This window comes from Crocuta crocuta, unplaced genomic scaffold (assembly GCF_008692635.1).
Source record: "Crocuta crocuta isolate KB4526 unplaced genomic scaffold, BGI_CrCroc_1.0 scaffold39, whole genome shotgun sequence".
In the NCBI taxonomy this organism is placed as follows: Eukaryota; Metazoa; Chordata; class Mammalia; order Carnivora; family Hyaenidae; genus Crocuta; species Crocuta crocuta.
Genome location: NW_027533334.1, coordinates 9,468,291 through 9,530,331, shown reverse-complemented (window position 1 = coordinate 9,530,331; position 62,041 = coordinate 9,468,291). Strand labels below are relative to the sequence as shown.

Genomic DNA, 62,041 nt, shown 5'->3' with positions numbered 1-62,041 from the left:
ACAGAATCCGAAGCAGGCCCCAGGCTCTGAGCTGTCAGCACAGAGGCTGACGTGGGGCTCGAGCCCACAAACTGTGAGATCATGACCTGAGCCCAAGTCGGACGCTTAACTGACTGAGCCACCCAGGCACCCCCGTTTACATTTTTAAATAGATTATTCTAGTTGCATCATACATCTCATGAGCTTACTATTGCTGTTTGAAATTATAAGTTATTTTCAGCTAGTTGGCCACATTTGAGTTTTTCCTACTTCAAATGATCCATTATAGGTAATTAGTATAATTCTGACCTGGGATCTTTTGGGGATCTTGGAGCCCTTTGATAATCTGATGAGAACTGCAGACCCTTTCTTGCCACGTGTGTGCGCACACACACAGACACACACACACACTTGTGCATATTACATCTGAGGCTTCATGAACCTTGAAGCCCAACCATGAATTCCAGTTTAAGAAACCCTGCTCTACACAGATGGTTTCTTTCTGTCTTAAAATAATTATTTTGAAAGGATTATAATAAAAGGGTATAGTGGGGTCATTTGAGGTGAAAAAATTTTTAAAACAGCTGGTAATAAACCTGAGGAGATTCTCATACTAACATGCCTAAAGAGTGTGCCTGTGGGGCCCTGGGATGCACAATTTGGGCAGCCACGCTCTGCTCAAGTCCCCTGAGCTCCCTGAGGATTGAGAGAGGGAGGCCCTGTTGGAAGGCTTGGTGCTGTAGATGTTCCAGGGAACTTCATTCCAGCCCTGGACATTGTCTCCTCTGGAACAGCTCATTGGAGATTAGCGCTGAGCCAAGTTCACATGCAGTGCTGTGATCAAGGTCATTTGCATCACCGTGTCCGGGTATCCTACACAAATGTTTCAGTTGCAACAGGTTCAGGGGAAAGAAGCGATAAAGCCACTGGTGGTGTGTTTTCAGATCTTCTTAAAAGGCTTTTGCCATTTTAAAAGTAGATTATTGTGATACGAGGGGACTATGAGGGTACCAATTATGATACGATGTGACAGGAACCCAGAAGGGCCAACATGGTGTCTAAGACGCGGATGTGTGGCCCCGGGCCACCTCTTGGCACTTCGCACTTATCTCTACTGATGTTGCCCCACAGCTAGCTTGCCCACCTCCACGCACCCTGCACACAGCAGGCACAGTCCACCTTGTAAAACGTCACCCAGATTGTCTTCTTGCCCCATTTAAAACCTGTCATGTGTTTCCCGTTTCCCTGAAGGTAAAATGTGAAGTCCTTCCCACGGCCCCCAACCCCCGTCACTTCAGTGCCGCCTCGCTCTCTGCCCTTATTTGCTGGCCCCCAGCCACAGGCTGGCTCCTGAACGTTGCTCCTTCTGCAGGCCTGCCTGGCTGCCTTTTCTCTGCCTGAATGCTGCCGGTTATTCAAGATTCAACTCGAACATCATTTTCTCAGAGAATATTACCGAACCTCTCAGTCTGAATTAGGACTGTATATCAGACTCACTCGTCAAAGGAAATACTGGATTGTAGTGGGGAGCTCAGTACACTACATCCCAACGTCAGTGTCTGCTTTGGCCGTAAATGATTTGAATGTAATGTGTGTTGTGCCTCTGACCCCCAGATCTCTCCTAAACATAAGAATGTTTTTGTTTCCCTTAGGACTCAGTGTGCTTTACTTCCTGTTCCTGGTATTCCTCCTCTTCCTGAACTTTGATCAGGTTAAATCCCTGATGTACTGGCTAGATCCAAATCTTCGGTACGCCACGAGGGAAGCAGATGTCATGGTAGGTACTTGTCAGCCTTCTCTTAGAGAAATTGGTAGACTGTTGGGTATAGGAAATAGTCGACATCACATTTAAATTGTTCCTTCTCTATATCTGCTGTGTAGATATATCTAAAAGCCAGGTCTCTGGGAAGGTGAGGTGTGTGGTTTCCATGAGTGATAACAAGTCCAAGGAAATGATATCTTCTCGTGGAGCAAGGGGGGATGGTAGGAAGAGTGTGACCGTTATTGTCAGATAGCCTTGGGTGTGAATTCTGTCCCTGTCGCTTGTTAGCTGTAGAATTTGGGACAATGTACTTGCTAGCTAGCCTGTTCCTTTCTTTGTAAAAGTGAAATAATAGTACTTATTTGGGGAATTTCATTGTGAACTTAACAAAGTAGCATTATCTATGAGGCCCAGCATGGTGCCTTGCACACACCGGGTCCTCAGTGATGGTGGTAGTGGCTGCTCGTCTCAGAGTCACCCGCAGCAACTCTGCTCCCCACTCTGGCCCTGATGCCATGAACTGCCCCCCTGATCATCATGAAGGGGCCAATTGTAATGATCTAGACCATTTCATTCATTTTTTTTTTTAAACCCACAAAAATAATTTTATTCTTGGCAAAAGCTACTCTGTATTTTGGCTCTTAGTGAGGAGACTGTTTTATACTCCAATGCCATTCCTTTCCTTTTTTTCAAGTTTTTATTATTGGTTTTTAAATAATACGTAACATTTGATAAACTGAAGGACAAACCTCGTGATGCTCAGAAAAGGAGAACAGGCATTAGGGCCACAGGCAGGCCCTTGTTTAAGAAACAAGACAAACGGACTTAATAAACGGTCCAAGTAGTATCACTCTACTGGAGTTGAGCTAGGTCAGACCCTTCTTGATTGGTGTATCAAGATTTTCTCTTTAACTCTCATAAAGGACATGCTAAAGGCATAAGTTAAGAATGCCAGAAATTATTGAAAAGTCTCAGGAAGAAAAGTCTGTTTGGGAGTTTCTTAGTTTAAGGAAGAGAATGGCATGGGGTGACCTCAGGCTCCTGCTGATGATAACAACGATAATGATGACTATGGAGAGGGTGGTGGTGGTTACTGACTATGGGTTGTTCTGCCAGACACTTACCATATACTCTGGGTAAGCCTCACCCATGCATGCTAGGCATTAATATCCCCATTTGATCAAGGAGGAAATGGAAACTTAAACTGGATAAATATCTCATTCAGAGCAGAAGCTGGTAAGATCGCTCTGACTTCAGAACCTATACTTTTCCTTTGCACTGTGCCTTAAGTATATACTTATAATAATGACAGTGCTTTGACACTCACCAGAGCCTTAGGAAACAGAGATTGGGAGGAAAAGTATTCCAGGTACGATATTTTCTGACAATTTTCTTGGGTTTTTGAGCAAAATTGGTTATATCACAAAGTAAATTGACCTGCAAAATGAATAGGACATGGTATTTGGGTAAGTGGCAAGCAGGCAGAGGAAGAGAGGGAGCCACCAGGATCAGCCCCGCGAGCAGTTGGGAAGGTGGGCACAATCTGTGTTTACCTCCCATTTACTCATGCGCACACACCCTCCCCTACTTGACTCCCTGGCTCTGGGATGTCCTTACTTAGCGCCACTTCCTCCTGCTTCCCAGGGTCGTGCCGCATCGGGCTCCCTAGCAGCGCTTAACCGCCGTGCATTCCTCCCACAAGACCTTGAGATCTTCCTGATGCGATCACTGGCCAATCTGTGCATTAATAATTATAATGCTGGAGGTGGCTGGCTGGCTCAGTTGGTGGAGTGTGGACTCTTGGTCTTGGGGTTGTGATTTCAAGCCCCACGTTGGGTGTAGGGATTACTTAAAAATAAAAAAGTAAAATAGTTAAAACGCTAATAAATTACATTTGGCTTTTATGGTTTTCAAAGTGTCTTTCAATCTGTTGAAGCACAGACATATTCTCACGGAGAGTAAAAAGGCCTCCAAGGTCATCTTCAGCCCCGGATGACTTGAAGAGTAGCCTTCTAAAAACAGAACTCAGCCCTCTCTTACCTCATCTGTGCCATGTGCGGCTGAGGCATCTGGGGCTGATGGGGCCTCGCGGCTCTCCTTAACCTAACCGGGACCCGCTCCAGCTCCACACTCTGCCCCCCGCCAGTCTGTGATTCCTGCGACAGCCACGTGTTGTTCCAGAAGCTGGATGAGAATGCGCATCTTACTGCAGTGCAGTTTTTTAAAATGTTTACTTATTTATTTGAGGGTGGGGTAGCAGCAGAGAGAGGATTCGAAGTAGGCTTTGCACTGACAGCAGAGAGCCCGACTTGGGGCTCAAACTCAAGAAACCGTGAGATCATGACCTGAGCTGAAATCAAGAGTCAGACACGTAACAGACTGAGCCACCCAGGTGCCCCAAAGTGCAGTTTTTTAAAATGCCCTTTCAGCTTTGCAAATAGAAATGCACTGGATAGATCTGAGCAAGGCTGGATGAATCTGATTGGTGGGTTTTGGAAGAGACAGAGGAGTACCAGATTGCTCTGCTGCTCCCTTAGGAAGCATCCTTTCTAGAAGTTGAAAATATTAATACTTTGCTCCAGGAATTTTTTCAACCAGCTGATAGATAATAGGTGGCTATTTTCTGAATTGTATCCTATCAGATTAATTTTGGGAAGAAAAAATTCAAACGTAGAGATTTCTGAGAAATGTTATGTTATCATATGATAGCTACTTTCCTAATAAATACAGAAACATAAGGATGTTGACTTAAAATGTCTGTAAAATGTGTCCAATTAGCGGCACATGGGTGGCTCCGTTGGTTAAGTGTCCAGTTTCAGCTCAGGTCGTGATCTCATCGTTAGTGAGTTCGAGCCCCGTGTCGGGCTCTGTGCTGATAACTCAGAGCTTGGAGCCTGCTTCCAATTCTGTCTCCCTCTCTCTTTGCCCCTCCCCCGCTTGTGCTCTGTCTCTCTCTCGCTCTCAAAAGTAAATAAGTGAACTTTAAAAAAGCAAACTTATAAAATATGTCCTAATAAAAACAAAACGATAGTAGAAACAAAACCAATGTCTCGAAAGCTTTGTAATTTTTCAATACTTAAATTATGTAGCATCTGATCAATATAACTTTGGGATGGGAGGTTGATTCTGTTTCCTTCTAATTTCTGAAATTGGGTGCCTCAGCTTTTCCTCTCTCCTAACATAAATAGTTAAGGCTTTGGATCTTTCTGTAAATTCTACTCAGCTTCATCCCATCGTTCTGACACATAGTGTTTTCATTACCATTAATACTGAGCAGTTCACATTTCTGTTGTGATTCCTTCTTTATGCCATGATATTTAGATGTGTTTTTAAATTTCCAAACCTATCGGGATTCTACTTATTCTTTATTAATTGAGATTCTATTTGTGTTTTTATTACTGGCTTTAACATAGTTGCCCTGAAGTCAGGTGACCTGAACTGTGTGATTCCACTTCTTTAAGACATGTTAAACTTGTGAAAAATTCTTTTGCTTTTCATTAAAACATTTTTTTAATGTTTACTTATTTTTGAGAGAGAGAGAGAGACGAAGTGGGGAGGGGCAGAAAGAGAGGGAGACACAGAATTGGAAGCAGGCTCCAGGATCCGAGCTGTCAGCCCAGAGGGGTTGAACGTGGGGCTGAACTCACAAACCAGTAGATCATGACCTGAGCCAAAGTAGGACGTTCAACCAACCGAGCCATCCAGGCGCCCTGCTTCCTATTTTAATCAAACTTTTGCAATTCAGAGCAAAGGAGTTCTGATTCATCAACTTTAATGTTTGTCCGTTTTTCCTAAAGGATCTTCAGTTATTAAAACTTTTGGGGGTGGGGGACAGGACAGGTGTCACTTGTCATATCAAGATTGTATCAGTTCTTTTCATTTGTTGTCAGCATCCTAGAAGGAAGTTGATTTTGAGAGTATCCATTAAGTATTTCCCTTTTTACTTGGAATAGGAGTATGCCGTGAACTGCCATGTTATCACCTGGGAGAGGATTATCAGCCATTTCGATATATTTGCATTTGGACATTTCTGGGGCTGGGCCATGAAGGCCTTGTTGATCCGTAGTTATGGTCTCTGCTGGACAATCAGTATTACCTGGGAGCTAACCGAGGTAAGAAGGGGCCTTGGGCAGTGATCAGATAGTTTACCTGTAGGAGAAAGGTTGTCTGTCCATTAAGAGTCAGTCAATCCATTTTCCAGCCCCTGCGGGAAACACTATGTTTAAACCGTCCCCTAGAAATATTTTATGCCTTTGTGGGGGTTGGGGGTGTGTATGATTCCTTATTAACTTAAAATGTGTCTCTTGTTTCACAAGTGTTAAAGAGAAACAAATGAAATGAAACAGTAAAGAATGATATTAAAATCCCCAGTGAGACTGAGACAGATACATGGTAATGAGGAGATCTGCTTAGGGGTAACTAGGTGGGTTACCCACTAGCTAGTTTCTAGTTTGAAATTAATAGAATTGTGTTTATGAGTTATGAGGGCACCCAGGATATTTTGGAGGTGAAAAATGGATATAGCTCTAATATCTCAGGAGTCAAGGTTGTCTCATTTCATGAATGAAAGAGATACATAAAAAATTATTAGGAAAATGATTTGGGGGAAACTTATTTATTGTTCAGTTATGGTAATCATCCTTCACCACTCCCAGGGAACAAAATTTGGCCACGTGTACAGTATATTTCTTGATGCCACCTGTTGTCTTGACCCCAACTAAGGGAAACATGCCAGCCAGATCTAGCTTCGGTTAATGTGTCTCTTGCAGCCCAAGAGGCCAGAAGGCTGAGTTCAAGGTGTTGATTGGTGCCCTTTGAGGGCTGCGAGGGGGAATCTGGTGCAGGCCTCTCTTAGCTTCTTTGGGTTGCTGGCCATCTTTGGTGTTTCTTGGCTTGTAGATGCATCACCCCAATCTGTGCCTTCGTCTTCGAGCGGGGTTCTCCCCATGTGCATTCATGTGGCGTTCTTTTTATAAGGGCACCAGTCACACTGGATTAGAGGCCCACCCTATTCCGGGACGGCCTCATCTTTACTAATTACATCTGTAACAACTCTCGTTCGAAATAAGTTCATGTCACGAGGACCTGGAGGTTAGGGGCTCGACAGGAGGATTTTGAGGGGACATGATTCAACCCACACAGTACCCAACACCGTACATGTATTGTCTCCTAAATCCTCACCATACACATAAAAGGGTGTATATATTCCCAGTGGACAGACCAAGGAACGAGATCCTAGAGCCTTGTCTCCTGATGGGGGTGAGCCAGGATTGGATTCCACATGTGCTGGCCTCCAGGTGCGCGGCCCACGTTCCCCCGAGTTCCAGGCGTCTTCCCGGCCTGTGCGAGGCCCTGGGCCTTTCTCAGCCTGTCTGCTTCGCTCCCCTCACACTGCCGATGGCGTCTGGGCCTTCCTTCCCTGCTCCTCTGTCTCCTCTAGACTCTTGTGAGCACCTCTGCTCCGTCTGTGTCTTTCACACCCCTGCTCCGCTCGCACCTACTCTTGTCTGAACTACTCGTTTCCTCCCTTCACTGTTAGTTGCCAAAGTGATCTTTTTCACACGTCGATCCAGTTGCGTCCTTCTCCAACTTAAAACCGTAGTGTTTGTCCATTGCTTTGAAGACAAAATCCAAACTCTTGGACCAGCCTCTGGAGCTAATTGGCCCCAGCCCACCTCTCTCTTCTGCTCAAGACCCTCTCCACCCTGCCATCTGCTCCGGCCACCTTTGCTTTCATCTTGTCAAAGAGGCCGTGTGTTTTCCTATCCCAGAGCCTACCGACAGGCTCTTCCCTCGCTTCCCCACTCCCGCTGGGCTCCAGGTTTGTACGCCTGCAGAGAGAGTACCTGGACCTTCTCCTTTGAAACGCCCGTCATATTGTAGGTACTTACGGTGTCTCTTTTCTGCTAAGTGGTAAGCCTCAGGAGGGCAGGGCCCGTATCTGCATAGTCCCAGATACTCTGCCCCTCAAGTGGAAGACATTTCCCAAAGTCCTGAGGAGTGAAGGAAGGAGTCCAGCCCTCTCCGGCTCCTCCTGCCCTGTTCCCCTCTGTGAGTTCCCGGCATTCCTCTGGATGGCCCATCCCACCCCCAGAACCTGGTACTCTCCAGGAAGGCTCTTCAGGCTGAAGCATGGCCTCCACCCTCAACCCCGGTGCAGAGTCTAGTTTTAGCAGATATGTGTCATCGACTTCTGTTGAAGTTTCTCTCTTCCCTGTCCACACACGACAGTTAATGCCTCATCTGATAGCTGGGGACCGGGGAATACACCTCAGGGGGTGCACCTGGCTCACTGAGGGAGGGACCTGGCCTCGGGCCTTCCCATGCGGTCGCTGTGCTGCGTCTTCTCAGCAACAGGCCTGTTAAGAAGGCAAACTCCATATATTTGCATTGTTTTACAGTCTACAGGATGCTTTCGTGAACAAGTTTTATTTTGCAGTATTTATTGTGTTACTTCAGAGGTTTGTAATTACGGGGTTGCCTCTTTCCAGAGGATTCCCAGGTGTACCGCCTTTGTCATTTCAGACCTTCTAGAAATTGGCCTTCACACAGCGGCGTGTGCTACTCTGGACAGGGCTGATAGGCTGTTTGTTTTGGACAAAAGGATTTCCACGAGGGTTTTTATTCCACCCTTGATCCTGCTGTTTGTGGAATGTCCTCAGTCTTCATCTTCGTGTCTTGAAACCAGTCATGCCTGCCCCCAGCGACCCCTGTCCCAATGGGACTTGCTCCAGTAACCACCTGTCAGAATGAATCTCTCATTTGTCCCCACCATACTCCATTTATGTCGCCACGGTAGCATTTGCCACGGCCTACCTTATTCAGTGGTTTAGGATAAACATCTGACTTGTTCTTGCCCTTGGGATCACGAACTTGACTTTATTTTGCCTCACCCCTTGCACATCATCAGCACTTAATAAGATGATGACTGCGAATCAGTTGCCATAGAGTTTCCTGTTAAGCTCTCCATTTCCTACCTCATGTCATCAAAACCTGACCTTTCTCCTTTCACGGCCTCCTCGCTGTTTAACCTAAATATCTGTGGGATAGTGCACAGCTTCAGCCCTCAAGCTGCTAATTTTGAGGATTCTGCCAACGCTCTGTTGGCAGGAATGAAGACTTCTCCTTTTCCCCTCCTGGATCCTTGTCTTGCTGTCGTTAGCCACGGCAATTCGTCAGTAGTCTTTTTCAGGAGGAGTTACCATGTCTTTAAAGCACTGTGTCCAGCAAAGGACTGTTTGGATTCATAAAATTTGTAAACTCACCCACAGCATAGAAAACAAACCTGATGACAGACCTTGTTTTGATGTATTTTTGTCATGCATTAGGGAAACCTGTACCATCCATGACTTCTCCTGAAAGAACATATTAGTAAAAGGAAACATATCTTCCTGCACTTTTGTTTCTGAAACCATGGTCTCTCGTGTTCCTCAGCTTTTCTTCATGCACCTGCTGCCCAATTTCGCCGAGTGCTGGTGGGACCAAGTCATCCTGGACATCCTGCTCTGCAACGGCGGCGGCATCTGGTTGGGTATGGTGGTTTGCCGGTTTTTAGAGATGAGGACCTACCACTGGGCCAGCTTCAAGTGAGTCGCCTCCCCTCTGGACATTAGTCACAGCCTCACACGATGCGCACTGAGCCGCTTTTAGTAGCAAGTGACTTCAGTATGGTCTTTGATGATAAGAAGTAAATTACACGTTAGTAATTGAAACTCACGAATTAATACAGACCTCACTGCAGGCATTCACTCAGATAATGCTAAATCATTTATGATTTTTCTCACATCCATTTTATTTTCATTCTCATGCCTCAGCCTGCATTCACACTGCCGATTAATTAGTCCCCTGTTTTTCAGTTACCCCCTGCAAGCCATCTCACACCACTGCTTGAGTGATCTTTTTTTTTTTAATTTTTTAATGTTTTTATTTATTTCTAGGAGAGAGAGAGAGACAGCGTGAGCAGGGGAGGGTCAGAGAGAGAGGGAGTCACAGACTGAAACAGGCTCCAGGCTCTGAGGGGGCAGTCAGCACAGAGCCCGACGCGGGGCTCGAACCCACAAACCGCAAGATCATGACCTAAGCGAAAGTCGGACGCTTAACCGACTAAGCCACCCAGGCACCCCTTGAGTGATCTTTTTAAGAATGTCAGATTCATTCTGTCATTCTCCTGTGATGGCTTCTCCTGGTCTTCAGGACAAAGTGCACGTCGTGGGCTGGGCAGGTCCGGTCGTTTCCTCCACGCACTATGGGGCTCCCTCGGTTATGAGCACATGGTCCTCTGTACCTGGGTTTGACCCATGTCCCCATGTGCCAGGCTGACAGGTCGTCTCCTTTCCTGCCTTGACTCCCTTGATGCCTCTTCAGGTAGTTGTCTCTGACTCTCTGATTCAAGTCGCATGTCCCTCCTCTGTGCCTCCAGGGGGGACAGCACTCTCCTCCGTCATTCCTTATCGGGGGGACAGCACTCTCCTCCGTCATTCCTTATCCTGCCTCCCTTAACTCTCTCCCCAACTATGCCATTGAGACTATGGCAGGGACTATGCCATTGGGAAGCAGGAACAGAACAGCAGTGGGATAACGAAAGTAGTTGTCTTTATTGAGTTTACATCTTCATTTATTTATCAAACAAAATGTGAGCATTTTCCCATATCATTAAGTATCCTAAAACATGATTTCAAAGGGCTTCTTTATATCAAACATATGGTTGATTCATGAGGTGTTTAACCAGTTCCCTTCTGTGGTCATTTAGGTGTTTCAAAGAGTTTTCAGTTTTTTTATTTTTTTATTTTTATTTTTTAACATTTATTCATTTTTGAGAGAGAGGGTGTGAGTGTGGGAGGGGCAGAGAGAATGGAAGACACAGAATACAAAGCAGGCTCAGGTTCTGAGCTCTCAGCACAGAGCCTGATGCAGGGCTCAAACCCACGAGTGGTGAGATCATGACCTGAGCCGAAGTTAGTGCTTAACCGACTGAACCACCCAGGTGCCCCCAAAGTTTTCAGTTTTATGAAGGAAGCTAGAGTGAACATTCTTGAACATGTATCTTTGTAGACTTTTTTTTTTCTACAAATAATTTTGTTGTTGTTAAATGAGGGCCACCTGGGTGGCTCAATTGGCTAAGCGTCCAACTTCAGCTTAGGTCATGATCTCACAGTTCGTGAGTTCAAGCCCTGCATCGGGCTCCATGCTGACAGCTCAGAGCCTGGAGTCTGCTTCGGATTCTGTGTCTCCCTCTCTCTCTGCCTTCCTCATCTCATGCTCGTGTGCTCTCTCTCTCTCAAAAATAAACAAAAATTAAAAAAAATTTTTTTAAATAAATAAGGGAAAATGAGTATAGGTCACAAAGAGAATGTCTCAGCACAGAGCCCGACACAGGGCAAAATCTCACACTGTCAGATCATGACCTGAGCTGAAATCAAGAGTTGGACGCTTGACTCACTGAGCCCCCAAGGTGGCCCTATAAATAAATTCTTAAAAGTGTAATACACCAATTTATATTCTCACCCACATTCATTAATGTATGTATATGTCCATTTCACTCTTTCTTACTTTGAAGCCTTTTTAAAATTTTTTAACTTGTTTTACTTTAAAGCCTTTTTCAATGTTATCACATATAATTATGTGATACCAAATTTCTAGTCTATTTGTATTATAATTTCTCTCTTCTTATTCGTGCTTTTTATAGGCTAAGGACATTAACACTTTGACATAAATGTGACTTTATTTTCCATTTTGTCATCCACTTACACTTTTCTTTGTGGTAGGTACTCCATTAAAATTTAAAAGCTTTTAATCTTTTTGTTTAGGTAAATGTTAACCTGTATTTTCTTACAGTTCTTCAGTGGTTTAGTATTTTATTATAAGTAACTTATTTAATCTGTCTCCAATTTAATTTGGTATATAGTATGAGGGAAAGATTTCATAATGTTTTTTGCACTTGATTAAGCCCTGTTCCCTATTCTTTAAATCACCCTTCTTGTGGGTGCTGACTTAAAAGCACACTCTTTAATATATTTAAGACAGTATATAATGGAATAAAAACCGGAGCTGTGCTAGATGTTGCTCTAAGTCAGCTTTGTAAACAGTATCTCATTTGTGCCTTCCATCAGTCCTAGAGGGTGACACTCTTTTTCTTCATTCTAGGGATGGTGACAGTAAGAACTAGGCTCAGTACTTTGCCTAGGGACACACAGCTAGCGAGTGGCCGAGTCTGAATTTATCTCAGGTCGTCTGGCTCTTTACACACTGCCATAAGGCTTCTCCATTTTCATACATTTACGCTTTAGATTCAACTTTAGAATCATTTGGTCAAGTTACCAAAACACAAGCCCAGCTAATAAGCAGAAATCCCATTGGTGTTTTTTCTTTTAAGTGACATCAAATATACAAATGAATATAAAGTTGAATTAACCTCTTTACTGTACAGACCATCCTGACTTATAATGGTTTGACTTAAATGATTTCTTGACTTTACAGTGGTGTGAGAGTGATCACGCATTCTGATTCTGCAGAAATCATCCTTTGGATTTTGCATTTGGATCTTTTCTTGGGCTAGTGAAGAGCGTAGGATCCTTTCCTGCGATGCTGGGCAGGGGTAGCGCAGCTCCTGGTCAGCCAGACGATCGTGACAGTCAGCAAACAATACACTCACCATCATTCTGCACCCAGTCACACATTATTTTTCAGTTTCAGTACTGTATTCCACAAATTACATGAGGTAGTCAACACTCTGTTATAAAATAGGCTGTGCGTAGGAGGACTTTGCCCAGCTGTGGACAAAGGAAAACGTCGGGAACAAGTGTAAGATGGGCTGAACTAAGTTATGATGTTTGGTAGGTTAAGTGTATTAAGTGCATTTCATCTTACGATATTGCCAATTTATGATGGGTTTATCGGGGTGAAACCCTCATAAGTTAAGGAAGACCTGTAATAAGTGTTCCAATACTTGATCACGCTCTGTCCCTCTATTTATTCCCATATCCCTCTACCTCTTTCCATATAGTTTGCTATTATTATTATTTTTTTTACATACAAGTCCTTCATAGTTCTTGTTTATTTTTGGAGAATCCATATTTTTTGTTGCTCTTGTGCCTCATACCTTATTGCTGCAAGATTTTCTCAATACGTGCCTCTTGATGGGTAGGTGAGTGAATGAATGAAGGACCAAACCCACACCTCAAATAAAAGACCTGACTTGTTCACTCTTGTGCCTTTAGCACTTAGCACAGTGTCCAAGAGGTAAAGGTACTTGATAAAAATCTTTGCTGAAATAAAGAATCTTTACCAGTTACTGAATGCTATTTACCTTGGATCTCAGCTCTCCTAGATTAGCAAGAGAGGCTAGAACGTATAGCCAGCTATGGTGCTCACAGCGGGAACTTTCCTCTGCCATTTGCTCTGAGCCTAACTGTTCTCACATGTAATACGTAGGAATCTTCATTTCTGTCATGGCAGTGGGGTGTTTTTAACTGAGTGATTTGTAGGATTAAAATTAAGGAGGCTTAAAAATTGCTGTTTGTCAGCCCAAACTGTTCATTTATCTGAGGAAGAAATAGGATAAAGACATGGTGTGGGTGACCTCAGAATGTGGAGCATATTCTCTGTTTTACTAAAGTGTCCTGCCTTGCGAGGGGCACTGGGTGGCTCAGTCGACAAAGTGGCTGACTTCAGTCCAGGTCATGATCTCACGGTTCATAGGTTCGAGCCCTTTGTTGGGCTCTGTGCTGACAGCTCAGAGCCTGGAGCCTGCTTCAGGTTCTGTGTCTCCCTCTGTCTCTGCTCTTCTCCTGTTTGTGTTCTCTCTCTCTCTCTCTCTCTCAAAAAATAAACAAACATTAAAAGATATATATTTGTAAATGCCCTGCCTTGGGAGAGACAGAGTGGGTGGGATCATGTCCTGTGGGCGTCTCATTCTCGCTGGCCTGGCTCCAGGGGGCTGTCGTCATGCCTCAGCTTCTTTTGTCACCCGTTCACAAGTAAAGACCTCTCCTGGCTCTGCAGTGACCTGACCCCTGCCCCGTGCCTGTCATCACTGAAGTTTCCCATCGAGGGTACAGCTGTCTGCACTTCATGTAAATAGAGACATCATTGTTGGGGAGATGGTTCCCCCAGAAAGGAATCTTCTTGTCCTGAGCATTTGTTGTAAAATTGTCAGTGCAGGGTTTTGGGTTTTTTTTTTTTTTTTAATTGTCTTTTTGTTTTTCTTCTTCCCCTTCCTTATCTCTTTGGATTTTCACTGCAGCCATTCTCTCCTTACAGAGATATCCACACCACCACCGGGAAAATCAAAAGAGCCGTGCTCCAGTTCACTCCTGCTAGCTGGACCTACGTTCGATGGTTTGACCCCAAATCTTCATTTCAGAGAGTGGCTGGGATATACCTTTTCATGATTATCTGGCAGGTATTTTTTCAGAGGCCCAGAACTAGCAGGGCGAGGCGGGGGCGAGAGGGGGTGGTGTTGGAGACAAAACAAAACAAAAGCAAAAGCAAAATAAAATCCACCCTGGAATTTAGAGCCGGCGCTAGTTGACACTGCTTACCAGCTGGGTGGTTTGGAAGAGAAAATTGTGCAGCTGACATACAGAATAATGAAACAGAGGAGTGTTATTACCCCCAAGGCCTTGCTTCATCATAAAGACGTTTCTAAATATCTTTCTTTGAGTTGGAAATTAGAAACCACGTATAAAATTCCCCAAATGAAGCTTTTGGTCACAGCATCTGTCACCCAAGGAGTCAGGCGTCGGATAGCTTTTCAGAGGGGTCATTTTCAGAACCAAAGGAACAGATGCAAAGGCTTTTTCTTACATTCTAAGTTTAATGTTTGATTTTTAAAAATTGGGCTGCAGCTGTTACCACTTCAGGTAACTTGTGGAGAGCTAAGTAAGGAAGCCCCTACTCCGTGTGGGTCAATGGAGCCCTCTGGGGACCTGGGTCCTCCAGAAAGGTGCCCTCAGTGGAGAGAAGGTCTCCTTCCAAGCAGCCCACTATGTGATTCATGTGATTCAGACAGCCAGGGGTCTTGGAAAAGGATTACTCAACATCTCTGTTTTCTAGAGATAGCTTTTGTGTTGACCCTCCTGTCCCCAGGTTAGTTATTTTACAACTTTGGGAGAGCAGCTTTTGCTTGAAGAGTGTTTTGGAATCATGAGAAATTATATTTTGAACACATGCACAAAATGCTCCCAACATAACAAAATAAGCGTGTGTCACCTTTAAGACAGTCTTCCGTGTCCACACGTGGAGAATAATAATGCTCATCTCAGCAAGTGGAGTTTACAGATATAGAATTGGGTGTGAGTAAGTAGTCACCATGGTTTGGGGAAGTCAGTCTGTATGAGAATGGGAGTTTAAATGGGTGGGGGTTCAGTTTTTCCTTATCGGAGCAACATCTGGGAAGGTGTAGGTGTTTCTTTTTTCTTTTTTTTTTTTTTAATGTTTTATTTATTTCTAGGAGAGAGAGAGACAGCGTGAGCAGGGTAGGGTCAGAGAGAGAGGGAGTGACAGACTGAAACAGGCTCCAGGCTCTGAGCTGGCAGTCAGCACAGAGCCTGACGCGGGGCTCGAACCCACGAACCGCGAGATCATGACCCAAGCGAAAGTCGGACGCTTAACCGACTAAGCCACCCAGGCGCCCCGGTGTAGGTGTTTCTTTAATGTGAGAACTGAGGAGGAGGTTGGATTAGTACAGGAGAGATCGGGTGTGGTCCTAGAATGATAGCATTTCACGGAGCCCATTCTCACACTCACTGAGCCGGGACCAGCTTTCCACGTGTGGTGTTAATTAGTGGACCATTTTTAAATTTTATATCATTGAAATCAGTGCTGTGGAGAAAGACATATGTCTCATGTCACTGAAACGAACCTGCTGCTCTATATGTTCTCCTTTCCTAATCTCTGCTTCTGGTTTAATCTGGAGGGGAAATGCAGGAGACGGCACAGACCTCATCCCGGCCGGTCACTTCTGTGCTGCCACAGGTTTTTCATGTGATGAGCTGCACCAGGATGCTAATAACCTCAGGAAAAAGTACCACCCATCGGTGAAACTTGAACCCACCCTTCACTCCCACCTTTAAGAGCTGCCTTTGGTCAAGGCATGTGCTAGATGGGTTCCCAGTCATTTCTCATTGACATATCTCATGCTTCTTTTGGTTATCAAAGAGCTCACTTTCCTATGGTCAGACTTCTTTTAGGTCGGGCCTGATTTCTGGAAGGCTGCAGAGGTATTCCGTGGTGTATATTTGTTTTCATGATTTCTGCTCTTCTCAGAACGTCTCTCTCCCCACTATGGCAGCAGATCACACACGTGACCCAATGATAGCCATGCACCAGGAAACCTGACAAATAGCTGATGCCACCACGTCCCCCTTCGCTATACTAGCACCTCCCCCTGAACCCCCAGCTGGTTGGTGCCCATATTGTACTGGCTGTTACTTAGTTTAAAGAGCAGCTATTCCATGAGCCACTTGGGAGGACCCCATATATTTTCTGAAAATGCTCAGAACATACTAGTTGTTTTTTAGAATGTTCATAATGAGGAATATGTTGCTATGACTTAGCATGCAGTATCAAGTTGACTAATGCATCCTTCTTTTTCAGCTAACTGAGTTGAATACCTTCTTCTTGAAACATATCTTTGTGTTCCAAGCCAGTCATCCATTAAGTTGGTGTAGAATTCTCTTTATTGGTGGCATCACGGCTCCCACAGTGAGGTAATTCTATACAAGTCTGACTGTCATTTGAGCATATTACCCTGCAATGCATTCTCCTGTCCAGCCTAAGGAAAGTCACATAGGCTAGCAGATTTCCCATGAAAACATTAAAGAAGTATACATCTGAATATGAAGAAAATGTTTTGCTCTCAGATCTAATAACATGAAGTGAGAACATCACATACACCATTACCTTCAAAGCTTTTTTATAATCTTTCACTGCTGTTCTTTTTCTTCCCCTTTAACATCTTTTTAAAAAAATGAGTAGCAGTGATGCTGACTTTTTTTTTTAAATGAGATGATTGAAAAATACAAAAGTTTCAACAGTGGATCTGAAGTCATAAAGGATGCTATTTTTAGAATGATGCTTCATTAGCTCTTTTAGAGCCTGTTCCTTTCCTTTTCTCAGCGCCCTCCGCGTCATCCTCCAGGACAACTGAGATAAGCTTGAATATTCATGCTGTTATGCCCCTGACCTGGGTAGGGCCCCAGAGGTGAGGCATGATTTGGAGACTGTCCCTCATGCCGACTGATCCCAGCGCACATCAGAGAGAAATGGTCCTTTGTTTCATTCCTCCTCTCCAGAACTAATGGCGTTGGGGTTTTACAGTTCATGTGGAGCACCAGCACTGATTCAGTAACAACACCAAAGTTATCTGCAAAGTTGATACAAATAGAAACTAAGCAGCTTACAGGGGTTAGTTTCTCAGAAGCTATAGCTATAGGATAACTTAATTCATCATTTTCAGTGTGCATGCAAACCACACAAGCAGAGGGCCTCACTTGCCAAGAAGAGTGGGTATTCTTCTTGGTCAAACCTCTTCTATCCACATTAATTACTACAGAAAGAAAACAGATATAGATAAACATCTATATCTANCCCCAGATCCTGGATTGAACAAACTGAATAAGATACAACTGAGTCCTGTGGAGTTAAAGCCCAAAATTCCATCTCTTGTTTTCATTAAGGACCAAACAGGAAACCCAGTAGTTGGTAGGCAGGCAGTGTTTTGACACGTTACAGACCAATGGTCTGTTGAAGTAGTTTTCTTGTAAATGCTATTTTCCTCTCAGTGGATTGGATTCTCTCTCTCCCATTTAAAACTTAATTTAATTTATCGAATTATTTTCAAGTTATTATTAGTTATTTATTACAATTATTTATTAGTTATTTTCAAGAAAGATTAGCAGCAGCTTTTTCATTAAATTAGGAGTGATCAACGAAGTCAGTAAGTGGGAAAAGAAACCGCTTATAAAACAGAATCAGAAAGCACATCTGATTTATCATGAAATTTCAATATATTGTTAAACATTTTGAAGTTAAAACCGGAGGCTGCATGTCCAGTGTTTTGAATTTTTAAGAGCCCCTTAAAATTTCTGCCCAACCCTATGGTTTCTTTTTTGTTTAAAAGTCAGCCCCTTTTCTGTGCTTTTATACCAACTTGAGGCATCTTCTGTTTAAGAAGATGCTTTGGCACGCTGCTTGGGAAGATGGAAGTGTTCTAACGGGTTCTAACACAGCCACCCCGGGTAGCAAATGGCAGGCCTTAAAAGAAGAGAAAGCTTACAAGCTTTGGGATAAATCATACAGACCATATCTCCATTTTCTTCCTTTTTGACTCAACTCTCCTGCTTTGCAAAGAAGTTTGACTGAACCTTCTTTTATTCTCATAATATCAAGTGCAATGTAAAGGGGTGGCTTTAGTTGGAGGAGAGAGAAGCTGAAGTGGTAAAAGCATATTAGATCATGAAAATGAGAAGTGAGAGGTAGACCTGAGTTCTTCATGACTAGAATTCTTCACTCAGGCCTTCGAGGTAAGGAGATGGTAGTTTATGGATGACCTTCAGGCATCCATGAGTCCCCTGAAACTTAATACAAAATTTTTTGTGTTCATGCACCTTTATCATAGGTTTCATTAAATCCACAAGAAAGTCTGTGACCCCCAAAAGATGAATAGCTCCTGCTTCAGATCTTCCTTCTGAAGGGACGGATTGGGTTTGGGGAGTGGTCATCAAAGTCTAAGCGTGCACTGTCCTAACAGCCACTTAACCACGTGTGGTGGCTGAGCACTGGAAATGTGGCTAGTCTGCATTGAAATGTGCTGTACATATAAAATACACACCAGACTTTGTAGACTTAGTGCAAAAACCCTGTATAACACTTCATTATAATTGTTTTCAATACACTGGGTTAAATAACATGTTACTAAAACATCTATTATCTGTTTCTTTTTACTTCCTTAACGTGGCTGCTGGAAGATTTTAAATTGTGTTTATGGCTTATATTCTGTCGGACAGTGCTGCTCTAAGCAACTCCGTATTGTTGCCTCATTTCTCTGAGCTTGTCAGTAACATTCAAAGTCATTGGTGTTGAGTGAACAGTGAACTATATCCGAGGTCCCATTCCACTTTCTGAGAGCCAAAAGTATGTGTCTGCCCTGCCTGGTTACAATCAGCAACCTTTGTCCTGGAGAGTGCCAGAGGAGACAGTTCATGACAATGTAGGTGACCCTCTGGAATCACGTCCCTGCATAGAGACCTGTTCTGTCCCTGAATCAAAACTGCCTTTGTGAACAATCAGCTCTTGAAGCCACGCTCTCCCCACTCCAACCCAGCCTGAACTCTTCACCTTTTCCAAGAATGTTCCAGCAGCCACTGGCTTTCTATTCCCTTGACTAGAAGTAGACCAGTTAGCTGGAGTATGTAGAACAAGGCGGAACATCTTTTATATTTGCCCTGTCAAAGTGATTTGATTCTGTACTGACCTGTTGGTCTTCCAGAAGTTTTCAGTGAATTCCACCTTTGTTCTTTCAGGCAGTACTATGCTTACCTCACCGACACACAGTGCAAACGCGTAGGGACCCAGTGCTGGGTGTTTGGGTGAGTAATCTATTGTTGTGGAGGCTTAAAAACCAGTTAAGCCTCCAAATTTCCTTGTTATTTCTTGACCCTGTATTAAGTGCCTTTCAGTACAATTTTCCAATTTGCCTGCCATTGTTTTGTTATATGTCTTTTCATCTTTAACATTTTCTTTTCTGATTTAAATTCAGAATATTGTCATTAATTGGCATAGAAAGAGAACAAACTCCTTTTTTTTTTTTTTTTTACAAAAAATAGGAAATCAAAAGATATTTGCTGCATGGAACTCAGAGACCTTATTTTATGAAACAAATTAGATAGACAGCAGATTGTTCAAATTCCCTCTAAATTTGATGACAAACTTGGGACATCATTTTGTGATAAGCTTACTGATGCTTTATGTTACTTTTACATCAAAAAGGCTGCTCAAAACAGCTGTTTGCTGCCTAGCAAGGTATAAGTTTATTGTTCCAAAGAGAACCAACACATAGTCACACAGTCACAGTTTATTGTCTTGTTACAAATACAAATGCTGTCTTTATATATTATTTAAATGATTTGAAAGAGGCCATAGGCTATCTAGTCCAACACTGTACTGCTAAATGTGAGACCATCGCCAGTGTCTCAGGTAAGTGGTTCTTTTGCTTAACTACAGCCAATAATATACCGTTCCATTTAGGAGCCAAGGTCCCAGAGATGTCTAGCACATCTGTGAAGTCAAGTCTCTGAGATAACTTAGACTAAAGACCAAATCTAGGATCTAAATTGAGTGTGGCAACATAAAAATGAATACCCATAGTAGGCAAGAGATTACTACTTTTAACAGATTTTTGAACCGAGTAACTTTTTTTTTTTCCAGTAAATAGGTAATTCATACATTTAGATTAGAAAAAGTGGCTAAAGAAGAAAATAAAGATCATCCAAGGAAGTTAGCCCATCAGGGATCATTGCCCTTAACCTTTCTATGTTATTCTTCCTAAACATTTCCCTATGTGGGTGTGTGTCCAGCTCTCATTTCAGATTCTGAGGGCTTGCTCAAGTTAAAGACGTAGGCAGGCTTCCCTCTTGAACCTAGAACACAAAGGGCCATTGTCCGTCCTTCTCATACACTCTGTGATGTAAGCTGATTTTCATACCCAGAGGAGTTTAAGGGGTGATAATGTGAGTTAGCTTTCCATTGTTTAGTGACCTAACAGGAGAGAGAATTTACACATTTACCAGATTTCCAAAATACAGAGCAAAGGCCATGCGATCGCACTGTTGTAGAGTCACATAAAGGAGGTGGGTGGGCTCTCCTTATTGTCCCATAGTAAGGGGACCTCAGGGGGAAGGAGGACAAGAAGCGTTGCCCTTGCACCTTGTCCACACAGTGTTTGAGACCTCCTCCATCGCTTATGCCTTCTTTCCACACGCAGTTTCCTCTTCAGACTCCGAGGTCCTTGCCAAAGCCTTATTCTGCTGTGAGTGCACGTATGCTCCACACGACTGTGTCTGTTTACCTTTGAGGAAAAGGAGATGCTGATCAGAGAGAGAGGTGGTGTTACAGCAAAGCTGGTTTCTAATCAGGCAGCCAAAATACCATCCCTACCGGTAGGAGAAATGGCAGAGCTAAACAGGGCTGGAGCGGCAGAAAACGCTGCTGCAGAAAGCCACACCTTGTTGAAAAGGGCTCAAGGAAAGTAAAATGCCAAAGGAGATCTCATTTGGCCCATTGAATGTGCTTTCCGAGAATCGCGAGCTCCCAGAATGCTGGTATCAGGACTTGTGCATCTTGAGAACTAGTGGGCCACGCCGAAAAGAACAGATTCCTCTCCATAAACCACACCCAGCCATCCGCCTGGGTGCGTGAGCACTGGCGAGAGCCACCTCTCGTCAGCCAGCGACGGGGAAGCAAGGGGCCCGAGCTGTCTCTTCTCTCTGCGGGTTTGTCCCTCGGAGGCCGCCACCTTCCTTCTTCTGCCCCCTCCCCATTGCCCTCATTTCGTCTTTTTTCCATCTCCTAGTAGCTGCTTTATAGCTTCCTTTCCACTAGTTTTGGAGTAATTTCAGGCTTTAGTTAGCAAGATGTGGCGAGGTGGGGGAACAGAATAGAAGCGCCCCACACAGTGCCAGTCAAAGTTTTGCCTTTAGGGAAGGTGGGCAGGGGAAAGGAAAGGGCAAACAGGACCTCCTGAGGTGTCTTACCCACCATTCCACATCTTTTTCTCCTGAAGAGAGCACTTTTCTCTTCTGCAAATGTTATACCCTGAAAAGGTTTTGTTAATTACTCGCTGATGTAACTAAAAACGGACTCACAATGTGGTCTCCCACAGTTGTGCCATAAATCCGAGCTTTTAAGGCTTTTCTACTTAAACCTGCCGTGCCCAGTGGAGAGATGGGACTCCATCCAGCAGGGGAACGGGAACCCCACCAAGGAGAAAGCAGTAGTGTGAAAAGGCTGGCCCCTGCTCTCGTTAGAAAGTCCCATTGCACTGCTCCAGCTCTGTGGGGGTGTTAGGGACAGACCGATGTGAACAGGTTCCCCAGGGCAGATTCTGAGCAAAGAGAGAAGTAGCTTGATTTATAAAGAAAAGAATTTGACCACATGGCCCTGAAGGAAGGTGTTCAAGCTTTGGTCGTAGTCGGAGTGAGCAGTCACTTTTCCTTGCCCTGAAAGTACTTGGGAGGGGCCTTTGGGGGCTGGTTTGGGTAAGAGTCCACTGTTCTCTGGGGGGGCCCAGGACCACATCTGCCTCACTGTCAGAACTGCCCTTTACTCCACATTGTCCTGACCCTACTGGTGCCCCTTTGATGATAAGCTTCCATCATCAGTGCTCAGTGCTCTGCTGAACTGTCCTTGCCAAGGCCTGTCCCAGATCAGCAGGTCCTTCCTCCATCCGCATCTCCTGTCTTCCCCGCGGCATCTGCCATCTTGAAGCTGTTCCTTCTCAGTTTCCTCTGCAGGCCATCCATTCTCCATCACTCCTCTCCACAGTTTCTTATAATGGGGCTTGTTCCTCCAGGCTTTTCCCCCCACCCCTGGAAGGATAGACAACAGCTGTGAGGCATAGGGTTCTTCCAGGAGGAGGGTGCATGCGAGGGGAACAGATGTCTGTGGGAGATGTCATCCCACTCTGACCTTTTCCCAGCACCGCCAGGTCCTCACCCGCTGCTGCTGACCTTTGTCCACAGCCTCCTGCCTTCCTCACCTTCCCTCCCTGTCTGCCCACCTCTGGGTCATGCCCTCCATGCTCACGCTGCTGGGCTAGCATTATAGTTTCCCTTTTCCATTGTCTTTCCCTTCATCCTGTCTGTGGATCCTGTCACGATCCATTGTCTGTCCTTTATCTCGCCACCCCGCTTCCTTCCTCAAAAACCCCTCCACTGACAGCCCCAAACCTCAGCGGTAGGTACAAAAAAATTTTTTAGCGGTTGAATCCCATGACATCTTGCCTCAAATCCATTACAATAGCAAAACAGTTGAGCAGGGGGCGCCTGAGTGGCTTAGTCAGTTGAGTTTCCGACTCTTGTCTTGATTTCCGTTTAGGTCATGATCTCATGGTTCAAGGGTTTGAGCCCCACATCAGGCTCTGTGCTGATGGTGCAGAGTCTGCTTGGGATTCTCTCCAGCCCTCTCTCTCTGCCCGTCTCTTGCTCTCCTTCGCATTCTCTCTCTTTCTCCTCCCCCCTCAAAATACATAAACTTAAAAAAAAAAAAGAAGCAGTTGAGCAGAACTGTCATGGGTATGCTGCCAAGGACCCTCTTGACCCTCTTCCCACCCACCCCACCCTGCCCCTGGGGTTCTTGGGAAGTCAGAAAGTTCCATGGAACACGGTGGAACCTTGTTTTTCTATCTGGTAAAGCCTAGCTCATCACTTCCTTTAAAAAGGTGCCTCTGCTCCCCCTAACCCAAACTGGAACCTTCCTCCTCAACAAGCTCCTGGTTACCTGTGTGATTGTGATTGTGACTGTGTGGTAGGTATGTCACGGGCACGCACGTCTTATTTCCCGCTGCTGGGGGGGTCAGCTCCTGGCTGGCCAGACGGAGAGGCTTACACACCCCGAGCCACCCCAGCAGGGTGTCCCGGTGCAGCCATGGGGCAGTACATGCAGCGTATGTGAGGTGCATCGAGGCTATGGCGTCCTCAGAATCCAAAAGCAGTTTCTGTTGGCAAGCTGAAAACTTCCTCTGCTTTTTGGCTCATGCACCCAGTTTATGCTCATGGAGCCTAGTGCTTTCGTGCCCCAGGTTTCTGCAGTGACCCTGCTTACATTCTTATCCCATTCACTGAAGAGCTTACCCTGGACTCCACATTCATGTCATCTTTATTTCCACCACATCTGGAAAGAGCAGGCTCTACAGGGCAGGGAAGCTGAGAAGGCCCTTGTCCCCAGGCAGGAGCACCTTAGCCCATGTGCTTGTCTGCTTTGTAACCTTTCTAATTAAAGATAAGGATGGGCAGAGGCATCTAAGGAAGTAGTTGTCCTGACTAAATTCCACCAGACCACAGTTTGGCCGCCTAGTTCAGGCTGGTAAAGATCGGATGGATTTAAATCCCCCTTGCTGAGGAGGTTGTGCTATCGCAGGTGACAGGCTCAATAATACAGGCTCCCAGTGTGTCCAAGCCTTTTGGACTCAGCCCTAAAAGAGCAGCCATTGGATCTTACACAAAAGCAGTGTTAGTCTTCCCTAAGGACTTTATTTATTGGGATTCCCTCTGGGGGGGCAGGGATAATAGTGGAGGGGCAATGACTGGCGGTGAAAGGGTCCATGTGATTGCTGGGTTTAATGTATCCCAGTTCCCACCCCTTCTCACACCTCCACAGCTACTCCCTGGGTCCCCTCCCTGGATTAGAAGGCTCCCTGTTCCTAATGTAAGTTGAATCATGTGAAAAAATCTTTTGCTCAAAACCCTCTCTCAGACTAAAAGCTAAGCCCTAGTGTGGCCCTCAAGATCAGTGTTCCCCTTCCCTTCCCTTCCCCCACCCTGCTTTGCCCAGTGGTCGCGTTCTCACTGAGAAGTCCATGCACACAGACAACAGTTTAACTAAGTTTCCTCAGCACAGAGGAGCAAATCCTAACCCTAAAGTTGCTGACTGAAATGCTCTGTGGTCTTTAACTTCGGGTCATTGTAAAGTCAGTTGAGTGGGTCCTGACCAGCATTTTCTTAACATGAAATAGAATACAAAAAAATGTCCAAAGTAAAGGAACAGACTGTTTTGTGAAACTTTTGTTTTGGGTGTGTGTGTATGTCTGTCTGTCTGTCTACTGGCTCACACACACACAAAATGTGTTTTTTGCTGTGGGTCTCAGATCATAAAAGTTCGAGAACCATGGCCCTAGTCACTGTGTTTTTGAAAGGTGATTTGATCAAGTTGAATACCCCAAAATCTCACAGGATACTCTGGGTGTTCAGTCTGGCTTAAAGGTAGATAAGCACACTGACTTTCTGGGCTGAGCATTTGCTGTTGTAGTCCTTCAAGAAGTCCCAGCCAAAGGTTAAATTAAATATTCTTGGAGTCCCCTCCACAGGCACCTGTTCGCACTGTGCTGCCATCTAGTGTCGGCTCACAGTCCAGACTTGAGGATTCTAGGGACACTCAGCCCTACACTTAAAAGCCTTTCGTGCAATGAGAAAGAATGAAATCTGGCCATGTGTAGCAACATGGATGGAACTTGAGGGTGTTATGCTGAGCGAAATAAGTCAGGCAGAGAAGGACAAATATCATGTTTGCACGTATAGGAGGATTAGGAGGAACTTAACGGAGGACCATGGGGGAGAAGAAGGGGAAAAATAGTGGGGAGAGGGAGAGAGGCAAACCATGAGAGACTCTTGAACGCTGAGGACAAACTGAGGGCTGATGGGGGAGGGCGGGGTAGGGGGATGATGAGCATGGAGGAGGGCATTTGTGGGGGATGAACACTGGGTGTTATATGGAAACTAACTTGACAAACTATTTAAAAAAAAAAAAAAAGCCCTTCATGTATCGCAGCTTGAATGATGCTTTCTCACACATGGCCTTTGTTGGTGGGGAGGGCGGGGGCGTGGGCTGGAGGTGGTCTTTAAAGGATTCAGGCCAGTCACTCCTAAACATTGTTTGCTTGGGGCTAGAGGAAAAGAGCCCCAAACTTTCTAAAGATGAATTAAGGAGATTTTCTGCTTTGGCTTAGATTTGGGGCGTTCACTTGTTTCGAGTCATCTGTACATTTGATGCTGGCAGTGATCTTTGTGTCTTCCCGGGGTGGGGGGGACCAAGGACCTTCTGGGCCCCTTCTTGCCTTTTGCGTGAATATCTGCTACTATGCCAACCCTGATTGACCATATTCCATCTGGGGTAAGGAACCCCTGAGGTAGAGTTGTCTGAAATCCGTATTCTTGGGTTGTCTTTGGGATCACATGACCAGCTCTGTCATGCTCACCTCATCCGTTCTTACCTGCAAGCTTGGAACCTTAATTAAGGCCTGATCTTTTAAATTTTTTTAAAAAATTTTATTTAAATCCCAGTTAGTTAACATATAACGTAATAATGGTTTCAGGAATAGAATTTAGTGACTCATCACTTACATATAACACCCAGTACTGTGTCCTCCTTAATGCCATCACCCATTTAGCCCATTCCCCCTCCACCTCCCCTCCAGCAACTCTCAGTTTGTTCTCTGTATTTAAGAGTCTCTTATGGTTTGCCTCCCTCTCTGTTTTTATCTTATTTTTCCTCTCCTTCTCCTGTGTTCACCTGTTTTGTTTCTTAAATTCCACATATGAGTGAAATCATACTTGTCTTTCTCTGACTGACTTATTTAGCTTAGCATAATGCATTCTAGTTCCATCCATGTTGTTGCATATGGCAAGATTTCATTCTTTTCGATTACCAAGTAATATTCCATTGTATATATGTACCACATGTAATCATTCATCAGTCAATGGACATTTGGGCTCCTTCCATAATTTGGCTATTGTTGAAAGCACTGCTATAAACATTAGGGTACATGTGCCCCTATGAACCAGCACCTCTGTATCCTTTGGATAAATAACTAGTAGTGCAGTTGCTGGGTCATAGGGTAGTTCTATTTTTAATTTTTTGGGAACCTCCATACTGTCCTCCAGAGTGACTGCACCAGTTTGCATTCCTGCCAGCAGTGCACAAGTGGGTTCTTCTTTTATCTACATTCTCACCAACATCTGTTGTTTCCTGAGTTTTTAATTTTAAGGTTCGATTTTTATATTTATAAATGAAGGTGCAGAATATAAGAGTGACTTTTTCTTGGCTCTTTTAATTAAAAAGTAAAACAAAGTTTGTTGTTGTTGTTGTTGTTTTTAACATTTTTGTATTTAGAGAATAAAGGCTTACTTATATTGCCATCCAGAATGGGGAATATTGAACCTGGCAATGCTTGGAAGTCTGGGAGGGAATGTGATTGCTGCCTTCATATTACTGACTTACTTGGAAGGCTCAGACTCACCCTGTACGCCAAGAGGGCAGAGTTAGGACCCACAGGCAGAAGTGGGCAGATACCAGCCTGAGACAAGGAGAACTTCCCCACAGCTAAAGAGATTGAGTGGCAGAATAAGCCCACCCACCATGGTAGTAGGTTCTCTGTCGCTGAGAGGGTGCTGACGAAGGTGGTGACAGTTCACCTGGAACATGATTGGTGCTCAATTGGATGTTTCCAGCTATTAAAATGTATGAGTGGAGGTTCTGGTCTGGGAGGAGGGAAGGAGTGAAAAATAGTTTATTATTTCTGGGAAAGTAGAACACAGGGTTTTTAGGATAGTGTAACTACTCTGTGTGATCCTCTAATGTTACATGCACATCACTGTGTATTAGTCGAAGCCCAGGGAATGTACAACACCAAGAGTGAACTCTCGTGTGTACTCTGGTCCTTGGGTGATGACGATGTGTCCGTGTAGCTTCATCAGTTGTAAGAAATGGACCACTCTGGTCAGGGATTGTGATAAGGGGAGAGGTATATGGCAGATCTCTGTACTTTGCCCTCAGTTTTGCTATGAACCTAAAACTGCTCTAAAAAAATAAAGTCCTAGAGAAATAAGAGTTAAATAAGCTTAGTATTAAATATAAATGTATGTTATTTCTGAAGAAATTGCAGTGGAAAAGAACAAGTGTAATTTTGTGGGGAACGCGTGAGCAGTATGTAATGATGGCGTAATGCATATTTATGTAGAATGTATATGCTCTGATAAGATGGATTCATATTTAACCTCTTATTCTAACTAGGGTCATTGGTTTCCTGGAAGCCATCGTGTGCATAAAATTTGGACAAGATCTCTTCTCTAAGACCCAAATACTCTACGTTGTGCTTTGGCTTCTTTGTGTGGTAAGTTTACTTCTTTTAAAAAACATCCCTTTTTTACCCAAAATTGTTAGTGAAACTCCCCATGGTGTCTCTTTTAAAAAAAGAAACAACAACAGCAAAAATTCTTGTGCACCCAGTTTTTTAAGAAATTCATAGACCAGACCTTCTACTTGTAATAATCCTAAATTGGTCACTAGTCTGAAGGTCAAGATTAAATACATGGGACCACCCAGCATCCATAATGGGTCACCTTGGAAAGTTCTGGTCAAATGCCCTCAGCAGGTGCACCATACGTGCATTAATGTCACTTGTGGGAATTCACCTACATGCAGGCCTCCATGAAGGAACAAGGACAATTATAGTGCCCTATAGTGTATATATTGCTGTACAAAGGTTTATGGACAAAACGACAGACTGTGGTGCATAGGCCTTGAGAGATTTTTTTTTTTAATGCTTATTTTTGAGAGAGTAAGAGAGAGAACACGAGCAGGGAAGGGGCAGAGAGAGAAAGAGAGACAGAATCTGAAGTAGGCTCCAGGCTCTGCAGAGCCCAGCATGGGGCTTGAGCCCACGAACTGTGAGATCATGACCTGAACCAAAGTCAGAGGCTTAACTAACTGAACCACCCAGGTGCCCCAAGAGAGGTGTCCTTGAAGGTAATCAGACCATGTAGTTTCTGCCCCACAGACTGACTTTATGGGCCAAACCCTATGGGATGAGCTTCCTCTCTGAAGGGAAGAGCTCTTGAGGGTCTCTAGCTCCACTGTCCTGGGACTTTTCCATCATCTTTATTTTTTTAATGTCTGTTTATTTATTTTGAGAGAGAGAGAGAATGAGCAGGGGAGGGGCAGAGAGAGAGGGAGACAGAGAGTCCAGCATGCTCTGTACCAACGTAGGGCTCGATCATGACTCAGTTGGTTGGGCATCTGACTTGTGGTTCTGGCTCAGGTCATAATCTCGCGTTTCATGAGATAGAGCCCCAAGTCGGGCTATGGACTGACAGTGCGGAGCCTGCTTAGAATTCTCTCTCTAAAATAAATAAATAATCTTAAAAAAAAAACAAAATTAAGTATGATCTTAACCTACCTTAAGCATTCTGTGTCTGCCCTTCTTAATTTGTTCTATTCTTTTGGACAGATGTCTTATGTTACATTTAAGCTTAAGATTCTTCACTTCTACTTGCTTGGTCCAGAAAGTTAACTTGGACTTTCTTGGTAATCATAGAACATTTCAAACATATGTGGAAGTAGATAGAGTATATGAGCCCTCATCCACATACATGAGTATATGTACTCATCCACCCTCCAGTTTCAACAATGCTCACCTCCTGCACAGCCTTGTTTCCTTATATTCCCTACGCTCTTGCTGAATTATTTTGAAACGGATCCACCTTTAATATTTCAGGATGTATCTGTAAAAGAAGGTAAGAATGCTTTCCTGTTGAATGCAACCACCATACCATTATCACATCTGAAAAAGAATAATTTCGTAATACTGTCAAATATCCAGCGTTCAGACTTTTAATATTTTTCAAAATTAGATATTTTTTGAACAGTCTCTTTGAACAACATCCATTTGTTGCAATTGGTTGGTGTGCCCTGTAATTCTCTTAATGTATAGTTTAAGCCTCTGGCTTAAACTCTGTGTCTTTCATGATTTATTGATTGAAGGATCCAGCTCTTCTGTCCTGTAGATTTTCCCACAGTCTGGATTTTACTGATTTCATAGTGTACTGTAACTTAACAGATTTCTTTGTCCTTTGTATTTTCTGCAAATTAGTAGCTGAATCTAGAGGCTTAAACAGATTCAGGTCTACTTTTTTTTTTTTTGGCAAGACTGTTTTTTAAGGTGTTTTTTATTGCCTCTCACAGCATCTATTTTTAGGGTTACTTGTTAGAAATCTTAACTGCACCAGAGAAACTCGCTCGAGCCTGTTCTGTCCTGTTTTGTCTTGAATAATGAAAAGAAATAATGATCTCCTTTGTACCTATACTGCAGAATTAATGTTCAAGTGTTCTTTTTCCAGCCCAGTGAGACTAGATGTAAGACTTGATTAGGAGAGTGTGTTTAGTTGTGCCTGGAGATTTTCACCGTATGCGTCTCCCGTTTTTCTCTGGCACACGTGCCTCAGGTGTGTGAATAGCATCATGACTGAGTATGGAAGCAGCTAGAGGTGGGTGTGGCCCTCACCTGGTGCCAGAGCCACGTGGACCACAGAGAGGCCGAGGCAGGCGGGACTCCTTTGAGAAGAGCAGCCAGAAAGGCCGTGTCTAAGAAGCCCTCTCTGGTCCCCTGCCCTGCACGGCCTCCTCTAGTCTCTCAGTTTTCGAGACTTTTCTCTATTTTACTTATTTGACACTTAGCATATGCTCCTATATGTTGGTGACTTTTGGTTTGCCATGGTGCCTGTGTCATTGTCACCTCAGTGAGGACATGAATCACTTCTTGTTCCTTCATTGGTCTCTCCTTCCCCTGGCACGGTCCCTGTAAGTCTGTCATTTGTTCACAGAACGTTTACTGAGTGTTCCTCAAAGCTTCGCCCAATGCTGGACCTGCACGGATAGATGATGGTCAAGATAAGATTTATTAATGCTCACAACATGCCAGGCTCTCTTCTAAGCACTTCCCCTGAATTGCATGTTCAGTTGTTACTTTGAGGGGAGATACTTTATTAGCCATCTTTTATAGATGAAAGAAAGGCCTAGAGAGGTTCACTGATTGGCTCAAGTCACACAGATAGTAAGTGGCAGAGCCAGGGCCTACATCCAGATAGTCTGATAAGAGAGTTCCTGTTCCCCCACCTACCCCCCTGCAAAAGGTGTCCCTTTCCAAGGCTGTCCAAGTCCAGATGGGAGTTGGCCATGCAAACTCATCATGTTAATATGTGATCATGAAGGGTTGTGCGTAGTGCTAAAGGGGCGCTAGAGAGCACCAGGCAAGCGGGGGAGCTGCTGAGGGCTCCTGATAAAACATGTGAGCAGGATTTTGAAGGGTTGCCTTAGATGCTCTCCCGGCTGGAAACCTCACAGGCTGCTTCCTCTCCTCTGTCACTCTTGAAATCAGCGGGTCACCAGGTTCTGTCCATCCCAACTATGTAGCCCAGCTCTGTCCCCTCCTCTCCGTTCCCGCTCTCTGGACATGCATGTCCCTCCCCATTTTGCCTCTCATATCCACTTTCTATGCCGCTGCCAGGCATAGATCTTCTAGAACTCAGATCTGTATCTCTTTCCCTGCTCAGGACCATTCCCTGACATTGGGGGCTGGAGAGGAGCCAATAATACAACACTTTACAGTTCAGAATAGTCAAAAGATAGGGTGAAAGAAGGATGTGGAGATCAGAATAGCATCTTTATCATGGAGGATACACATTTTTCAACCTCAGCTTTAGATGCCTGGCAACAAGGGGTTTCCAAATAGTGAGCCCCCAAATGAGACACTCTCCCACCCCAGGAAGTAGGCCTCCCTGTGTTATGTTGGTGGCCTTGCACCCAAGGAAGACAGGAAATGTCCAGCTTTCTCATTTCAGATTCACCAGTCGGTTAAGAGAGAACTCAATCTCCCTGGGGTAAGGGGTGAGGAGTAGAGAGGAGCAGGGGTATTATACCAGCAAAGCTCCTTCTGTGTAGAAAGAAACATCGAGAAGGAAGAAGGATCCTTACCGTACATCCTACCAGCTGAAATATGTTGCTTGTGTGTTTAGGACGGTCATTATCCGGAGCAGTCATCATACCTGCCCTCTGGTACTTTCTTCTTGGGCCACCCCAGCCTGGACTTAGCCACCTCAACAAATCCTTCCACACTTCTCTTGTCTTCACCGAGGGTATTTTCTTTGCCTGGTCTGAGTGCTTTTCCCTGCTTATTCTACCTAGTGACTCTTATGCCAAGACCAGACTAAATTCACGCCCTCTATGAATGCACCCCGATCCACCAGGCAGCCTGGATAACCCCTATGGGGGACCAGTCACACTTGGTACATATTTCCATGAGTTCTAACCTCAGTGTAATGTAACCTGTGGTGTTTACATCTGTTTCCTCAGCATTTTACTTCTTGCTCATGAAGCCTAAGTTTTTGTTGTCTTTTTGTTCCTACTGACTCTAGTGCAGTCCCTGATGCTTGGGACTCACTCAGCAAATGCATGGAGAATAAAGGAGTGAGTTCAAGAGACAAGGACCAGGAGACACACAGGCAGGCAGAGAGACAGGCATGTATGAAGGCATGCAGCTGTGCCCGTGCCCAGCTTCCCAGGAAGACTCGCTTCTGAGCGAGAGTGAGGAGGAGCGAGGTGGGGGAGAGGACAAGGGACATCTGCTTAGGAAGCACCCTGTGTGTCTGAAGTTGGAGATCCAAAGAGAGGAATCCGGTGGGAAGACACCTGTTCACAGAGGAAGGCTGTGTGGGTGGGAGAGTCTGGAGGGAACAGAGGTGTTGTCTGAGGGTGTTGAGGGTCCCAGGTAAGAAATAACTGAGGCTGACCCAGGGGTGGTGGCATGGAAGATGCATAGAGAGGGCTGGATTTGAGAGCTGTTCAAGAGGTCAGCCCCACAGGATGCCAACCCCTTGTGATAGTGTGAGGGTGACTCCCCAACTCTAGCTTGTGCCACTGGGTGGCTGTGTTGGTGGTAGTAACAGATTGGGGGATATCAGAGAAGCCCGTTGGGCGAAAGGAGATGGTTTGGGTTAGAGTGTTGGGATTTGAGGGACCCTTAACTTGCAGCCAAAGATGTCCTCTCTCGTTGGAAATGGCGGTCTACCCAGTAACACTGGAAAGACTTGGTCAGCAATGGAGGTCAAAGAGTTGGGGGCTGCTGTTGCACAGGGCATGATGGGAGCCACTGGATGTGGGTAGGGGAACATAGCATGGGCAGAAGCTGGCTGAGAATGTTCTGTGGAGCAGCCGCATTTAAGAGGCCAAGCCTGAGAAACAGCCTCAAGAGAGCAGGCCTTTCAAGAGGAAGCAGACTCCTCTAATGAGCATTATTAGTGCCCTGGAGGGGTCCTGGCCTGAAATGAGACCATTGGCCAGGATGATTAGGTGTCCCCACTGCCTGTATTCATGGCCTTTATTAAACATCAAGATTGGAGTGAGGTGAACATTATTCAGTAGGAGAGTTGAGTTTGGCCATGCCTCCCTTACCACTCGGAGAAACAAAGCCCCTAATTATTTCCCTTGCTTGGTAGGAGAACATCTCCAGACGTCAAGATTAATGCAGAAGCAGAGATTCCCGCATGCTGATTTGTTAAGTTTCTCCTCAGCAGTCGTGGGATCAGTCATCGGCGATTTGCATGCTCATTACTCTGACTGGAAGCCCAGGGAGATCTTCCGCCCTCATTGCCAGCACACACCACGCCGTTGTGTGCTGCCTTGGCTCTCATCCTACATATTTTCCTTCTTTCTCCCCTTTTTTTTTCCTTCCCTCTCTTTAAACAAAATCTGCACAATTGCTATTTTAAATCCAGGACCTTACATTTTAAATGGAGACGGGCCTAGATTTTCACAGGTGTGATTGCAAACCCATAAATTACAAGCTTTTGCCTCCTGGGACAAGTGTGAAATGGGTCTCTAATTACCCAGGTTGAAGTGGTAAATTTGGCAACCACGGCAGCCCCTTTGTGTGACGATAAGCACCTGTCGCTTGTGAGGTGCCAGTGTTTGCCTGCCCTCCCAGGGACCTGGCTGGAGAAGGCAGAGCACCACATGCCTGCCCTCCAGTGGGCAGGACTCACAATGACAGGCAGCTCCGCACTCACCGCCCCCTTAGTCCTGTGAAGTCGCAGCTGTCTGCCGGCCTCCCCACTCCACCTCCATCGCACAGGCACAGCCAATGACTGGTCTGCGGAGGTGGAACCTGCCCCCCCACATTCCACCCCCTCAAACCTAGGACAGTCTGTTTTGCCCTTCGTAAAGGTGCAAACACACACATAAGCTTACACACTGCAAATCGTCTAGTCTTCCCTTCTCTTCTCATGCCACGAAAATGGTGTGTGTAATGGTGGTGTATATTAGAAATCTGAGTAAGTACTAGAATATGTTAAAGGTTATAAGTTACTATCATTTTATAATCTTAATATATTCATTCATCGCCTAATTTTTAAGATTTTTTTAAAAAAAATTCATTTTGAGAGAGAGCACAAGCAGGGGACTGTCAGAGAGAGGGAGACACAGGATCTGAAGCAGCCTGCAGGCTCCGAGCTACCAGCACAGAGCCCGATGCAGGGCTCAAACCCATGAACCGCGAGATCATGACTTGAGCTGAAGTCAGACGCTCAACCAAGTGAACCACCGAGGCACGACCGTTGCCTAATTTTTTGATGGGGGAGGATATGAGCTTCCTTTCTTTAAATCCCTCATCTGCATGTGTATGTCTGCTTGCTTATGGATTTAAAATAAAACGAACCCATGGGTCTTCTATTTCATGTTAATGTCTCCACCGTGCTGAAATTCAAACTTCACTGACTTAGGAGAAGGCCAGCCAGAGCACTCAGACTCCTGTCTTTCTGCACTTAAGAGGACACTACACACCCAACAGATGCTTAGCAAGTGTTGTGGACTGACAGGAACGGGGCCAGAGCTAGGCTGTGCGCTGCAGTGATGAGCGTTCACAGCCCCTGCCTTCCCTACAGTCTTGGCTCCATGCGTTTGTCTGGGGGCTGTGCACAGGGATGCAGCTGGTCCTGGCTGGTCCTGGGATGCTTTTCTTTCTCCAGAGGTGGGTGAGTGGGTGGATGGATAGACATAAAATCAGTATTTGTTTGTCTCTCCCGCCATCCCTAAAACTTGGATCCAGGAATAGCAAAAGACCTGTGTTCAGGCTCCAGTTTTGCCACATACTAGCTGTGTGCCTTCGAAAAGGCCATTTGCCTCTCTAAACATTTATTCCCCTCCTGTGAAATGAGAGGAGTTGCAATGAATGAGATCTTTTGGATCTAAAGTTAGGATCTTAGGACACCTGAGTGGCTCATTCAGTTAAGTATCTGACTCTTGATTTTGGCTCAGGTCATGATCTCATGGTTGTGGATCGAGCCTCACATTAGGCTCTGTGCTGAGTGTGGAACCTGCCTGGGATTCTCTCTCTCTGTCTCTCTCTCTGTCTCTCTTTCTCTCTGCCCCTCCTCCACTCCTTTCTCTCTCTCCAAATTAATAAACATTTTTAAAAAGTAAATAAAGTTATGATTCTTGGAAAGAATTAAAATTATTCAAGAAGAGAAGGTTCTACCATGATTTCATGACTGTCACATGGTTGGTTCAAGGTGACAGCCCTCAACAGGAAATGTAGGAGAAGAGCTAGAGACTAGACAGGGCAGATGCTTTGGTGTCAGTGAGTTCCCAAGGCAAGGAATTCTAAGGACAGGAGGGACAGACAGTCATTTTGTTTTGGTGATTCACTTACTGTTGGGAAGGTCAGGCCTGCCCGAAGGGCCTGGCAGAGACTTCTGTGTCCAGACCTCTGCTGACGCACATCCTCCCTCTCTCCTTTAGTGCTCTGGCAAGGCAGCCAGAAACTTCTCCCTGATTGTCAGTGTTTTGGCACATTTTAAAACTTCAGACTCTTGTAGATGCTATTTTTTGCATAAATTGGAGTATAATTTGGGGTGTGGTGCACGGTGGGTGGGGTGTCTTGGGGGGAAGTAGAGGTTATCCCTGCCTCTGGGCACCCACGGGCCATGTCCTTCTCATTTCACTCAGGGGTTTACAGAGCGGTTTTGTTTCCTCTGACTGTTCCCATCTACTTACAGAAGAGAAACAAAAGCCACCAGAACTGGGGTTGGGATGGGTCCACAGAGATAAAACAACAGCAAGAAAGCAGTGCAGGGCCGCCCACTCAGACGCAGTGGGCCTCGGTCCTAGATGCCCTCCAGCGCCACCGTGATCCCAGACTGAATGAAGCTCCTTTTTCATTCAGAACTCGTCTTTTCCCCATGGAAGGTCACAAACTGAGAGTCCTTGTAACTTTCCAGCTGATGGGGGCAGAGGACGGGGCCATGAGAACCAGAAATACAGCATATATACAATCCTATGTACCCTCTCAAGGAAGACCTGCAAAACTGTGCAGAAAATACCGCCTACATCTAAAAATGATCTTGTGTTCTGATTATTAGCATCATAAATAGTAACTATGGCCTTGTCCTAACTCTTTCAAAAGCTGTGGGGGGACACTCTCCCCAACCCCGCTGAGCTCTGTCATTTTGTAACCAGTGTCCTCGGAGAGATGGCAGAACCACAGCGAGCCATCCTCCTTGCGTCACTGTTGGGACCCTGAAGTTCTGAGAAATGGGCTTTGGGGTTTTTTTTGCTGCAACATCGTTTTATGAAATATGCTTCGTTTTCTCTGCCAGGCCTTCACCACCTTCCTGTGTCTGTACGGCATGGTTTGGTACGCAGAGCACTATGGTCACCGAGAAAAGGTATGGAAGGGAAGGCAGGGATGGTCTGTCTGTAAAACAATGACGTCCTGCTTGGAGCTTCAGCAGGGAGGCCCACCCCTGTGAGAATGTGGTGTAGCCCGCTGTGTGCACACGCAGCTTCAGTCCTGCCGCTCTGGAAACATAACCGGTTCAGGACCTGTCCCCTATCGGTTGCTGCCCGCGCTCGTGAGCGCCCTGTTGAGTAGGTCGGTGTTTTTTACCCTCCCTTTTATAAGGGGCTTAAAACCTAATTATGTGTCTGTTTAAAAATAAAATTGCGGGGAGAGCCCCGGACCGGGTTTTGAATGGCTGGGTTTTGTTCCTGGCTCTTGTGCTTTGCGGGGGCCTCTGTGACCCAGCCTGGGGCCGCTCCCCCACTGTCAGCCATGTGCCCTGCCCACGGTGCAGTGGACTGCGAGCAGGCTTATAACACTGTAGCAATCCTGCAAAGCGTAAGATCTTTTTAAGTAAAATAATAGCTTTCATACTCGATTCATACCTTAAGTCTGAGGAACTAAGGGTTCTTCCTAGAAGATTGGTTCTGTATCACCTGAGAGATAGTCATGGCTTTATAGCCAAGGAACATAAGAATGGGAGGTTCTGTCACTCGGTGGTGGTGCAGGGGCGGAGGGACCTTCCTGGCTTGTCCTGCGGCCCCAGGGAGTCCTTGAAACTCCATCACTAAGTCTGCTTCTCTCTCCAGACGTTCTCCGAGTGTGAAGATGGCACCTACAGTCCAGATATCTCTTGGTCTCATGGCAAAGGTACAAAAGGTATTTCTTCCTCACTGCTTAAAACTTTACTGGGTTCTTGGGGCACCTGAGTGGCTCAGTCAGTTGAGCGTCTGACTTCAGCTCAGGTCATTATCTCGCGGTTCATGAGTTCGAGCCCCATGTCAGGCTCTGTGCTGACAGATCAGAGCCTGGAGCCTGCTTTGGATTCTGTGTCTCCCTCTCTCTGCCCCTCCCCCCTCACTCAAAAATAAACAAACATTAAGCAAACAAACAACTTTCCTGGGTTTTCTTCCTCCGAGGCCCAGTGAGCAGATTTGGAATCAAGATTTATCCTCAGAATGGAGATAAGTATATGCCCTGAAGGGTCTCATGCCGACTCATCCCGTGTCACCTGTTACTTATTCATGAAAACTGCAACGTACTGGCAGGATCTGCCCAAGAAACTTGCTCCTTAAGAAGAGGCACCATGTGGTTCTGCCTCTTCTGACACAGGAAAACATAACGAGGCCCTTCCTGTCCCAAGCACCCTGTTGGGAATGTTCTTCCTCTTGGCTTTCATCCTGAGTGAAAAGGGTTAGGAAGAATTGTGCACTGGGAGAAGTCTTTCAGAAGAGGTGGATTGATTTCATTGTATTTATTCAGGAGGCAAGCCTGTGTGAGAGAGATTCTGGTTTTATAGCCAGGGGTCTGCCGTTGGGCTCTCCAAGGAGCCTTTTGGAAAGATCTGGGGCCACCTGGCTATTTTAAAGAATTAAGGCTTGTGGAATGATACCAAGGAGGCTCTACCGGCCAGTAATCTCTGGTCAATTCTCATGAGCTGATTGGAAAGCTGCCTGAGGGAAGAGAGTTATAAATGCTGGAGATGGTGAATTTTAGCTCAGAGAATTGCCTGGAGAAACCGTGGGCCCAGGGAGAGGAAGGCACTACTGTTGCAGTTGCTTTCCTGAGTTCTTGGGGTCAAGCTTTTGAGAGTTCTTTTGGGGTCAAGCTTTTGAGAGTTCTTTCTGGGGAAAATGCTAGCATGCTCTCTGCTGAGTTGCTGATCATCCTTTTCGAGACTCGCGAATCAAGGAGTCGATCGGTGCCTGATTTTTGGAATGCTGATAGAAGTGGACGGAGGGTTTCCCTGGGGCTCTGTCCTTCAGAACCATCCCCTCACAGATCCGCTCTTGGCGCTTACAGGCCCTTCTCCATTGAAAAGACTGCATGAAGTAAGCAGTGGTAGAGATAGAAATGAAAGGTAGAAGAGTAAACAAAAACGAGAATCTTCAGAGCAGTAAAAGAATCTCTTGGACAAAGCCAAATGGCCTTTGCAATGGAGACCAAACTCTGGGAAGTTTTTTTGTTTTTGTTTTTTTGTTTGTTTTTTAGTGACCTTCTCGGGTGGAGATTTCCTCGGGGGCTGGATCTGAGCCCTGGAGCAGAGAACTCTCTGGCTTCACTGCTGGGCCAGAGGTGGGCCACATGCTCAGTCTTCAGGCAGAGCCAGCCCTATCCCAGGAAGTTTTGCTCACCTCCCAGGCCTTCCTTTCGCACGGTTACTCAGAAGGCCCAACCCTGCCTGCTCCCCCACTTCCTCCCTCCACCTGCCTGATGCCTGCAGGTGGCTCAGCATCCAGTTGACAGGGAAGTTTTTCCCTGAGGTCGCAAACAAATAAGAGCGTGACAAATACTGCCGCCCCCGTAGACTGTGAGCATCTTGTGGGGGTGTGGCGTCTTTCGTGGGAGGCTCCAGAGCTGTCGTGAGCCCCAGGGGCCTAGGTTTTAAAGGTGTTCTCTGGATCAAATGAGAGAGAGCATGCTGTCTTTTATTTCATAAAGTCAGGAATCCTTTCTCATTTACGGATGTAGAAACTGTGGTGTGTAACAGGTCAAGGTGTGGAAACCTAGGGGATACATCCTTCGGTTGAGAGGGTAGACCCGACACCCATGTGGTTTAATTGATTTCATTTGTAGACTCACTCTGGACCCCATCGCCATGAGCACAGTCCACCTTACACAGAGAGAGTGTACACTCACTTCAGGACGCCCTCACTCCCCGCCCCCGCCCCCAGCTCTGTGGGGCCTTCCCCTTGCTTACACAGGCTCCCTCGTGCTGGGGTGTCAGGGCCCTGCCTTCATGTATCCATGAGGCCACTAGGTGGAGCACGTGTATCGGCAGAAGAGGGCGGCCTGAGCGGGAGGGGCTGCCTATCTGCCGAGTGAGCCCGCAAACCCCACACCCAGGGTGACGGTGTATTTTCATTCCTTTGGCCAGGTTCTGAAGACAGCCCACCCAAGCATCCGGGCAACAACGAGAGCCACTCTTCCAGAAGAAGGAATCGACATTCCAAGTCAAAAGTCACCAACGGAGTTGGAAAGAAATGAAAGAACCTGGTTAATCGCAGACGTCCCAGAGAGTGCCTAGAACCGAGAGGGAAACAGAAAGGCTTGCACACCTCCCTGTTGGGAGGGCAACCATGCGGTGCCATCGGGACGAGGAGAGGGGACTTGGGGGTCATTATTTGAGAGAGAGAGTCTTGTTCCCCACAGACCCAGCCACATGAGGCAGGTCAGTGCCTGGGATCCTTTGCCAGTTCGGGGTCTCCTCCAACTTCAGCACTTGGTGTCCGGTCTCGGGTAGCTGTACGGAGCGTCTGCAGGAAGGGCAGCCTCTCACTCACAGCTGCCCGGAGCAGCACTGCTTGCGTGTATTGTGGTTGCAGTTAGTTGAAACACCTTCATTCAGACAGGGCATTAACGGTACGTTAACACTGGTGACCGGTTTTTATTTTTATGAATCTGCCTCTCCCATTTGACTGATTGGTTTAAGTTCAGGACACCACTCTGTCTTTTATTGTTGTTATTTTATTTGTTCTTAAGTTAGGATACTTAAAAGCCTTCAGAAGCCGCTGCTGAAATTGAATTGGGGGAAAGCCCTTCTTCTCTCTCCTAAAGAAAACAACAGGGAGAACGTTTGTGTTACTGTCTGGCAAACCCATCCCCCTTTTAGGACCTTAAACCGCACGGTGGGTGTAAACCAGCCCGAGGAAAGGTTGGCTACCCACATAGGATCCTGGGCTTCAGATCAGAACCTTTTTCGTTTGTTCTGAGTGTCGTTTGTCCAGAGTTATCCACAGTGCGCAGAAGTGAGCCTGCTTGAGAGGCGGTGCACACCACGGCTTCTCTCCCAGCCAGGTGCCTTTTACATTTTATTTGTTTCCCTTCCATGGTGTGTTGCTGACATTGTCTTTTAGTCCCATGTGAGGTGCTGGTGAGTATTACCTTTCATCTGTGTGCCATGCTCTAGAACCTTTACTCTGGTAGTTCACCACCTCCGATGGATCCCTGTTTTAAATAAAATAATACACGTTAAGGCCCATCAAAGATTAGTCTCTGTCAAATGCTCATTTCTTTGCATCCTATTGGTGTTTTTCACCGTTTGTAAGCAATCACTGTGTTTTTCAAGTGACTTTAAGAATAATATGAATGTGCATGTGTTCTATGCAGTGAGAAGAAAAAAGAAAAAATATGTATTTTAGAGGACTTACAGACACATATGTTACATTTCCTAAGCTCCCCAAGTGATCAATAGGAAATGCACAAGATAGTCATTGTGTTTTCACATGGTAATGGTCACATCAACCACGTTGGATTTTTTTTCTCTACCAAGCGGCTGGCACTCAGCTGATTGGCTTATAGATCTCAACTTGCCCAAGGAAAACCATCTGTTCCTCATTTCAGAGAGCAGAGTTTTCCATGTCTTCTACCCCTTTAAGGAAATCTTTCACCACAGAAGTGTCATGTTTTTCTTTTCCTGCAAAGGAATTCCGGGGTGAAGGGGTTAAATGAATCACACAAAGCTGGGGTCATGTCCCATGCTCTGGGTCTGGCGACCACTTGGTCAAGAGCCTCGCACAGACTTGCTACAGCAGCCAGGCATCTTCCTGGTGGAGGAGGCCTGCGTTTGTTCAGCCGACGCAGTGGCTGGAGTGGCAGGCTGGCTGTGAGGGTCTGCGGCTGTGCGCTTTCACGTGCAGTCCACACTGCAGTCCCGGCCTCCCTAGAAAGGACTGAGAGAGCAGAGGTGCCCCTTTCATAAGCCCACTTACACTTTCACAGCCCATCCACGAGGTCTTTTGTAAATATCCGCACAATGTAAACTCTTTGCAAGTAGGTGGGTTCCTCTTGTTTCCCCATGCATTCTGCTTCCCTGAGCACTGAGTGCCCGAGTACACCATAATCTCATGTACGTGGTCTACCTCCACTCTCCTTCCTGTGCCTGGGCCACATCACTGAGCATTTCCCAGGTCATTATCTGGGAGAGCCTGGCCTGGCACCCCAACGGTCCTCTGACTCCTAGCTTGGTCAGACTGATGTAACCTGTTTCCTTGCTCCGAGGCCAGCATGGAGGGAGGTACCTGTTTAGCACGTGGCGGCTGACTTTCCTGTGGGATATTTGAAAAGCAAAGTGCACATGGGACCATTTTTCCTCTGCAGCTGTGTATGAAATCCCAGTAAAGCCCTCAGATGCTGTCTGTGCCCATTCTTTGAGTTTACATTTTATTTTTTCCCTTCCAGTAAGAGTTGTGGACAGTAGTTACAAAACCAGTGCTTTCTGTGACTGGCCCAACCCTCAGCTGCCACTCCTCCTAGACACCATACTGCTGGGTTTGGCCTACTTTTTCCCTCGTTTCTATGGAGATGGACCTCATGTTGATGGAAATAGATCAGAGGCATCATTTAATATAAGAAATGATTCTATTGCAAATCATCTCACATTGGCCATTTGCAAACTGCCCTCTTCAAGACACCATTGTTTTGGCCATAATGCTCGAAGAACGTCTTACATATTTTTCTCCGTAAGTAGCATTATACTGAGTGTTAGCTACTTTTCCCTTTCTGTCATTCTTGGGCTTTCCGTGGCCCTTCCCCACTTTCCTTGTGTCTGTTTTCACCATTTGTAAAAAACGTGGCCAACATTGCTCCCACAGCTATGCTAGGACATTTCATTGACCTGTTAAGCATTTTGATGATAAAAGACATCCCATAAATGCCAGCCTTATTTCCACTAGAACTTCTTCTATAGTGAGCTCATGCGTAAACTGCTCACCCAGGAGAAATAAAATAAAATTCTTTACCAAACTCATCAGGTTCAGCCCTATCTGTCTTCCTCCTGAAGCTGCATCTCTGAGTGACACCTCTCTTTGTCAGAGATCTCTCTTTGGATCCCAGATTGTTTCATTGATTTCTAAGTGTGCACTCGGTCAGGCCCTTATAGGAGGGAGGCTAAATGCAAGATGGAATAGAACCACCTGTTAACCATTGAAAACCAGACTGAAGTGAGGACTTTAAACACAGGGGTTTGACTTGTGTGCTCTTTGAATTGTGTTCAGCGCCTCCTTAGAACTCCTGGCCCCACCACAGTGTTCACCAGGTGGGCTTCATATACAGCATTCTTATTGTTAGAGAAACTAGAAGACCCACAGGCAAGCTATTGTGATCCTCAGTGTATTTCCCACTTAGAGGATTGAAGTCAAGATGTAAGGAGAGCCATGACTTTTGGTCATCAGCGATTCATCTAGATGCATCTCTCCTTCATATATGCGTGTGCCTTTGCAAGGGTTTTATTTTGAGATTTGGTTCTTTGCAAGGGTCAGCATTAGTAATGGCTAAGACCGATGGGCTGCAGAGTCTCACTGCTAGCCCATAAGAATTTGATTTTTATAGCATTTCCCTTGATCCCATTTTGTTCTAAACCTGATGCAAGGACCACCATAAACGAAGGTCACAAAAAATTTTAATTGGAACTTTTTTTTTACCTTTGATGCAATAAATATGGCTTTTAAAAAAATTTGCTCTCTTCTGTGACTTTAGAGGAATGATTTTATTAATGTCTACCCAAGAACAGGAAAAATAGTTGCATGTGATACTTTTGTTTGTTTTTTAGTTTGTCGGAATGCCAAATTGTAAAAAGCTTCCTTATGTTCTGTGTTTACGAAAGACTACCTTTAATGCATTTCAAAAACTCATGTGTGACTTTGTCTATCTTGACATTCCCTTCCTTGCAGCTTTGTTGGGTAGATTTTGAAGCTGCCTGGCCTATAAGAAAATACTTGTTATAGCCTCACACTGGTAAGGATTTGTAACAGGTCCAAGTGGCTCCAAGGCCAAGCTCGGCTTTTATTATATACATCATGATATCTTGGTTGAAAATTGGTCTCTATGTACAGCACCCATGGCTGACCAGAGGGGTGGGTGACAGACAAGCTTCCTGCCTGCAGCGCTGGCAAAAGGGACTCGTGGTCCCCAGCCTTCCTGTCCCCTTGGAGCAAGGAGAAGAGTGTTGGCAAATCCATTATAAACCCAATGAGGATAAGAAGATCGTTCAGAAAAGAAAATTTGCCCAGGAGTTTTGCTTTCACAGCTGATGCAGCCAGCCACCAGCCTCCTTAGCCATTCCAGGCTCACACTTGAACCTCTTGTGCCCCGGGTATTAATTATTCTTTTCTTTGTTATTGGAAGGCTCTGGAAACATGCTCCAAGGGTCTGAAACTTGTGGGCGCCAATAATGTCCCACAATGTCTTGAAGGTTTTCTTCCATCTGCCTGGCCTCCTAGACCCCTCCCCACGCAGTCTCCCCAGGGCCTCAGGTACCGGAGTTTCTACGCAGTCTGTGTTCCCCGTTCTGGATGCTCAGAAATGGTAACTAACCAATGGTTTTATAAACCACAGGAAATAAGACCTGGTTGCCTTTAAAAGAAAAGTAGAAAAGTCTGAGACTAAAGAACCCAAATCCTGCATTTTTGTGTCTGAAGTATACATACAATAGCCTTAATTAGGGTGTCAAATTGCAGGCAGGGTTTATGTAATAATCCATACTGGAAAATCTGGACTGTAAACCTTAACGAGTCCCTCTTGCCTGACAAAGTGCTGCTTTGGCTCATTCTCCTCAGTCTGACTGTAGACGTCATGGACTGATTAGGTATTTTACGGGTTCAACCCAGAAAAGGCTTAAGAAAGATCTTCAGCTTTCAAAATGTTTAGAATCCCCCACCTTCTCTTGGAGTGGACAAAACCCAGACCAGGAGCGGGGGCCACTGCTAACCTATCTTTCCATACAGGCTTTCAGAGGACTCAGAGACTTGGAAAGACCTCTGGGTGGGCCCCCTGGGACCTCTTTGCTCCCATGAATCTTCCCACAGCAGCAGTAACACTCAGCTGGTTTTGCTAGTGAGCCAAGGACCAGGATGGCATTTTCAGTTCCGGGGGAAAAGGGTGTCCCTGAAACCATCCCTCTCACCTACTCCATGAATCTAGCACTCTGTGTGTGTGTGTGTGTGTGTTTGTGTGTGTGTGAATCCTGTGAGCTCGGTGATGTGTTCCCCATTTTCCGAGGTCATGAGGCTTTGGGAGGAGACATACTTGACTCAAGAGCACAGAGCCATTAGAGGCTGTCAGATCAACCAGAGCCTAATGCTCTTTCCTCCACTGGAGGCTCCTTGACTTGATTCTTGTACACAGATCTTACGCCTCATTGCCAAACTAGAGCCTCCCTGTCCCTGCCCTCGCTTTCCTTCCAGCCAGTGTCAGTGGCTGACACGTGGACAGGGAGAAGCCTGTTCCGATGGAGGCGCTCAGGCCCTTGTCTCTCCTCCTTCCCCTGGAAGGAGGCTTGGTGTGACTCTGCTCTCAGGTGCTCACTCTCTAAGGGAAGACCAAACCTACAGGCCTCTCTCCAGACGTTGGCTCCTCATGTGATTTCAGCTGGTCATGTGCCAGATGGAACAATAACTAGTGTGGTATGAGTGGATGGGCTCTGGCCTCATGAGCCCTTTATTTCTGTGGCTTCAAGCTAGTCAAGATGTCATTCCTTGAAGCAGGTCCCATCTCCATTTGGGGGTTCTTTCCCTGATGTTTTGACACATTCTGCAAACTGTCAAAAGGCAGTTCCTCAGCCTACAGCAGCTCCCTTTACCTTCAGGAATCTGATTTACGATCTGGTGAGGCCATAAACCTCTGCTCTTCACTTCTGAAAAACAGCAAAGTATGGGAAAGAATGTAAATTATAAATACTGAATTCCTATGGTCAGCAATAATGGAATGGCCTGGGTTGGGTTTTTTTTTTTAATATGGTATGCATATGGCTTTAATTTCCAAAGGGCTGGCTTCCCCCCTCCCCCAACCACCATCATATTTCCAGAGAGAACAGATAGCAATGAAATATCCCGCTGAGATATGAACAAGAGATAGCATTTTCTGATGACTCGCCAGCCAAATACTTTGGAAGCCACTCGTCACAACATAAGATAGTAGGTGACTGTCACATACCTACACTCTTCCCGCTGACCCGGTGCTACTCCAGACCAACCCCCGGTGTTCTCACTTAGCAAGCCCCCTCCCACCCCAATTTTAACTCTCTAGGAGAAGGTTTTCCTGTGAGGTTTTTGAAATTCTCTTCCCAACCATCTTGTCAGTCAAGGCTCTCCGCTATAACCCGGAACAGACTTTTTAACTGCTGTCACGAGCAGTGAGGACAGCCACAAAGTCATCCTGAAGCCCACACGGTGGTGTGAGTTTGAATTTCCATTCCAGCGGTGGGATCACCTCCAGCTGGGCAGAAGCACCCCTCCCCCACGCCCTGCTCTGCTGAGGCGGGAAGGAACCGCCCGCTCACGGTGGGAGTTCCCGTTGTGGGTCTCACACCAAAGAACGCCAGGCCTGCGATGGCGGTGCTGGCGTTTAGCGCTTTCCCCCCTAAACCCGACCTCGCGCCAGTTCACGAGGAGGGGCGAAAGCTGAAAAAACACCCGGAGCCCCAGAGTTCCCAAGCCGCTGTTACAACAGCCCAGGTGCGCCAGAGCATCCAGTAAAGTCCGCAGGATTGTGTTTTCTGTGTGCGGTCAGCAAGTGTGCTGACAGCAGAGCAGTGCGTGTGAGAACGCGGCGCCGAGAATCGCAGTCGTGTCCACCCACAGAAACCCCGAACCTCACGAGCACCGGTTCACCCCCACACCGGCCCGTCGCCTCTTCCTGCCACTTTCTTCAGACCACATTCGATTCACAAAGTGCCAGGCTCCGCTCGAGCGTGGGACGAGCCAGACCACACACAGGGCGTGGAGGAGAGGGCTAAGGCTCTCAGAAACGTCCACGCGGAAGTGCACGTTTTGGTCCCGGGATGGCCCCTGCTGTTGGTCTCCACATTGCGGCTCAGCCAGAACTTTCGTTTGATGAACATGTAAGTGGTTTCAACAGAAACTGTAGATAAGCCCAGCAGTGGTTGGCAAAGAAAGTGTCTGTCAGTAGAGTGGTTAATTTTACGTGTCGACCGGACTGGGCTGAGGGAGGCCCCAGACGGCTAGTAAAACGTTTTTTCTGGGTGTGTCAGTGAGGGTGTCTGTGGAAGAGATTAGCATTTGAATGAGTACACTGAGTAGAGCAGATGGCCCTCACTAACGTGGGTGGGCATCCTCCAATCCATTGAGGCCTGAATAGAACAAAAAGGTGAAGGAAGGAGGAATTTGCTCTCCCTGCTTGAGCTGAGACATCCATCTTCTGGGACATTATTGCTCCTGGTTCTTGGGCTTTCAAACTCAGACCATGACTTAGCCCCTCCCCCACACCACACGCACAATTCTTAGGCCTTCAGACTCAGACTGGCTTACACCACCCACCAGCCTTCTTAGTTCTCTAGCTTGTGGACAGCAGGTCATGGGACTCCATGGCCTCCATACCCTCCTGAGCCAACTCGTATGTAGGATATTTATACACGTATCTCCTATCAGTTCTGTTTCTCTGGAGAGGCTTGACTCATATAGCCAGCCTTGTATTTAGGGTGAGGTTTGTAAGTTAAACTTATAAAGGGAAATGAGAAAATCGAAGCGGAGCCCCATTCACCGGCCAGGCACTGCCTTCCTTCAGGCTCAGTCTTCCTTTGGGGCTTCAGTATCCATCACTGCCTGGGACTAGCTAATCCATCCAAGAGATTCCCATAAGCACCACCCCAAAAGAGAAGAGTTAAGCTCTCAGCCCCTCTCTCATGCCCTTTGGCCTCTCAGCAGCTCTGTTCTCTCCATAAGCTCGGAACAGCGTGCCTGTGGGTGCCAGGTTACACCTGAAAAAGTTCTGTTTCCCAGTGTTAACCGTTCTTCCCTGTAAGGAGCTGGCTGAGTCTGTTCCATCGGACCTGACAGCTTACAGAGGAGCTCCCGCTCCTATAGACGCTGCTTCCTTCCTGAGGAGACGTACAGCCCTTCCAGTTTTCAGATGGTGACAGGAATGTTCTTAGGGGTTCTTTCTGGAGCCACAGGGGCTGGGCTGCCAGGGGCTGTGTCTGCTGGGCATCTAGGGAAGATGTTCTTTCCATTATCTTGTAAGGCCTGGTTATTGCTTCAATGAGAAAAGGGTCCCAAAGAAAAGGCACTTGTATTGGTGGTTCTCCCCAAACTGAAATAATTATCTTTCATCTTGCTAACTTTATCCTGCTGTGACCGGTTTAGTTTGGGGAATTATTTTTGCTTTTGAAGGCAAATGTTCTTCCCTCTCGCATCTGCTCACCACCAGCTTTCCAAACAGGCAATGACAGACCATCGAGTAAAATGTTTTATCCCCTGGATAAAGCACTTTTGTGTTTCCTCAAGAAAGCCATGTGCAACATCCACCCCTTCCGAGCAAGCGTCTGTGTGAATCTGACTTCTCTCTGGGGTTAACTGAGCCAAAAATAAATCACTCCCATGGCTGCAGGGAGAGGCTGACCTGCCTTTCTGCAAGATTACAATCCCGTAATCAGCCTACCGATCCCTTCTGCTGATTGAAGCCAGAAGACTGGACTGTATTAAAAGATCGCTGAGGAAATGACACAGAATAGCACATTTTCACCTCCTTTCCACTCCAAAAAGAGCTGTTCCCAGATGTTGTTTCTGCAGTCCAACTCTGACTGGCAAACTGTTCAAGAAGGAGGTTGTGGATGGCAAAGAGCCTGCGTGACCTAACCTTCATGTTGTAACACGCACACATGCAGATGGTGGAAACCAGGAGACCTTGGGAGGAAGGGGCTCAGGCTCAGCCTGTGGTTAAACCCCTACAGTCCACAAGTCAAGACACCACGATGCCCCTCACACCCATTAGGATGGCTGCTTTCCAAAACAATGAAAAAAGAGGAAGTATTGGTTGAGGATGTGGAGAAATTGAAACCCGTGTGCCACATTGGTGGGAATGTAAAATGGTGTAACTTCTACGGAACACAGTTTGGTGGTTCTTCAAAAAGTTAAAAATAGAGCTACCATATGATCCAGCAATTCCACTTCTGAGTATATGTCCAAAAGAATTGAAAGCAGTCTTAAAGAGATATTTGCACAGCCATGTTCATGGCAGCCTTATTCCCAATATGGGAAATGTGGAAGCTACCCAATGTCTATTGATAGATGAGTGTATCAGGAAGGAAATTCATGGAAGAATCTTGAGGACATTATGCTGAGTGAATTACACCAGTCAAGGAGGGACAAATACTGTAAGGTTCCATGGATATGAAGCACTTACAGTGCTCAGGATCACAAAGACAGGAAGCATAATGGTGGTTGCCAGAGACTGAGGGCAAGGTGGAAGTGGAGCCTTGTTATTTAACGGATAAAGAGCTTCAGTTTTATAAGGTAAAAAGAGTCCTGGAGATGGATGATGATGATGGTAGCACAACATCACGGGTATATTTCAAACCATTGAAGGATACACTTAAAATGGTAAAGATGGTAAGTTTTATGTATGTATATTTTACCACAATTAAAAAAAACTTTGAAGAAAAAAAAAGAGAGAGACACTGAGGCTCAGGGAAGTCAAGTAAGTTGGCCAGAGTCACACAGCCAGCTGCATCAGAGCTAGGCTTTTGCCTGCCCCGGGATCCACGTTCCAGTGTTCCCACCCTCGCCCGCCACGTCCTCTCACTCTTGCCCACGACATCCTCTCGCCCTCACCCGCCACGTCCTCCTACAAGTTACAGAAGCCAATGAACTGTGTTGTGCTTGTTCAGCCACCAAGGCTGCATGCGCTTAAGGTATTTGTCCTTTCAACCAAATTTCTTTTTTCCTTCCCTGGAACTGTATATTTCTCACCTTTAGAGCCTGATCCAGCCTCAGAACCCTTCTATCACAAGTTCTGAATTTTAAAAGGCATGTATAAAACCAGAGTGTACATGGCCTGGGTTGCTTATAAAAGAGGGACAAACCCATGTAAAAGTAGAATATCAGAGTGGCCAGAGCCTGGAGTGATCTGAGCTATTTGGAAAGTGCTAAGGATAATTTTTTAAAAGGAGGTAGGGAGAGTTTTTGAAAGTCACATATAGGACAAGAAAGCACAACAATAGATTGGTGTCTGCTACTTGGAAAAAAAAAAAACAGTTCAATCTTATTATGTTTTATTTTTTCCCTGCTGCAGATCCTTCTGTGACTTCTCTTTGCGCCTTACTATGGCTTGTAAGTCAAGTTCTGGCCCCTCTGTGTACGGCCTCCCGCTCTTCTCTGTGCTCCAGCCATTCTGGCCTGTTTTTATTGAATACTCACTAGGGGCTTTCCCATCACATCCTGCCCCCCACCCACCACCCCCCTAGTAAACTCATCCATAGCCTTTCATTCTCAGTCAGAGCATTGATTCTGTAGGAAAACCCTCCTCGACGCCCAGACTAGCTTACCGCCCCGAGAGCTCCATCCATCTCCTCTTGTAACTCTTAGTTCCTATACGGTACCTGTCTTCCCTGCCAGATTATGAACTGTTTTTGGCTTGTCCATTCTGAGATACCCAACACAGTAGGTACTTAGTAAACATTTGTTGGGCAAATGNGTCAGCACAGAGCCCGACGCAGGGCTCGAACCCACGAACCGCGAGATCATGACCTAAGCGAAAGTCGGACGCTTAACCGACTAAGCCACCCAGGCGCCCCTGTTGGGCAAATGAATTCTTGAATGGATAGTTGATAGAGCAAATGAAACAAGTCATACATGACAAAGGAATATAGGAAGGGGGCGATGAAGTTAGTCAGGAAAGACTTAAATGAAGTGAGACATCATCCAGCTGGTTCTAGAAGGAAGTGAATATGAATTAGCAGAGGAGGCAGGAAGTCCATGGGAAGCAGTGGGAAGAACAAGAAAGTTTGAGGCAGAGTCCATGAGGACTTTGCCTTGACCACAAGTGAGTTATTTTGATTTCCTTTATATGTTCCCCATCAGCAGTATGATATACAACCTGGAAAAAAAGCAGAACATGCATTTGGTAGGAGGGAATTGGAACCCAGGATAGCACTTGTGTTAAAAATGTCAGCTCCAGGTAAACATCACGTATGCATGGTGCTGAATTTTAAAGCTGTTGTTGGTTAAACCCTGAGAAACAAGAAAGCATCATTAGAAGAGAGGAGGAAAGAGGTAGATTTTGAAAACTACAAATCAACAAGCTTGGTATTAATCCACAGTAAAATTCTAGAACAAGTTATGGAAGGTGGTCTGTGACTATCCTTACAGAAGAAAGCATTAATCCCAGAGCATTAGCAGAGGTTCGCTAAGAACAAGGCTAATGTGTCCTTTTTTTTCACAGGATTACCAGACTGGGAGATCAAATCTCAAATCTCAGAGTACAAATCCCGTCTAAGCTAAAAAATAATTTTAAAATATTTTAAAAAACAGCCCACTTCAACTTTGAGAAACCCAGTATGCTATTATACCACCTCCCAGAGAGTGCATGTTAGCACATTAAAGGTTCTGAGAAGTCCAGCACCAAAAAAACCTATTTAATATTATTGAACTGAGCAAATGTTTCACAGAACACACTTGGAAAAGGGATGGTTTGGGCAAATTTCAGCAAGGTGGAAGTCTTTTAGTGTATAAACTGTGAAGGAGAGGAAACACTATGGGACTAAAATAGCTCATTGGGCTCACAACTGGATAGACAACTGTACTGAGAACACTGATTAGTCATTAGTAGCCACTCTATGCGGCATCTCTAATAGAATGGCTTGAGGCTTTGCCCCTGGTCCTGACATGTTCCGCATTCTTACAGTGACTTGTACCACAACATTGAAGACCAAACCTACCTCAAAATTTTTCAGATATCCTAAAGTGAGAGAAGCAAATATGCTGTATAACACATTGAAATCCTGTCTCAAACCAAGAGAGGAACCTGACAGAATTCCATTAAAAATTTGTTAGAATCAATAGTGTAAGTAAAGGATAGATGAACTCTGACTTGGAACTAGCTCATCTGAGAAAGACATGGGGTCATAGCTATATCAGGCAAATGTGTGATAGGGCCACCATGCTTCTAATGTCAGTGAAGCCATCCTGGCAGGTAAAATGGCTTGCAAGTCAAGCAAGGGAGGCAAGATGGTCTGGTCATGCTAGGAATGGCATTCCAGTCTTATGTTGCATTTTGAGAGGGACACTGACAAAGTGGAGCACATCTAAAGAATGGCCACCATCAGGACATGTGCTGTGAGGAGGAAAGTCTGAAGAAACCAGGGACATTTAGGTGGTCTGTAGAAGAGACGATAAGGAGCATGTTGATAACTGACTTTGGGAGCAGTGTAGTCGAGTAGAAATGAAGTGAGTCTGTGTTCAAATGTCTGCTCTAGAACTTCTAGCCTGTGTGTCCTTGGACAAGTTTCTTAACGTCTCTTATCTTCCAAGCCCTTAGATGAGAAATCATCATCCCTACTTAGTGGGGTTATTGTGATGCCCTGGAGCAGAATGGGTGGTCAACATGTGCTTCTCTTTCCTTTCTCCATGCAAAGAAGGTCGATCGTAGCAACCAGAAAGGTGATTTCTTTGTGGTAGATCCAAGGGGGAAACAGGGACCAGTAGGAGAATTCTTTTAATGGAGGTACATTTGGCTGATGACAAATAGGGACCTTGTAGTAAGTGAGACCTGGAAAACAAAGGAACCGACTTAGTTGCCTTTAAGTTGACAGTGGAACTTGCACAGATTCTATAGGAGGGATCCCTGCTTTGGGTAGGAAGTATGATCAGATGATCCCCAGATCTCTTTCAATTCTGAGATTTCATGATTCATAGATACAGCTAGGCTGTACTGTTCTTTTCGATATGTAATCAACTCATATATATTCAACTTCTACATTCATATATATTGAAGAGCTACTTACACATAGTTTACATTGTTCTTTGGCCATTTCCTATGTATGGGTGCTTTCTCTCCTATTTTGGGGCTCCATTACAGCCTCGTTCAGGGATTTGTTCTCAATGGGCACTTAATCAACGTTCATGTGTTCAGATCTTAGCTCTACGTCTTGGCCATGTGAACTTTGGCAAGTTGCTCTCTGGGCTTCCATTTCCCCATCTGTAAGATAGAGATAGCAATAACAGCTTTATGAGATAAAATGAATAGAATATTTTACGTCCTTATAAAGTTTATACGTCCTTATTGTAAGTTTACAATAAATGTTAGATATTATTATTTTTGTAGTTGCTGCCAGTGAAATTAAATCTGTTTAGTACTTACATAAGAGTTTCTGACTACACTGTAAGAGTCTCAGGGATGAATTGATTCTTCCTGTACCATCTCCCGAGTACCTAATATTTTGTCCTGAAGAGCGTTTTTGGTTATCTTGCCCCAAAGCCTACTTACGTCTATTACCCTGGTTCCCACAGCATTAACGATGGGGACAAAGAATCAACTGGAATAAAGCATAAGTAGAAACACTGAAGTGGGGACAATTTAGCCTTGGCCAGAAAATCGATGACGAGGCCGGAGCTGGTCTGAAGCACTGTCCTGGGGGAACCCCCAGCATGCAGTCAGTCCATGCTGGAGACTAAGCTGGCCGTAGCTGTGGCCCTGCTTTTTGTGGTTGTCCCCTGAAGAATAAGGAGTGTTTTGTGCACGTGCTGGAGGCCCTGTGAGCATCTCCAGACAGAGCCTGCACCTTGGTTAGAGCCTAGCCCAGCATGGGCCATGGCCTACACCTAGAGTTATTTGACCAGGAAGGGAGACAGGGAGGGAAGGAGGAAGGAAGGGAAGGAGAATGAAATAGAGATGCTTTTTTTTTTTTTAATTTTTAATCACAATTAATAAAATATAAAATTTACCATCCTCACCATTTTTAAGTGTATAATTTTGTAATGTTAAGTATGTTCACATTGTTGTGCAATAGAGCTCTAAAATTTTTTCATCTTGCAAAACTAAAACGTTCATTAAACAATTCCTGATTTACCCCTCCCTCCACCACCTGGCAACCACCACTCTATTTTCTGTTTCCATTAATTTAACTACTTTAGATACCTTGTGTAAATGGATCATACATTATTTGTCTCTTTGTGACTGGCTTATTTCAATTAGTATAATGTTCTCAAAGTTCATCCATATTATAGCATGTGACAGGACTTCCTTCCTTTTTAAGGATGAATAATACTCCATTGAAGATATAGAGATAGATAGATGATAGATAGATAGATAGATCACATTTCATTTATTCATTTATCTACCAATGGTCATTTGGGTGGCTTCCACCTTTTAGCTATTGTGAATAATATGGCCATTGTGAATAATATAGCTCTGCAAATATAGAAATGCTTCTTTTTGGGGGGAGGCACCTAGGTGGCTCAGTTAGTTAAGTGTCCAACTTCGGCCCAGGTCATGATCTTGTGGTTTGTGGGTTTGAGACCTGCATCAGGCTCTGTGCTGACAGTTCAGAGCCTGGAGCCTGCTTTGGATTCTGTCTCCCTCTCTCTCTGCCCCTCCCCTGCTTGTGCTGTGTGTCTGTCTCTCTCTTTCAAAAATAAATAAACATTAAAAAAAATTTTAGATGCTTTTTTATGTTTATTTTTGTTTTTTTAATGTTTTTTATTTATTTCTGAGAGAGACACACACACAGCATGAGCAGGGGAGGGTCAGAGAGAGAGGGAGATACAGAATCTGAAGCAGGCTTCAGGCTCTGAGTTAGCTGTCAGCACGAGCTCAACAGGGGGCTCAAACCCATGAACCGTGAGATCATGACCTGAGCTGAAGTCAGACACTTAACCGACTGAGTCACCCAGGCACCCCTAATGTTTATTTTTGAAAGACAGAGAGAACATGAGTGAAGAAGGGCAGAGAGAGAGATGGACAGAGAATCTGAAGCAGGCTCTGCACTGACAGAAGCAGCAAACCCAGCTCAGGGCTGGAACTCACCAACTGTGAGATCACAGATTCTCAACTGACTGAGCCACCCAGGCGTCCCTAGAAATGCTTTTAAAGGAGTAGAGGAGTTAAGATTTTGGAAAGGTGGGAGGTGATATTTAGGGAAACAAATTTGTAGAGACAAAGAAAAAACTCAATAAAGCAATTCATGCCCAACAACAGCAATTTTGAAAAAACACCAGTGAACAGTTGGCCAAAACAGGTCATTAGTCATGGATTATTAAGTTATAAGGAGCAGGATCCACTCATACTAGCTCAAGAGAAGGGCTTATAAGAACACAGGGGTGTCTCATGGCATCCAAAGTGGGGCCTCAGGAAGAACTGGGTCAGAAACTTGAGTTAAAAACTAACTTCCTCTCTTCATCTAACAGAACCCACATTTGTTCTTTCCATTGCAGACACCCCTGTTCTAGGCTTTGAGGATGCGACTGTAAATAAAACCGACTCTATGCTGGGGAAGGTGAGTAATTAGCAACTAACTAAATAAGAAATTCCAAATTCTGTAAATTGTATGAAAAAAAAATCAAATGCTGTGAGAAAGAATATCAGGGAGGTGAAGTTATCAGAGGGAACTAGCGGATCATTGATTGCTGCTCTGAGGAGGCAACACCAAAGCTTCAAGTGCAAGGATGAGGAGGTGACAGCCACATGCCAGGCAGAGGAGATGTTGTGTTAAGGAAGTGAGAGAAAGCCATGAGCCTGGAACAGGGTAGGTGAGGGATAGTGTAGCAGATGGAAAGGAAAGGAGTGTAATGGCGGGCACCAGATCATTCAGTGCCTTGTTGACTATAGAATGAATTTCTTTTCCAGTCCAATGGAAATCCGTTGACAAGTTATTAACTAAGGTGCGACCATATCTGTTTTATGTCTCTAGAAGATCCTTCTGGAAGTCAGATGGAGAGTGGATTTGAGAAGGGGGAAGAGCAGGAGAGGGAACAGCAGTGGGAATCTCATGGACAGTGGCTTAGGCCTCCACCAGGAAGGTAGAGAGAAGAGGGGAAAGTCAAGTCATACCTGGGGTACATCAGTGTTTGTAGCAGCATTATTCATAGCAGCCAAAAAGTAAAGGCTCATCAACAGATGAATGGATAAACAAATTGTGGTATACCCATACAGTGGAATAGTATTCACCTATAAAAAAGAATGAAGGATTGATACATGGTACAATGTGGATAAGCATTTAAAAATTGTGCTAATTAACTCAAGCCTCATATTTTTTTTTTTATCCCATTCTTCTGGAAGTCCAGAACAGGGAAATCTATAGAGACACAAGGTAGATTAGTGGCTGCCTAGGACAAAGGGCTGGTGGGAGGGGAGGTGACAGCTAAAGGGTAGGGGGATTTATTTTTGAGGTGATGAAACTAAAATTGGCTGGGATGATGGTTGTACATACCTGTGAATATACTAAAACCATTGGATTGTATACTTCAAATGGGCGAATTGTATGGTATGTGAATTATTTCTCAATAATGCTGTTGAAAAAAGAGAGACCCACACCTGGAACAGGACTGACAAAACAAGCTGTTGGTTTGGAGGAGGAGTGTGCAGCCTGTTGTCTCTCTTTCCTCTCTGTGCTTCCATTCCATTCCGCTCTGTGGCTGGGCTTTCTCTGTGCACAGCAGAAGAGTGGCTGTCCTAGGACTGACTCTACTTTGCACCCAGCCCCCATGCTCGTGCTCATACAATAGAAATCGCTGTAGGGTTGGGGTGCCTGGGTGGCTTAGTCGGTTAAGCGTCCTGCTTTGGCTCAGATCATGATCTCATGGTCCATGAGTTCGAGCCCCATGTCAGGCTCTGTGCAGACAGCTCAGAGCCTGGAGCCTGCTTCAGATTCTGTGTCTCCCCCTCTCTCTGCCCCTCCCCTGCTCGTGCTCTGTTTCTCTCTTTCAAAAATAAAATAGAAACATAAAAAAAATTTTTTTTTAAAAATCTCTGTAGGGGCACCTGGGTGGCTCAGTTAAGTGTCTGACTCTTGATTTCAGCTCAGGTCATAACTTCACTGTTCATGAGTTTGAGCCCCATGTTGGGCTCTGCACTGACACCACAGAGCCTACTTGGGATTCTCTCTCTCCTTCTTTCTCTGCCCTTCCCCCACTCACAAGCTCACATGTGCTTTCCCTCTCTCAAATAAATAAAAAAACTTAAGAAAAGAAATCTCTGTAACCCAGTTTCAAGCCCCCTGGATGGAGACTTGTTTGCTTAGCAAGGCCATCCCTTAGTAGGTCTGTGTGGGATGAGCAGTCTTCATCCTCAGAGGTATTAGGAGTCTATTTGCAGAGTTTTCTGACAGGACCAACATATGATGAGCACCTTTCATGTGCCACATACAGTGTTAACTGCTCTCACATCCCTAATCCCACATAATCCTTTATCAACACTGTAGAAAAGCATGTGCTGACTCAAAGAAACTGTCTCAGTTGGGTTCAACTGTGGTGTATGCATAATCTCATGTCAAGGCCACAACTGGTAAAATCTTCTACCCCAGGGTAGGGGGAGGCCTCCTTGAAATGGGATTACCAGCCACAGAGCCTACTTTCCAGAGAATAGTGTTTTCAAATTCACCAAAATGCAGGGCTCCGAGTTCCTTCTGGTTAGTTGCATTGGCCAACGGAGAGATGTTTCTGAAAAATGCTTTAAACCTGTCTGATGGGAAGAAAATCTGTTGCAAAAAACTATCTGGATCTTAAACATTAGCAATCTTTAAATGCCCTATTTAAAAATCCTCCTTGGCCTTCCTGATCTGACATTGCTCTTTGGAAAGAATGATGGCAAATGCCCGCGGCTGAAGGTGTAGAGCGAGACACAAGGAAAATCCATATTCTTTAACTTAATCAGTGTTTGTGGAGTAGGCAGAACCCAAATCCAAACCATATTTTCCAAAAAGATTTTCCCCCTTAATTCTTAAATCCATGTGTAATATATGAGAAATTTAATCCATATGTTTCTTACTCATTTACACTTAACTCATCAAAGCATTTCCTCTGAAGAGCTATTTGATGTCCAAGGAGACTTTAGAGACTTTTTTTTTCTTTTGAACAGCCTTTGTTCTTGCAAATAAAGAGGCTGCTGAAATTGTTATATGCAAAGAGTAAATGAACTTGAACCCCAGAAAGGTTGAACTTTGTTTCAAGGAGGTTCTATATTCGGAAGAAACCACTTTAGGAATGAGCTCTTTTCCTTTTAAACTCTTTTTAGGAGGGACCTCCAGATGGGTGCTTGGATTTTCATGCCAAAACAATTGGCTCTTCAGCTGTTGTTTGGTAGGCACAATTAGATAGATAAAGTCCATCTCGTTCAGGCATTCCTTGAAGGTGGTCTTCAACTTTTTAGTTAGAAGAAACCACACCTAATTTGGATTTCTGATAATTTGTGCCAAAATCTGCCCAAGGCAAGACGGATCCTTGGAGATTCCAAAGATGTATGTTAGAAAGAACAAAGTTTCATGATAAAAGAGGTGCTGCGAAGCCATAGGGCAGGACCACCTCCCTGCCCCTTTGATCAGGACCATGCCCAAGCCATCTCAGAGACTGTGAACTCATAACCTCTCTCATCTCCCACTCTGACACTTTTTCTACATTTGCTGACATTCAACTTCATGCTTCATTCATGTCACATTTTATTGTGCAGCTCTTAGCGTAGCTGTTCTGGGGCTGTGAAGGAAGGGAAGAAGTAGAAGGTGCTGTCCCTATCCCTGAGAGGCTCATCATTTCACTGGGACACAAAGTAATCCAAGTGAGTCTATCAGATGTGTGCTTGGTGGGGATTCCAGGACTTCCCAGAAGTGGAGGGTGGTCAAGGACAAACAGAGCAGGGCAAGCTTCCCAGAGCAGTTGGGCCCTGGGGTCTGGGCATAACAGCCTGAGCATTGATCTGACCATATCCAGATGAAGACGCAGGCACCCTGGGCTGGCATCATTTGGAAACCCCTTCACATCGATGTGTTAAAAATATTTGCTTGATGTTTATTGGATGAGAGACTGAGGACTGAGTGTGTAAGGCATGCAGGACCGAAGGGGGCAGGACTCATGAACTCTATCACCTCTACAATTCCACTCTACCCAAACCCATCCACCCTACCCAGCAAACCCAAGCCAGTCAGTCAGCTATTAGCCTATTCGGTGATGATCAGTTGTGACTTTTCATGCCCTTCAGGAATCTTAGAGTCTATTGAAAGTGCCCTTCCTTTGTTCTAATAAACACAGATTTATTCACCTTGTACTGTTTCTAATGATGCTTTAGCAACCTTATGAACTATTCTTGGACAACTGCCTACTTGGGATGGCATGAAAAATGGGCAAATATTAGGCTCAGTGCATAGAGAAAAGGAATAAAAATGAATACGAGAAAATAAGGTCTAAGGAACTGGCACTGTTTATTCTCCCTATGTTCTACCCTGGAGCTTGATGTCATACGAGCATGTTCTTGTTTATTGTCTATAACAGCACTACAAGGCAGGCGTTGTGATCCCATTTGATAGATGAAGAAGGAGATACATAGAGGCTAACACACTTGCCCATAGGCAGCTAATAAGAAGTGAAGCTTGGATACAAACCCAATATAGGGTTAGGATAGATTTGCTGCAGGGGTGGGGGGTCAGAGTCAGGAAGAGCAATGAGGAGCCACTGAGAAACCCAAGGACTAAAGGAAGTAGCAGTGAGCTAGAAACAGGGCATATTAGTGACTGCCACATTTGAGGTTCAGGAGTAGGTTGGGAGGGAGAGGAAAAGAAGTTTCTGGTCATGAGCAAACATTGGTGACACTGGTGACTAAGAAAACATTGAAACCTGGATGTGAAGGGAAGGCATGGGTTTGAAAGGAAAGATGCTGAATCTGTTGTATTTGAGGTTCTGGAAGAACTGGAGTCTAGGTTTCTGGTCTGTGCCGGAGAGTGGTCAGTGCTGGACCAGAGGACCAGCCTTGGGTTGGCATACTGAAGGACTGATGGGACACCAGACAAGGAAACAGAGCAGCCCCCTGAGCACTGAGCCTTTGGGTCTCATGATACAGTATCTCTGCTTCCCACTGGAAACTCTACTACCTCTGATGTGAACACTGGGAAATGGAGGGGTTGTTTTTGGTTGTCTCAGTGGTTGGAAGATGTCATTAGTCTTCAATAGACACCCAGGGTATACAGGGATACGAGATGTCCTACAATGGATGGGACAGCTCTGCCCAGTGCAAAGTCACTCTGGGATCCTCTTGATTTCTAAATAACCCACTGGACATTCATTTAAGTGAAAACTCTATTTATAAGCCTCTGAGCCTAAAATCTAAGCTTTCATATATATGAAAATCACATCTCTGATGGCAATGTCATTCCTAGAATTTGAGTTATTATCTGCCTAAATAGCTACCCCACTAATGACGATTCTGCGTTTGTGCTTAAGTGTGATGATTTTGTCTTCAAGTACTCACGTCTAACCTAAGTTGAAATATATTTTTTCCTATGGATTGCTTTCCTTTCATTTATCCTTCATATTACAGTTAGGCCATTATATTATATTGATTTTTTAAAATTATGCATGCAGGCGAATTATATTATATATAACTTTCATTTCAGGAGAGTGAAGGCCATGTTACAAGTTGATTGTTATAAGGGAAGGTTGAGACTAATGGAGTTGAGAACTGCTGGTTCTAGACTAGCGCCATCCTATAGAAATATAATGCAAGCTACAAATAAAACTTTCAGGTTCTAGTAGCCACCTTAAAAACAACTAAAAGGATAGAATATTATTTATTGTGTAGTCTTAAAAAGGAAAGGAATCCCATCACATGGTACACATGGATGAACCTTGAGGACATCATGTTAAGTGAAATAACCAGATACAAAAAGACTAATACTGAATGATTCCACTTATATGAGGGATCTAAAGTAGTCAAATTCTTAAAAACAGAAAATAGAATGGTGGTTGCCAAGCGTTTGGGGAAAGGAGGAAAAGGGGAGTTGTTATTTGATGGGTCTAAAGTTGCAGATTTGTAAGATGAAAAGTTCTCGAAATCTGTATCACACAAATTGAATATACTTAACAGTACTGGGCCATATACTTAAAAATAGTTAAAAGGGGAAATCTGTGTTATGTGTTTTTTAGCAATTTTTTAAAGGAGCAGGTAAAATGAGTTTTAATACTATATAGATATAAATAGATATAGATACATTTAAGCTAACATATCCAAAATGCTATCACTGCAACATATAATCAATGTAACAACTATCAATGAGACATTGTATATTGTTTTTCTTGTACAAAGCCCTTGAAATATGTGTATTTTGTACCTATAGCACCTATCAACCCAGACTGGACACTTTTCTCGTGCTCAATACCCACATGTGCCCAGTAGTGACAGTCAAGTTCTAGATAATAGAATAATAATCATAGAACACTTGTTGAGCTGACTTTAAGTGCCCACTACTGCTGTGAATCCTTCACATAGAATGACTCATTTAATCCTCGTAACGGCCTATGAGATTGGCACAACTATTGTCCCTGTTACACAGGAGACAACTGAAGCTCAGAAAGCTTGAGTAGCTTGCCAGAGGTCACACACCACTGTGTCTCCAAGTGGAAAGCTGAATCCAGGTGCTCTGGTTCCAGAACCCTTCTGTAGCCACTGTGCTATGGGTGCCCTTGTAGGACTTTTCCCAAGGGGTCCTTTTCTGGCCTACTAGGACTCTGCACAGCCCTGGCACGTCTTAGGGCAGTGGGGACATGAGTGAGCCATCAGGCAGCCAGTTAGGCTTGTCTCTCCCTGCCATTCCTGAGGAGCATGGCAGAGGCACTGGCTAGCCCTTCTGAGAAGCAGAAAGAAAACCCATGCTTGCTTCACAACCACCTGTGATGTCCTCTGTTCTCCTCTGTGTTTTCATTGAAAGAGGTAGTGGGTCTGGGCAAATCAAGATGAAACACAGACGGGCAGAAAGACTGTCCTAACTCATGCACATAACAAGAACTCGCTACCAGGGCCTTGCTGGTGAGTTGTCTGCATTCCAATAACATTCTCCTGGGTTCTCCATAAGAAAGACAGATTTCTTCATTTCCTGGGACTCCCATCAAGATTATGCTGACAACTTCCCCATTAATTATTGAATTATGCGCCCTCACAAAATGATTGCACTTGCTTCCTATCTAGATACCACCCTTCATCGCTGAAAAATCTCATTTAAACTAATATGCTTTTAACTTGCTTCATTTCAATACCTCCGTGGAGGGTACTAATGAGCTGACTCCTTGCCCAACTGGTCCCTCAGCCCTTCCTTGGAACAGTCCAAGCCTGATCTTGCTGGGTAGGAAAGGGGAAGACTCACCATTTGATTTAGAGTCTTGGCTGGAGGCTCGCTGAGGGCTGTGTATACTTTAACACCTGACTTTGAATCTAAGCTCCCCACAAAAGTGAGACCCCACTTGCTGCTTCCAGAACCATGAAAACTGCTTAAGAGCGTGTTTAAATGAATAAAGCATCCTCCCAGTTTTAACTGGGCAGCTTCGTGAGTCAGGTAATTATACCCAGATTCCCTTTACAGGGGCCTCTTAATTATTATTTAATAAAGAGATGATTCCAAGCTGTGACCTACAAGTTTGGCGGCATTATAACCACAGAGCTGGAGAAGTGCCTTCTCCCAGATGTTGTCCTTCTCTGGCAGGGAGACAAGGTGTTTGAAAGGACCCCTCATCATTGCTTTTGGAGAATATCATTTGCCAAGCAACTCATCTTCCTGGCACTGTCTTCTCCGGGGTGTCAGATGGGTCACTTCACTGGAGTGCTGTGAATCAGGTCAGTCTGTTCCTCTGATTAACCCTGATCTCATTCTGTTGGCAGCAGGCAGTGGCCTGAGGCCCTGCTGCCTTCCAAAGGCTGTCCACTTATGCCAGGGGTACTGGGAACAGGAAGAGCTGACTGTGCTCACACCATGGGCCAGGCTTGGTTCTAAGTACTCTTGAAGCCTGTCTCCTTAAATTTTCACATAGGTAATTATTTTACTTCCCTCCCTGTTTTACAGATGAGGAAACTGAGGCTCACTGTGTCATGCCCACTGCCCAAGGCTACACAATTAATGTAATTGGGAGAGCTGGGATTTGAACCTACATCTCTCTGGCTCCAAAGCTCAAGGGCTTAACTCCTGTGTTGTACTGCTAGGGGTTAGCTGGCCAGAGAGGAAA

The 62,041-nt window shown here is 45.2% G+C and overlaps 1 protein-coding gene across 2 annotated transcripts; it reads left to right on the top strand.

Annotated features, from left to right (window-relative positions):
• The first annotated feature begins 1,633 nt into the window (after window positions 1-1,633).
• Window positions 1,634-41,868, top strand: PTDSS1 (phosphatidylserine synthase 1). Of its 2 annotated transcripts, none has more exons than XM_077748178.1 (10): window positions 1,634-1,756; window positions 5,695-5,853; window positions 9,176-9,327; window positions 14,000-14,141; window positions 16,337-16,449; window positions 19,264-19,329; window positions 27,524-27,623; window positions 35,938-36,006; window positions 36,710-36,770; window positions 38,998-41,868. In XM_077748178.1, the coding sequence occupies exons 1-10, from the start codon at window positions 1,703-1,705 to the stop codon at window positions 39,105-39,107; spliced, it is 1,026 nt and encodes a 341-aa protein (XP_077604304.1). In that variant the 5' UTR covers window positions 1,634-1,702; the 3' UTR covers window positions 39,108-41,868. The 2 variants fall into 2 exon arrangements, with proteins under 2 accessions (XP_077604304.1, XP_077604303.1); XM_077748177.1 differs by having other exon boundaries at window positions 36,710-36,779.
• Window positions 41,869-62,041: the final 20,173 nt, after the last annotated feature.

Bases quoted from the DNA above. Each gene is read 5' to 3' on its own strand.
- PTDSS1 (XM_077748177.1), top strand. From the start codon at position 1,703: ATGTACTGGCTAGATCCAAATCTTCGGTACGCCACGAGGGAAGCAGAT. The intron at 5,854-9,175 runs GTAAGAAGGGGC...CGTGTTCCTCAG, and splicing joins TTACCTGGGAGCTAACCGAG to CTTTTCTTCATGCACCTGCT. The intron at 36,007-36,709 runs GTATGGAAGGGA...TTCTCTCTCCAG, and splicing joins ACTATGGTCACCGAGAAAAG to ACGTTCTCCGAGTGTGAAGA.